General features: G+C 42.9%; 3 protein-coding genes and 1 non-coding gene across 4 annotated transcripts; 2 read left to right on the forward strand and 2 right to left on the reverse strand.

The window, feature by feature from the left end:
• Nucleotides 1-8,361: 8,361 nt before the first annotated feature.
• Nucleotides 8,362-23,094, reverse strand: LOC103048480 (C-type lectin domain family 2 member D-like). The gene is made up of 8 exons (XM_025171931.1): nt 22,777-23,094; nt 22,045-22,067; nt 20,187-20,275; nt 15,860-15,955; nt 13,075-13,179; nt 10,535-10,713; nt 9,477-9,580; nt 8,362-8,497 (listed from the first exon to the last, which is right to left on the reverse strand). The coding sequence occupies exons 1-8, from the start codon at nt 22,963-22,965 to the stop codon at nt 8,362-8,364; spliced, it is 921 nt and encodes a 306-aa protein (XP_025027699.1). The 5' UTR covers nt 22,966-23,094.
• Nucleotides 23,095-35,762: 12,668 nt separating this feature from the next.
• Nucleotides 35,763-35,851, reverse strand: TRNAY-GUA (transfer RNA tyrosine (anticodon GUA)). The gene is given in 2 exon segments: nt 35,763-35,798; nt 35,815-35,851. It is a non-coding gene; the product is annotated as a tRNA-Tyr (tRNA).
• A 5,722-nt stretch (nt 35,852-41,573) lies between these two features.
• LOC103048254 (uncharacterized) lies at nt 41,574-48,034 on the forward strand. Its single transcript, XM_025171932.2, has 4 exons — nt 41,574-42,005; nt 42,092-42,239; nt 44,074-44,592; nt 47,029-48,034. The coding sequence occupies exons 3-4, from the start codon at nt 44,100-44,102 to the stop codon at nt 47,679-47,681; spliced, it is 1,146 nt and encodes a 381-aa protein (XP_025027700.1). The 5' UTR covers nt 41,574-42,005; nt 42,092-42,239; nt 44,074-44,099; the 3' UTR covers nt 47,682-48,034.
• Nucleotides 48,035-56,200: 8,166 nt separating this feature from the next.
• Nucleotides 56,201-64,000, forward strand: LOC112541624 (uncharacterized). The gene is made up of 2 exons (XM_025171930.2): nt 56,201-56,349; nt 61,478-64,000. The coding sequence occupies exon 2, from the start codon at nt 61,484-61,486 to the stop codon at nt 63,557-63,559; it is 2,076 nt and encodes a 691-aa protein (XP_025027698.1). The 5' UTR covers nt 56,201-56,349; nt 61,478-61,483; the 3' UTR covers nt 63,560-64,000.
• Nucleotides 64,001-71,303: the final 7,303 nt, after the last annotated feature.

Here is a 71,303-nt window from a genome sequence, read left to right on the forward strand (position 1 = left end):
AGCATATTGTGCAAAGCCAGCCAATTGTTGCTTCTTCAGGCAACCAGGTTCGAACAAGTCATGGTTTAGAAGTTTCACAACTGATGGGAATTTGAAACTCACCTTTTCAAGCTTATGTGGATGCCAACGTTTAGATTATATTGTGTGGCAAACCAAAATGAAGGATTTTCTCTGTCTTTTAACTATGTGTAAAAGAGATACTTCATTGCTTTGGTCAGCCTTCTCTAATTTGGTACCTCCAGAGGCATTGGGCTACAACTCCCATTATCCCCAGTTTTCCAGCAATGCTATAATTCATTCCTAATTCCATTCATTTAACATCATAATTTAACTTCATATTTGTGAATCAGTGTCCCCTAGTGGAGCGAGACTGCACAGGGCTTGTAGATGGCGCATACTATATTATCTTGGTTGGGGAGAATCTAACAAGAGGTCCAATCTGAAACTGATCTCACTGCTAATTTCTGTGCCAAGGAAAGACATCCACCCTGAAAATCTAGGCAGAAAGATCGAAAGGAGAATCTCTCATTCTTAGAGATTCAACAGTAGAATAATTTTTGGGTTTTTTTGGTGACTGTCACCGATATGACAATGCTAATGTTCTTCTGTCATCATGACATGGTAGAAGACTCTTATTATTTACTAACAACTGGAGGTGAGCGGGGGTGGAATTGTGTGCAATAAATCCTCATTTCTCCTTGGGGTAATGTAGGTGGGAAGCACAATCCTATGGCATGTGGATGACTAAGAGACTTTTTAAAACTCGTGCCTGGTTATTTGGGCAGAAAAAAGAAGGAATCTTAAACCATTTCACTCTATTCTATTCCCATTTTCCAGGTTTCTTTCTAAAAGAGGAGATCAATTGAGAGTTGGCATGAATTTCTGGCTAGCCTGGAGATGAGCAGGGGGCTTGGACCCCCATCTTCTGCTGAGCACTTCCATTTTTGTTTAAGCTTCAGAGTTGGCAGAGGCTCTTGTCATGGCTAGGAAACAATCCCCTGTTTTTCAATTAAGGAAGATCTAAAACATCTATGAGCCTTAGGAGCTCATCCCAGAGACCATAGGACTGCACGATTGTAATTTGAAACTGGGTCTTTATACAAATGTATTTTTTCCAAAGCAGTCAGAAACCATATCTAAAAATCAGAGGAGGAGGAAGAGATGAAGTAGAAAAAGAAGACTGATTATTTTCTATATGTACTAGGATGTGTTATCCTAGTATTATCTTTTAATATAATGCATTCATGTATCCTCCAGCTATTCACATTAGAAAACTGGAATCCAAGTTGATTGGTTACGTGCCATCAAGTTGTTTTTGACTCCTAGTGACTACATAGATACATTTCTCCAAGACGATCTATCTCTAACCTGTTCTTTCATGTTTCTCACCTCTGTCACTGAGTCTATCCCCCTTGCTGCTGGTTGTCCTTTTCTTCCCTTCCCTTCTAATTTTCCCAGCATTAGAGCCTTTTCCAGAGAGCTGGGTCTCTGGATATTTCTTCCACCAATTTTAAAACCATTCATCTTCTTTCAATCCAGCTTCCCTTAATATATATTCTGCATACAGGTTGAAAAAAATAAGGGCGGAGTAGGCAGCCTTGTTGCACTCTTGTGCCAACCTGGAGCCAGTCTGTTTCTCCATGTTCTGTCTGGACTGTGGCTTTCTGACCTGTTCCTCTGGTTCTCTATCAATGGCATTCAGGACTTCAAAGCGATTCCTGATGTTCTCCTTGAAAACGATGGGTATATGTTCAAGATCATATTGTGGAAACTGACTGGCTTTCTTCTTGTTCTTTAGTTTAACCTGAAGCTTGCACATGAGCTGTCTGTGATCTGTTCCACAGTCAGCCCCTTTGATGCTATAATGGAGCTCTTCCACCTCCTTTTAACAGTAATGCAGTCAACTTGGTTTCTGTATACTCCATCTGGTGATGTCAATGTATAGAGGCATCGTTTTGGTTGTTTGAAGACAGTGTTAGCTATGAAGAAATCATTGGAGGGGCAGGAATAGATAAGTCAGTCTCCTGCTTCATTTTGGTTTCCTAAGTCATACAATCCAACTACATTTTCCTCTTTCACGTTCCCAACTTCGACATTCCGGTCACCGATCCCAAGCAGCACATCTTGTTTGCGTGTTCTGTCGATTTCGAATTGAACTTGCTCATAGAGGCCATCAACCTCCTCTTCTTCTGCATTGATGGCTGGAGCATAAACTTGAATGATTGTCTTATCCACAAAGTCTAATCAATATTATTTGGCCATTGATTGCATTGTAGCCAAGTACTGTTCTTGCTATACTCTTCCTAACTACAAAAGTAACACCGTTTCTTCGTTTTTCATGTCCTGAGTAATAAACGGTGTGATCTTCTGACTGGAAGTGTCCAGTCCTAGTCCATCTCAATTCGCTGATGCTAAGATGTCGAATTGTAGTTGTTTCATTTCATATTTCACTGTGTTCATCTTTCCTGTGTTCATGCTTCTTATGTTCCATGTTCCCACTGTAATCCTATCTTTGCAGTTTTGGATTTTCTTTTCCTGTTGGCAACATCAGCAACTAGACCTCTTGAAGGCTTTAATCTAGCCACATCATAAACACCATTAGTACTCCGAAAGATCCTCATCTCTTCCTTAGTAGCATGTTGAGTGCCCTCTGACCCAAGGGCCCCAGCACTACATCATTAATCGTTTTATATTTTCTACCCACATGGTTTTCTTGGTAAACATACAGGAGTGGTTTGCCATGGCCTTCTCCCGTGCAGAATGAATCAATGCCTTTGCCTCTGTTGCTCAAGTGACCATCTGCCTTCGGCATCTTCCTATCTTTCTGCTGGCCAATATAGGTGCCCGTTTGCTTTAGCTGGGCAGCTGGGATGACCTTCCCGCCTTGGGTGACCCTGCTGGGAATATAGACTCTGGGCATCCGCTCTCGGGGTCCTTCGCTCATCCCTCCCAGGAAGACACCTCCTCCCCCGCCATGATGAGGTAGCATGGCAGGACTTGGAGGGGGGGAATCCAAGTACTGGAATAATATTTGTACGTCAAGGATCTTCGTCTAAACTCCCTTCCTGCTGCCAATATACAGTGATAAAAGGTTGTTCAGTTACATTTGTTTACCTTAAATAGTTTATCCTCCACTGACTTAAAATCCAAGAACTTGTAGTTCTTCAAGAGAGGTGAGTTTCAGCTTTCATAACCTTAGCCAACATTCCCAAAGGATTATAGGAGTCAGTCCAAGATATCTGGAGGGCACTTCGTTGAGGAAAGTTGGTTGGAGATTGATTACTGTATGTGTCACCAAGTTGTTTTCAACTCCTAGCAATCACAAAGATAGATTTTCTCCATGATGATCTATCCCTAACCTGGACTTTCAGATCTGGTCTGGAGATACATAGCAAAAATTTAATGTTATGGTGATCTGTTATGTTTGCAGTTCAGACTATTTGATTTATATGCCTGCCCCTCTTATAGCAATGACATCTAGGTGGCGCACAAATATTCTCTTCTTCTTCCATAGCAGCATGACAGACAGAAATTCAACTGGTAGACCATTCCCCACCTTTGCATGTTTGAGTTGGGGAGACGAAAGGCTACCTTTATCACTGGAACATTATATTGTATATGATTTGATTTGATAGGCGATATGTGCTTCAGGAACAAATACCAGGAAAAAAAAACAATTCCAATTGCTATCAATTTAGCTTCCATTGAAATTCCCTAGTATGCTAAGATTTTGCTCCTCCTACTACTTCAGGTTCCAACCTCGATTTTCTTAAAAGGAATGGAAAAAACAATCCAGGTCACAACCAGCTGTGTTTCATGATGAGCACATGCTGCCACATGCTGGACAACCATAATTATGACAGCCCCATTCTGCTCTTTGGCATTGCAGTAATCCTCAATTTGATGGATAGATTTGGTATTTTGGCTCCTGAGAACTTCTTAGCTCCCTTGCTGAGTTACAAATGAGTTTGTGCATATCCTTGGAGAGAGACAGGTATGCAGGGACTGCAAATTAGAACAAAGGTTTTGGAAATCCATGCACCACCAGCAGTGACAATAACTTCCCAGGTTCCCTTGTTTCCAAACACAGAAGGGATGATGAAGTACCAGGAGACTTGTCATGTCCTCAAAACTAGGACGGTGCTAGCAGGACCTTCTCTCAGAAGATTCAACTCACCCACACATTTTTGATCTGGGCAGAGGAGAAAGATGACTTGCTTCAGGACCTGCCTCCTACCTAAAATTTCACCACCCTTCCAAATGTCAGGTTCCTCTGTTGCGACTCATGTTATCCACAAGGTGAACAAATATGTCCCAGGACACCCCCAAATGTGGCAAGTGCTAACCATGCTCAGGACCTTGGTTGAGGCATAGCAAGTCTCTGTGATTTGGAAAGGCTCCACAGAGATACAGAAGTGCCTCAAGAATATGCTAGCTTCATTACAATGAACTGGTTTAGAGCAGGCCTTCAGATGCATGTGGTTTGTAGCTTAGAATAAGCCACATTCACCCAAACATGCCCTGATTGTTCCACCAGTATCCCTCAAGGCAGTGCTTCATTTCCCACAAACCCTTGGAATGTTAGTGAAAGGCGCTGTTTGCTTGTTCTGTAGCTGAACATGCATTATGAATCTAGCCATGGTTTGTGGCTTAGTATATGTGAAGCCCATGCTTGTGGCTCATTCAATAAATCACAGTTCCACAAACCATAGCTTAGCATAAATGTATGAAACCAACCTCGCAAGGCAACGGCTGGGTTCCTACAGCAATCCTGGCTTAACCTTTTGGGAGCCCAGCCACTTATGGCTTATTAAACAGAATATGACTAAATTGATTAAAACACACTTCGCTGGATTCCCTGTTAAGCCACGAATCATGGTTTCAGAGATCATACTAAGCCAAAATCAAGCAAACCACATTCTGGCTTAGTATGATGAGTAGGGCTGTCATATCTCAGCTGCAAAAAGTGTCTTTGCTGCCCCCCTGTGGTCTTCTGAGGTTTTCCAGCTCAGATACGGTAGCTGTAAAGATCCAAATCTAATGAACCAAACAATTCATCTAGGCTTCCATACCTGTGGAATGGGCAGAATTATTCCTCTAAAGTTTATCTAAAAATTTCAGCACGTTTCGATCACAGCCATTTCAAGATGCCCCCTCTAAAAAGTGAAAAGCTTTTTAACCAGGGGAGGTTTTTCAGTGGCCAAAGGATGTACCAACTGCTATACAGATAGCCCCCAGGTTAAGAATGCCTGGTTTACGGACAACCCATAGTTAAGAACGGAGCCTGTTGTAGCAAAATTTGAGTTAAATACACAATGATTCGTGTTAAATGCACAACGGTTTGAGTTCATTACACAATACTACTTATACAGTATTATACAATAATACTGTTCCGGCTTACATACACATTCGATTTAAGGACAGACCCTGGGAACAGAACTCGTTCTTAAACTGGGGAGTATTCCAAAAATTAGCCCTAGCATAACCAATAAGAGGCAAAGCAAGGTTGGCGATAACGGACTTTCAAATTGGAAAGCATCTTATCAGAATTACTCAATATATGATTACTGCAGCAAGACTTTTGTATGCACAATTTTGGAAAACCCAGACACTACCAACAATACAAGAATGGTTGCTAAAATTGATGGGAATGGCAGAAAATGATAAACTGACTTGTTTATTAAAAGAAAATTCAAATAATTATTACCTTAAAGAATGGAAACCATTGATGGACTATTTGCAAAATGCAGGCGGGGTGAAGCTGACATGGGGATTTGAAGATTAGATTATAAATGTAATGGGATATGTTTTGACAAAGAATTATTCCTACTAAATGCATTAAAAACTAGGACCTATGACATTCTTATTACTCTTAAGACCAGAGATAGATTGAAAGCTATCTACTGTATTTTCTATGTTTTTATTTCTTTCCTTTCCTTTACCTCACGTTTTCTTTTTCCTTTTCTTATAATTTGTATTTTTCATTTTCTTTTTCATTTCTAACTTTTAACTTTGTAATTTTAAAACTTTAATAAAATATTATTTAAAAAAGAGAGGCAAAACAAGGTGTATCTTTAACAGTTATACAGAAGTTCCATACAATATACTTTATTTGTTCCTGAATAAATATTTGCGAATATTTCCTTATCTTTTCAAAACCTAAAAAAAAAAAACCCTTTATGCATTTAGTTAGCTTCTTTCCAAATCCTTTATAATAAGGCTGGGTCATTGTTTTTTTTTTTACCAGGAATCATGTTCCCTCCAAGGCAACATCTTGCAGGGTGGGGAGGAGAGATGTGTGGTGGGTGAAATTGAATCAAGAGAGAGGGGACGGCCAGAGGCAAACATGAGTACAATAAACCTGTTCTTCTTCTTCTTTTTCCTTCTTCCTCATTGCTTTCTCCAAAACCCTCTTCTTCAAACACAAGACTCCCAGAAAGGGACAACTATATCTCACCAAAGCTCTAAACCAGTGTTTCTCAACCTTGACAGCTTGAAGATGTGTGGACTTCAACTCCCAGAATTCCCCAGCCAGCCTGGCTGGCTGGGGAATTCTGGGAGTTGAAGTCCACACATCTTCAAGCTGTCAAGGTTGAGAAACACTGCTCTAAACAGATTGCTTGTCAAGCCCATGGAGAATGAGGGCCAGGATTATTAGAAGTCAACTTTTAACTCACCAACTTTCTGCAGCCATAAACCTACTAACGCTCAAAGCAATGGATGCAACAGCTAGGGAGTTGATCCTTTCCTCTCCCTGCCTTGTCTAGCAGACTCTCTGGGCATGTCTATAACCACCCTCCTTTGCCTCCTTTGTGTTAGGCCAGTGTTTCTCAACCTTGGCAGCTGGAAGATGTGTGGCACCGCCAACTCCCAGAATTCTGGGACTTGAAGTCACACACCTTAAAGTTGCCAAGGTCGAGAAACACTGGGTTAGACCAATATTTGAAGGGATTTCCTGCATTGCTTCAGCTGTCTTTCTTTCCTGACGGTGACCTATAAAGATCAGGTTCTCACCTGACACACACACTCTCTCTACTGTGATGGCCTGTGGGCCTTGCTGGATAGCAGGACATCTACCTGCTATCCAACTGCTATCCAAGAGGCCTACAGGCCATCATAAATCTGGAGTTGCTCATTCTTGCTTGATGGGCAACCCCCAGGTGCCCTCCTACATATGGAAGAAAGACTGAGGCCGACATTATAAAGGACATTTATAAGCTCCTTTCTCCTTGGCAGCGTTTGCATGTTGTGCAATCACATTGCACTTCCTTGTTTGCCAGAGAAACTGATCCCCTCCCTATTGCAACTATGCTCCCAATGCCGGAATGTGAGGCAGGAACCCTGTCTGCCAGCATGGCTTAAGCAGGCATTGCTTCTAGGAAACATACCCTCTACTAGATTCAAGGGTACAGAGGGAGAAGGCAGTCTGGTGCTCTGTTACACTTGTCCCACTTGTTGTTTGCTTCTCCTACCTCATTCTTGCCATACATCACATTGATTTCCATGCCTGCAGGGTATCAGTGTCTGAGTAATGGGTGGGCAGAGGGATAAAGAGTTTCAGTGCTTCTTTACGGAAAAGGGCAGAAGTTTTCTCTCTGCATGGAAAAGCTTGACTCGACTATATGATGAGTTAGGATTCTCTGTTGATGGAACATGCTGTTACTTCTGACGTAGGGTTCCAAGTCTGAAACATCAGGAACATGGGCTTTTAGGGTGCATGAGGGATTGCTTTGGTAAATGTAAGATTTTGAACCTCTGGATGGGGTCACCCAATGTATTAAATTCCATACCTACATGCAATACTAGGGCTTGATAATCTGGTTCATACAACATGCAAAGCCAACAGCTGGGTGTCGAACAAGACAGTGAATTACAATCTACCCCGCCCCATTTTAGCCTAGTCTAGCCACTCAATTACTCAAAATTGGCTAGTGTTCGAAGGTATTTCTTCTCCAAACATGAAGGCTAGGAACTTGTGTGAGTTCCTAGTGAGATGGCAGAACACTCTCAGTTCGGTTAGAAAGTATCTGTACCAAAACACACAGTATGAATACAATCTTAAGTATACTGCTAATTTACTTGGGAGTAAATCCCATTAAGTTCAAGGAGCATTCTCCCATGAAAACCTATTTAGGATTTCATCCTATAATGAAAGAAAGACCTTAAAATGTGTTAGGATCATTTCTTACATCACCTTGATTTTTCAATCTAGTCGTTTTTGTAGTTATACCATGTAAAAACATTTTATCTCCTGCATGGATGAAAAGGACAGCCACCCACAGAAATGTGTCGTGGTGCACACACACACAGAGTGGCAAAGAAGGAACAACTCCCTTTTGCACAGGTGAAATTCTTCAAAGGTCAGGTTGCCCTGCAATGTTTGTGGCTCATCAACCCTTTCAGGCCACAGAGTCCCTTTTTCCAGATGTCACAATCCGCACTGCTCACAGCTCCGTTCTTTAAATAAGCACATGGTCCGTCTCCCTCCACTTCGAAGCTGCAAAGCAATAAAAAGTTGTTTGCATGGGAATGAATATAACTTTCTACAAAGTGTTCAAGTGGCATTTCTAACCCAAAGCGCTCAAGGGAGACACAGAGAAAGACGGATAGGAGAATGCAATAACTTGAGCTGGTATGCTGGAAAGATAAAGTAATGGAAAAAAACTAAAACAGCACAGGATTTCTTCATGAAATACTTCTTAATGGAGTCCAGCTAATGCCCAAGAGAACAAGCCACATTCAAACCATCTCCTTCAGGCAGAAAGCTACCCACGGGGTCCACGCATCCAGAGTTGGGATGTTGAGGGTTCTCCCCAGGTGAGATTCATGGATGCAGGGCAAAAGATGATGTTTTCCTATAAGGGCGTCATCATTTTGGAATTCATGCCCCTTGAAAATTTGCATGGCAAACTTGTCTTTTAGCACATTTGTCTTTTAGGAAGGCAGTAAAGATGCAGCTGTTCTGCAGGGCACGGACTGTTGCTACAATTGGAGGGTCGGAGAGGGTTGATTTGAATGTATTGTTATTTTATAGATCAGTTTTATTGTTTTCATAGAAAACTGTAAACCACTAGGAGTCTGTATGGAACACAGGTCTATCAGAATAGTAAAGCGAATGAATGAATGAATGAATGAATGAATGAATGAATGAATGAATGAATGAAGTGAATGGCAGAGACAGTTGGAACCAATCTAAATTTCCTTTTGTCCCTTGGAAGCTATCCTATTTTATTTCCTCCCTCCCTCCAGTTTATATGCTGTTCCAGTCCAGAGCCTCTGAGCTGTTTATGACAGACCAGGTACAGAATCCAGACTGAGGCAATTACAGACCTCTTATAACATCTAGCCCCATGTGCCTATACTTGCTGGTGTCTGTGATCTTCCCTCTCACCCCTAAACCTCTGCCATATTGTAATGATTTTTTGGAGACCTAATAGAGGAGATGATTTGAGTACCCAAGGGTAGGAAGAACTTACAGGTTGTTGAATACAGTCCCATCTGGCCATTTCCAGCTCTCTTCAGAACTTCTATGGAGGCCAACCCAGTGGTTAAAGGAGTCTCTGACGTTCACTGCGCCAATCTGGTTTTTTAAAATTAAAATACAAACAGAGAAAAACTGTGGGTTTCAGAACATTTTGGAAACTGAATTCTGCACACTGCAAGTCACCAACCAAACTGTGCCTTCATAAATCCATCAAAAGTCATCCAAGCCAAAGATCTCTCTCCAACATGTTCTCTGCACTGAACATGTGCTAAAACCCAAGAGGTAACAAGTAATTAGTTTAGCTAGGTTGATTCTCATTCTCTTATTTGGAATTTTATATGTGAGACTATATTGCCTTCCCTTGTTTTCCCTATATTTTTCTTTTCCCAATAAACTCCTTTGTGTATCTAGAATTTTGGCATTTAGAAGAGAATTTCTCATTAAGTCCTGCAATTCTGGGCTTTGAGCAGGAAGATCCAAAGCATCTTCCTTCTTATTTTCCTAGAGCTGGCTTGAAGGGAAAAGTCCTGGATAGATGGGATAACCATCATAGCTGGACAGATTCCTTTTAATCCATAGAAATTGGGGATTGAATAGCCTGCAAACTATCTTCTCTGCAGGATTCAGTTATGATCCTCCTCCTGCATGCTTAGAATAGGGTAGACCTTCCCAAAAAACTAAGGAACATAGTTCCTGCCAAACTCAGATCTGGTGTGTCGTTTGTTATGTTGCTGCATAAATGCCTAAAGAGGACACAAGTGCTTCTTCTGTCATCACCCTTCATTTGTGTGCATGAACGCACTCATACATATTTTATCAAGGACTACATTTCACATTCTCCAGAGAATCCACCCTCTGGATTGCATGGATCACACAATCTGCCTCTGGGGTATAAAGAATAAAGCAACACATAAACATTGGAAAGAGATTGAACTCGCTGGAACATCCTAGAGAGATTATGGCAGGTTCTTATTTCATGAAAGAGTGAAGCAGTGGGCAGGCCTGCTTGGGCACGGCTCAGATAACAATTTTGGCAGATCCTTCTCTTACCAGTTTCTTTAGATCTCCAAAAACAGCCAAGGAGGCCCCAAGGGAGAAACAATGATTCTGACTGGCATTCCAGGTCCCTTCTGTTTCCAAAACATGATAGCAGTTCCCTTGGCTCATGTGCCAGCCAGGTGGGCAACAGGAAGTGGCAGCAGCAGGAGGAGGCAAATGAGGTTTAGCCTCTGAAAATAGGAATTAATATTATTTAATAGATTATTGTTCCTCACCCCTTTATTTGGAACAGTGTTTTCCAACTTTGGGAATTTCCAGGTGTATGGACTTCAGCTCCCAGAATTCCAAAGCCAGCATGGCCATTGATGAGAATTCTGGGAGTTGGTCCACACACCTGGAAGATGCTAAGGTTGGGAAACATTGATTTAGAAGTTCAGGGCATAAAAGGGAAGGTGGAAAAGGCTGCTGTTGTTTTGATGCTCTCCTCCACCTCTCCCTTTGGATGTTGAGTTCAATTTTCTCTGGCTTGGGATTCTCCAAATGTTTTGGATCAAAACCTCCATAATTCCTAATCATGATTGGTGGTACAAGTCATTGGATTTTCCTGTGTTTCTTCCTAAAAAGTCCATATATTTGGAGAAAGCTAATGAAGTTGAAAATAATGTATGTTGTGATGGCTGCTTCCAAAAACCGAGGAGATCTTGATGTCTCTCCTGACAGCCAATAATGTGCAACAGGGTGGAAAGATGTCCTATATTATGACATCACAGGGTACATTGTGCTTGGCTGAAGAGAGAGTGTGAGGCTCCATTTGCTGGGATCAACTGTCAATCAGCTTTCCTCCCCACCCACTCCAAACTATTTCCACCAGTGACCACTCCATCCAATCATTATATCAAGCATGTAACAGCTGGAAAGAGTTTAATACTTTAATCAGTAATTAAATTTGGATGTATTCAATATTAATTTAATACTTTAACTCTGCATCAAAACACAACAAACATCCAGGTGGAATATTTATTTATTTATTTAATCAGATTTCGAGGCGGTCTGACTTTTGAACAACTCCTGGTGGCTTGCAAATTTTGTTTTAATTAAGACAAATAAAGACAATCCCTATGAATAGTCAGAAAGGGACAATTCTGGAAAACCTGAAGCTTAAGAGGCAGATATTTTCATTTCGTTTTATTGCCTTACTATTTCCTTAAAAAATGTTTGATAGTTTGCAAAAAGAGAGGCTACAAATTTTCCTTGCCTGACCTTATTTGCACAATACAGTTCCATTGGTCATCAGGCTGACCACCCGTTACACTAAACCAAGTTTTATCTTAACCACAGTTGGTTGAACAGACCAACCATAGGGTTTGGTTTACCTATGGCCATAAGCAGCAACAACATGTGAGCAATGAGAACGAAGATAGGCAAGTAGAGATGATCCATTTCCAGGTTTTTATAGTTTTTTATCTGTAATGCCACCTAGAGTCACTTGTATAGTGAGATGGGTGGCTTATATACATTTGAAAAATAAATAAATAAAAATTGGAAATATCTTTATTTGAAAACGAACTCCTTCTCTGTACAACTAGATAAGTTGAAATTGTGCAGCTAACCTACCCTAAAATGATCTTATTACAGGAAAAGAAGTAAACACTGTTGGAACAAAAAACAAATCACTTTTTGGGTCAAGTTATTTTCCTGGGAAGCTAAACATTAAATACAATTATTTGGGGCTTGATTTTGGAAAAAAAGCAGCGGCTGCAAATTTCCACACTAGTAGAGGATTTTAAGACCTACTCCTTAGTAATGCCATTCTGGGCAGTAATTTTAAACGGTGCATCAGCTTTCCTTTTATGGCCTGAGTTTGACACAGATGTCAGATAAGGAGGCACAGCAGATAAACGGCTGCTGCGGCTGAGCGATCTGCTTGCACAGGAAGCAATAAAGGAGCTTCACATTCTTTCCTTTTCAGTTACAAAAGTATTTCTTTCAAAGATGGATTTGCTACAACAAAACCTTGTAAGGCCATTCTGATACTCTTCACGCTCCGTGCAGAGTTGAGTGACTCGCTGTTATTTCCCAAAATAAAGTGATTGCTTGGACCAGTCTTTCTCAACCTTGGCAACTTTAAGATGTGTGGACTTCAACTCCCAGAATTCCCCAGCCAGCATGGCTGGCTGGGGAATTCTGGGAGTTGAAGTCCACACATCTTAAAGTTGCCAAGGTTGAGAAACACTGGCTTGGATTCTCTCCAATCTGTTGGCTTTTTTTTGGGAGATTCCCATTGCATGAGAATGCCAGAAAGCAGTGAACAAGTCATCTGTTCTAAGCAACTGACTGCTTGCATTACAAGTGATGTTCTTCTGATAGGAGGGCAGGGAAGAGAGATGGAGGAAGAACCAACATTTTAGTAGAATAACTGCACCAGTGTGTACACATTGCAAAGGAAACCAGCAGGCCTGTTATGTGGGAAGTTATTCTAACTATTTGGGGAAACCAAACAACTGTATGCAATGAATGCTTGAATAGATATTGAAATATTCGAAAGGATGGAATCTGGATTGATGGATATGGAACAAGCATTTGCCACTCACTTGTAAAAACGAAGATGGTGGTTACCAAGCCCACAATCTGAACAATAAACAGTATGAGTACGATCCACGTAATTGAGTTTTTCACCCTTGAGTTGGGTTGAGTGCCTACAAAGGGGAAGATAATATATCATTATAATCATTTATTTTTATTGCATTTTTAGAAAGACCTGTTCTTTCTTCCCGGAAGGTTTAGGGAAGGCTTAGTGGATTCTGTACTATCTTGGCAACTGACAGCATCCGGTTGCATGCCACCACAAAGCACCTATTATTGTAACTAAACATAGATGTGATCAGAAAAGGTGTCAGGTTTTTTTTCCTCCTCCCTTTCTCTCTGCTGTATTTAACATCTAGTTGAATAAACAGTTCTTAACAGCTCAAACATTTGCATTCTGCTTTCTTAATCCAACTTGAGTTGGTTTAATAAATATATTCTTCAAGATGGGCTTTGGAATTATATTTATTTTCATTGTTTCAGTAGGTTGCCCTTGAGATCAAGACCACAAGCCATAACTTCAGAGGGGCAGATAAATAAACAGAATCTTCTGAATCAAACTCGGGAGCTTGCTGTGCTCCAGATGTTGCTAAAGTAAGACTCTCAGCATGTCTCATCATGGCCTGGCTGCCGGTGGCTGCTGAAAGTTAATGGCCAGCATCATCTGGAAGGCAAACTAGAACCTGATGCAAAAAGAGATGCCCTAGTCACCTCGAAGATGTGGCAGATCCTGTGCTCACAAAGCATTATGTGTTGAGTCAGTGCCAAAGGCTGCAGTCAGAGAGGCCAGACCAGGAAACAGACATTGCAAAGATCATTGGAATGCTACTGTATCACTGTAGGATATAACAGCAAAATCTTGAAAGCAGCAGAATCTTTCTCTCGGCTCCATCTCATGCCAAACACAATCAAGGTCAGGTTATATTGAGTCTCCTTTTCACATCTTCCCCTTTCCCAGGACTGAGTTACCTTTTATTTTTTCTTATTGGCCCCTTCATATTTTTGCCAAGGTCATCCTTATGTTCTTCTACAGCTGCCTTTCAAACTATGCAAGTACATAGGAAGGTCATTTTACCAATTACATGATGGATCTCTGCAGTAACATTAGGCTGTTTCTCTTGATCTCGCCCAAATCCATAAACCCTAAGAAGGGTTTCCGTAGGTACAGTGGTTCCAGCACTATATATCATATCCAGCACAGAGGGAGTCAAGACTCACACATGAAGCTGAAATCATCTTTGAAATGATTTCATTTCTTTTATTTGGAAGCCGAATTAGGGTTGAAGAGGATATGCAAGAGAGGTGTTTGCAACAGAAATACACGTTAGCCAATATTTATATATGCCTAACAATCTAATTTATTAGGAAAGTGAGCATTTTAATCTTCTGAATCAGCTGATTTCAACTTATCTCCTCCTTTCAAGCCATACAGGTTCCTTGGAAGGCAAGCAAATATGGAAGAAGATGTTACTTATAAAGGACTTCTTGAAGAGTTCTGGTTTATCAGCACCCAGTTGTGGCCATGTGGAACTAGAACACATAATGGCAAATAGAGTAGAGCTACAGGACCTTGGACAGCTCCAACTTGAGAACTTGTTCCCTGGAATTTGGTGCTCAATGGAGTCATTATTTCAGTCTTCCTACAGCAGCCACCCCCAGTTTAGGCATCCTCCAGCTGTGTGCAAAAATTTTCCAGGTTCCCCAGCTGGAGCAGCCATGGCTCAGGATTCTGGGAGTTAAAGTTTCACATATTTGGAATCTGTCCAGGTTAAGGAGAGTTACAGCCTGAATACACCCTCCTGGCTCTTCTGCCTTTCCTAAAGCAAGAAGAGATTGAAAGAGACCATCCCTTGGCTTGGAAGTTAGCATGCCATTCTCTCTCAGGCAGTTCCTGAGGTTTTGCTGTGCCTGTATTAATACATGCTGAAACCAGAGGCTGCTAGTGTAAAGGCAGGCAGTTCAACAGGAGATGTTCTCTCCTGCTTGAGTCTGGATCTGGCATCTCCATGACTTGCATTACCAGTCTTCTTAATCTCATTGATTCTTTTGCCTCTGCTCAGGGTCAGGGCTATAACCAGAGGGCTCCTACTGTGCCCAAATCCAATCGCACTGTAACCATAGAGTTGCATACAGTGTTTCTGTAGTAGGTGGTTCTCCACTCTTCTTCCAGAGATCAGAAACATAAAACTCAAGAAGGCAGGGTAAGTTATGAGTAGCAGACTTTGGCCTTCCACATGGAGAAGGATGAGGAAGCAGAAAGACATCAGGCTTCAGATGGAGAGAGCAGAGGATAAAATAGAGAGGATGGACTAACTTTGGGCTGACTATGTATCCCATCAAGATAAGGCTGGGCAACTTTTTTCAGTTTTTAAAGATTACTTTGGCCTCTAAGGGATGGAAGGCCAAGGCTTCTTTGCTTTTGGGTGGATTCAGGAAGAGTGGTCAAAGAGCTGAATAAATAAATCAAACTTTCTGGAGGCCTAGCCCATCTATTATATTCTGCTTTGGAGGCAAAAAGAGTATCTGAAAATCTGTGGCTTTGCTGCCAAATGTTGGCAGTGCGATCCCAGGGGACTATGGGGGCTGCAAAATGGGTGGAAGGGGGTGGTCACTGGCGGGGGAGGCACAGATTGCCTAAGCATGAATTCAGAAGAAAAACTATTAGTACTTAGCTCAGTATCAGGTTTCCTCTTGGCTGACTTTTGGAGCAACCCAGAAGCTTTCCAGATCCAAATACAGAAATTATCTCCCTGCAATTCAGAGGAATATCCCACAATGCCAATTGTCTTTTACCTGCTTCCTTCTTTTCTTCCAAGCTGAAGTCTGCCCACTGCTCAATCACTGCATGCTTATCGCTGTGGTCATCTTCATCCCCATCAATTGCTCCTCCTTTGAAAAATAAACAGAAATTGGATGCAGGTAGTCCTCACGTAATAACCATTCATTTAGTGACCATTCAAAGTTACAACAGTGCTGAACAAAGGGACTTACAACTGGTCCTTGCACTTACAACTGTCACAGTACCCTCACAGTCATGTAATTGTGATCCAGGCACTTGGCAATCAGCTCACACTTACGACAGTTGCAGGATCACGGGGTCACGAGATCGCCATTTCCAACCTTCCCAGCCAGCTTCCAGCAAGCAAAATCAATGGGGAACCACATGATTCACTTAACAACCATGTGATTTGCTTAATGACCACTTTAAAAAAGGTTGTAAAATCGAGCACGACTCACTTAACAACCACTCCACTTAACAATGAATTTTCCAATCCCTATTGTGGTCATTAAACGAGGAATACCTGTGTCTGCTTAATTGTTGAGGAAGTGGGCAAAGTAGGCCTGGCAAAGCAGCTTTCGGGAGGATGCAGAGACAGGGGTATAGCATCTGTCCACGACTCCTTCAGCTGAATGCATCTTTTCCTACTGCACAATCCCAGGAAAACAGATGCAAAAGTGGCAGATGTGAAATTTGCACCCATTACCTTCTGAACTACCTATTTGCACCTAAGCTAATCCTGACGGAAACAAGTTCAGAGAAGGGCCAAGAGAATGCCTGGGAGACGATACGCTAAGTCCTTGAAGAGAGGGGGAAGGAGCTGGATATATTTCACTTTGAGGAAAGATGATAGATAAGCTAAGATAGCCCTTTTTAAATACACCTGAAAGCATACAGTTTGAGAGAGCCAGTTTGGAGTAGTGGTTAAGGCCTTGAGCTAGAAACCAGGAGATCATGAGTTCCAGTCCCGCCTTAGGCCGGAAGCCAGCCGGGTGACCTTGGGCCAGTCCCTCTCCCGCAGCCCCAGGAAAAAGAAGCAGGCAAGGGCAAACGACTTCCAAAATCTTGCCAAGAAAACTGCAGGGACTTGTCCAGGCAGTTGCCAGGAGTCAAAAACTGACTTGAAGGCACCAAAAAAAAAGGATACAACACAGAAGTCAAGACCCTTGTCTGTTCCAGAGCACAGGACACAGAACAATGGAATTAAGTGGTAAGAAGGCAGACTGCAGTAAAATGTGAGCACAAACTTCTTACTGTTAAGAAGTTTGGAACCAAGTGCCCAGAGAGGAGACGGGCTCCCCTTCAGTTGATCTGCTCAGGCAGAGGCCAGAGAACGATCTCTGGGGGTTGCTTTAATTCGATCCCTTCTCTGCACTGAGTCTGAGGGCCTCAGGGGCTCCTTCCAGCCTTATGATTCTGTGCTTCTGGACAAGTATTATATTTAAAAAAAAAAATCTTTAAATTCAGCTAGGGACCAAATCTGCAAACTTTGAAATGCTTATGTAAAAAATCAATTCCTGAGACTAATTCCACTCTTCCTGCTAAGTGGCTTGTCTTCTGGCTGTTTCTTAAGCCAATTTCAGAAATTCTTGTCTGGATTGCAGAGGGTGGGCAGGAGGATGGGTCTGGGGCTCAGTCTGGGCTACAGCCACAGAGGGAATTGATCTTGCAGGGGAGGGAGACCTCACTAGCTGGCTCCAGGGTGGACTGGACCATCAGCACCCATCTCTTCCTTTCAAGGATTGTTCCCTCCTCACTAGTCCCGTTGCCCTTCCTTTGCTTTCCCAGGTGTTTGCACACATGGGTGCCTTCAACCCCTCTCCCCCTTCCCACATTATCTCCTGTGACACTAAAGCCGACTCTTTCTTTTTTCTCCTTCTCTCTTATGGTACCGTTGTTGCTCTGGTGCCCCAATAATCAAAGCAAGAGGAAGCAGGTTGTTCCTTTAGTTCCTCGGTAGGATCATTCCACTTGGTGGCAAGGAACAACAGATACTCCAGCTTCATTGAAACAGAGAGCAAGTCTCCTTGTTGCAACTTTTAAAAATAAAGCAAAGGGGAGGGAAGCTTTGAAGTCCTGTGGGCAGGGGGTGGCAAAGCAAGAGGAGCATCTAACCTGGGCAGAAACCAAAAGGGCGTTCACTGAGAGATGGAAAGGTTGAATAGAGCATGAGCTGAATAGCACTGAGGATCATTCATGGACTTTAGCAGGTCACCAGGGGGTCATCCATGAGATTATTGCTTAAAAAGCTCCTGCTGACCACCATAGAACAGGGCAGCCCAGGATGAAAAGTCTGTCTAGGGCAGCAATCAGCTGCTGGAGAGGAGGGGGCTGCCAGGCCCTGCAGCCAATTGAAACTGGGGATGCTACTAGAGCCGAATGAAGCACTGGAGACCGTTTGTTCTGAAGGTCTTGAGAAGCGCCAAACTAGAAAACCACAGTTTTGAATCAAAGCTGGAAAGCACAAGCATGGAGTGAATTGGGAATGGGCTGGACGTGGGAGGAGAATGCAGTGAATGGTCTGTATTGGTGGTGGGCCAAGCCAGAAGTGCAACTCTGCCCTAACCCATGGGTAGAAATCTCACCTTAAGGAAAAGAGCCAAATGCCTGGAGAGGAACAAAACTAATTCTTCCTTATTAGCTAACAGAATTACAGTGATCACCAGGTTTCCGGCCAGCAAATGCTAAGAGATTCCAGGATGCTCAAGAGTTATAAAGGTTACAGAGTCGTTGAGTAATGGCTTTACAACGATAGATAAGAAATGCAGATAGTACCAAAGGAAGGCGGGGGCATCTTCTTCTCTAACATAGAAAAGAGTTCTCAGCATATCAGCATCAGTATACGAAAGGCATAAATGCTACAGTTGTTGACACATTGCTAATACTTGGTTGTGAAAGTAGTTTGGCCTTCTTCACCTCCACATAGGAAGGTGGCAAGTTGGTGCATTGTGCTATCAGTTTCCTTGAAATAATCACAGTTGCCAGAACAATGGCTTATAAATCAAAGTGTCTACAGAGTCGGGGAGAATGTTATACACAAGGAGTGTATGTTAGAGAAAGATTTATCCTAGTAGTTATCATTTCAGATGATCTTATGCTTTCATAGGGTTGATGACTCAGTGCAGGCCTGCTTCAAGGAGACAATTGTTATGTCTGACCTACTTCTACTTTTTATTTCCACATATTTTAACCCAGGATTGCAGGGAAGTTGGAGAAATGAGTGAAGCTGGGGCAAACTGGTGGAGATTTGTCAAGAGAAGCAAAGAACTAGCTAGGAATTGAGGTGGCCAGGGTTTGTAATCAACAGGAGGTCAGAAAGGGGACTTGGATGTAAAGGGAGACAGAAGAAAAGAAATCATGGGATGAGATCAAGGGGTTTCAACATCCAGAAGGGAGCCTGCAAGGAAATCAGAAGGGGGGACAGTCTCCTGAAGAGATGAGAAGAAACTTTGGGAGTTTGGGAAAAGTTATCAAAGGTGCAGGAACAGACCTCAGGGTGAGAAGGATTCCAGTGGATGGTAGTTACCTTAGAGCAGTGTTTCTCAACCTTGGCCACTTGAAGATGTGTGGACTTTAACTCCCAGAGTTTTCTAGCCAGCCATGCTGGCTGGGGAATTCTAGGAGTTGAAGTCCACACATCTTCAAGTGGCCAGTGTTGAGAAACACTGCCTTAGAGAGACGACTGGAAGAAAGGCAGGGTGGTGGAGTGGTGAAGTCCTGGACGAGGGGAGATCCAGGGTCTAGTCCTGTCGCAGCCACAGAGGCTTCCCTGGGGAGTCTGGGCCAGACCCTTCCTCTCATCCCAAGATCCAGAGTGCTGAAGTGGTTGAGGTGCTGGACTGGGACCACAGCTGTGGAAGCTCCCTTAGGGACTTTGGTGAAAAACACTCCCAAAGAACTTACTGAGAATTCAAAGTATTGTCTTAATGGATCCCCAGACCCTAAGCCTTGAGGCAAAGAGTCCAAAGGTAAGGTTAATAGGAGTATATATAGGTTACATATATATAGTATACACGGCACGTGCAAAATATCCAATAGGCAGTGCAGTCCCCACTTTGGAAATTTCTCCTAGGTGAAATCATTCAGCTCCCTGTCATATCCCAAAATTTGATTCTTCTTCCTTCTGTTTCTTTGGTGGGCCAGTCGTGCAAACAGCCACCATATGTCTGGCAAACTGGTTGTGTAAACGTTTGGGGGGATTTTCCACTTAATGGAGTGCGGGATTATGGTAAACACCCTTTCCTCTTGATCCAATCATTCTTGCATTGTAGCTTCAGAATACTCCCAGATGCATATTTTAGATACAATATCACTGGTAATGAATTTTATTTTATTTTTTACCTTTTTCTATGAAGCCTGCTGTGTTTGTGTTTGAAAATCCTACAACAGAAGAACTGGTTGGCTTTGATTTTGGAAAACCATTGTTCTCCCTACGGAGAGAGAAAATTCATGCTATAAATGGTACATAATTGAAGAAGATCAAAACATTTGCCTTTTCATATGATAGACTATAGAGTGGAATATAATGTGATTCTTCAACTACTGTAAATTGCATTCACAAAAGGCAGTAATAGAAATACTATCTAAAATAGCATATCAATAAGGTGGCAATCAGTGTGCTATCAGTGAGTAACCTCCTTATTAATATAGCAGCATCAAGACATTAAAAAAGCACCATAATGACATTCTTGAGTTGAGATGAACTCCTGGTAATTTCAGGGACAGGTTCATATAGCTTTCTTGGCAGCAACACAGAAATGGATTGCCACTGCTTCATTCCAAGAAAGTTTTTTCATCAGCTTCCCAAACTAACCTACCACCAGGGAATTCTCAGGTGGCTTCTCATCCAGGTACTAAGCAGGTCTGACCCTATCTGGCTTCCCAGTCCAGAAGAGGTTGGCCAAGAAGTATTACAAGCTAAGATGTCTAGACCAAACAGCCTATTAATACATAACAGGATATTTTCTTAAAAAATTAGTGGTATTTGAAAATCAATCACTTGGCTTTTGATTACAGGTAGTCCTCACTTAACGACCATTCATTTAGCGACTGTTCAAAGTTACAATGGTACTGAACAAAAGGACTTACAACCGGTCCTCGCGCTTACAATGGTTACAGCATCACAGGGTCATGGAATCGCCATTTGCGATCTTCCCACCCAGCTTCCAGCACGTAAAATCAATGGGGAACTGCATGATTTGCCTAACAACCACGTGATTTGCTTAACAGTCATTGTAATTCGCTTAATGATGGCTGCAAAAAAGGTCATAAAATTGGGCGTGACTCACTTAACAACCACCCCACTTAACAACAAATTTTCCAGTCCCTATTGTGGTCATTAAGTGAGGACTACCTGTAGCTATGACTTAACTTAAGCTTCCAGGAAGAATATCATTGCCTTAGAAGATTGGCCAGACACATCCAGGAAAGAAACAGCAACAAGTTGTTGGCCTCCCAACCGTCTCCCTGCCAAACTGCCCTTCAGACTTGGCCATCAGCCATAGCAACAAAGGCTCCCGAGAACCCCTTTTTATCCCCCAAAGAATGCCATTCCAAAGACAAGCCCACTTTGGCCAATGCAGGTAGTTCTCACTTAGTGACCACAACTGGGACTGGCAACTCTGCCGCTAAGCACTGCGGTCATAAGCAAAACATCATGTGACCACAACAGACTTATGACCTCACTTCTGCTGTGAATCAACATGGTTGTTAAGCGAGACATCACATGACCCCGACTTCTGATTTTACTGCCACCTTCTTCATTGACTCTGCTTGTTGCAATCCAGTTGCGAAGCGCCCAAATGTCAATCATGTGACCTTGAGGATGCTGCAACAGTCATAAATGTGAGGACTGGTCATAAAGTTACTTTTTCAGCACCGTCGTTTATGGAATTCTTTGCTGCCTTCTAGTGGCTTCCAGATTGTTGCAGCTCAGATATGGCAGCTTCCTTGCAGCCATTAACCAGAGAACAAGGAACCAAGAGATGTTCCTCTCAGTCCTGGAGGTGGAAAGAGACACCATACAAGGAGCAGATTAGTTCTGTTGGATCTGGTGTGAGCTGAGCTCATATATGAGCTGCAACAGGATGGCACCAATGAGATAAACTCATCTGCTCCAGGTCTAGATTTGAAAGTCTGAAAGTTTGGAGCAAACTGCTTTATCTCCCAGCATATTGGAGCATCAGCAGAAAGCACTTACCCACGCCAGACACTTCCAGTAGCCTAGACAAGAAAGAATGAGATAAAATATTACTGAATGCCTTGAGTTTTTCCCTAGCAAAAAGTCAAATAAGAAACAACTGTCACCACATTAATAGAAATGGCTCTGTTTTGAATCCTGGGCTTTGGATATGGCATGATATCATATGGCACTGTACCATATTGTATTGTATTGTGTGATTATATTGACAACAGCCATATGTGGGTGAGAAGAATTTTGGTGCAAAGACAAAAAGATTTAAATTCCCACATCCCCCATCTGCTAATTTTAAGTCAGAGACTTTCTGCAGTTGCTATTGCTGGTTCTTGTTTGATCTTTTGAGAACTGATATCCACAAGAGGATTTTGTTTTTTATAATTCCAGATGAGGGTGATAGATAACAGTGGGGGATAGATAACAATTATCATGATGAGTGCATATTGTATTTTTGCTGCAGCAAATGTTTTTAATCTGAGTGTGTGTCTTCTGACTTTTGAATTGTTGAAATTGTTGAAAAGTTGAAGTGAACTGACTCATGGCTAGACTACCTTAATGAAGCTCATGTGGAGCTACCCTTGAAGACTGTTTGGAGGCTTAGCCTGGTGCAGATGATGGCATTCTGCTAATTGGTAGAAGATTTTAAGTGGGAGGATTTTAGCCCAGGGCCCATGTGTTTACTGGGCTGGCTCCCTATTGTCTTCTGGATCATTTTGGAGGATCATGCTGGTTTACCTGATTTTCTGGTTGATTCCTGGGAATTACAGTGTGTGTAACATGATCCCAGGATTTTCTGCAGACTGAACAAAGGGGGATTTGATCCTCCATACAGAAAAGACTTAAATTTTCTTTATGTACCTTGCACACATCTTCAGCTGACCATTTTGTTTCATCTACAGTTGCCTGTCTGGTGGCTTCTTCCATTTTCCCCTGAGGTTCTGTAAATCCACGTTTGTTTTTCAATGAATCTCCTCTACAACCTGAACAGGGCACTTTCTCTTTTAGTTCTTCCTCCCAGGACTGGCTGGCACATGTTTGAGAAAAGTTGATCCCACAGGGTGGACTGGCTGGATGTTGAGAGTTTGTCAAACCAATCAAACAGACTGTTTCACCTTTAGAATGGCTTGAAGATGTGCTATTCTCCTGGCTTCCTGATGAGGAAAAGAAAAGAAATGTAGACTCATCCAAGAGAAGTTATAATGGATTCATATATTGTAAAATCAGAATGCTTGTGGTTTTGGCTCATTTTTGTACCTTCTAATGTCAGGTTATAGAGCTAACCAACAGATCTTTCCTCAGGAGTCATCTGGAATGATTTCTGATGCTCAGGGTATAAGTCACACAGCAAACAATTACTTGTCAGACCTTTCACAATAATATAAGTTGGTCTTATTTTCTACTTGATTCAATATATGGAATAGTTAATATCCATATTTAGGAAAAGTCCTAAGACAAGATTTGTTTGGAGAACAGGAACATGTAGTTCTTCTTTACTAAAAACTTGACAACTAGAACCATGAGTACTCCATGAAAGTAAAATGTAGAGATAATACTTAAAAGAATGATAAGCAAGTTTGAATACCGCATACCAGTTTCTAAGTTCTAAGCCTTATATCTATATTTAAGTCTTAACCTTTAAATACAATACCATCCACACCAAAGACGATATGCATTGTCTTACCCACATAGTCAATGGGCTGAGATGGATGGTATAGCTTCAATGTCAGTCCTGCGTATGTGTGTGTATGTGTACATTTTCTACTTTACTTGTGCTTTGTACTAGATGTTGACAAGGTCTGCAGACAAAGATAAACCATAAAAATTCTTCAGGGGATTTAACTACTTCAGATGACCTGCCCAAAAACTTTTCAGAGGGTTTTGCGTATAGAGCTCCTGGTTCAGCTGTTAACAAGGAACACTCCTTTTATCTTTCAAAAACCCTGTGTTGAAATTTCAACGATACCCTTAGCTATTAGTTATCAGAAAGCTCCATAGGTATTGCTGATAATATACAAGTACATGTTTGTTTCAGCTAATTGCCTTACCATCCTTTTTCTTAGAATGCTAGCATTTAACAATTGCTGATATCATTGTCTTCTGCCAGAATATGCAGACAGCCCTCCTCACTTCTCAGAGGCCAGAGAAGCAGCTGTGTTTGCGTCTGGATTTGCTGCTCCTCCGTGGCCTCTGAGCCTTGCAAACAAGAGAAGAAAGCTCTGCCTATTAAATCTCTCTTCCTGGATTCGGCAAATGCCAGAGGATGTTAAGAGGCGGCTGCAAGAAATGTTCTTTTCTGAACGGTCTTCAGAACTCAAAAAAGCTAGAAGATGTTTGGAGGCATGGAAGCCCCTGTCGCTATAAACTATCATTTGGGTCACTCCCATTTTTCATTTGTGCAAGACTGTGCGACAATTAAAATAATAGGAAACTTAACCTATATCTGCATTTTTCCACTTAGGGAAAATTATAGTATAAGAAGGATTTAGACCAGTGTTTCTCAACCTTGGCCACTTTAAGATGTGTGGACTTCAACTCCCAGAACTGAAGTCCACACATCCTAAAGTGGCCAAGGTTGAGAAACCCTGGTCTAGTGTCATGTAAAAATCCCCAGACAGTGATAACTAGTATCATACTACAAAGTCATTTTCTCCTAGTGCCCTTGATGCCCAGTGCCCTCAGCAAAGGAAAATTATTCTTTCCATACCACCCTTCCTAGCTAAGTTTTTTATGAAGATGGTTTATGTTCCCCCTCCCAAATTACCTTTAACAAATGAAAACAGAAATGGCACAAGCATCACACCACTTTGAGCTTCTCCAGCTCTTTTCTTGTTGCTCCCTAAGAGAAAGTTGGGTTTCCTCAAGCCAGCCTTTCAGCGCCCACAAATCTCTAACAGATTCGAGGAGGAGTTTCCTTGAATGAACCAAATAAGGCCATGAGAATTCCTCTTTGTGACATCAGTGTTGCCTGAGGGAAGCAGAGAACCCAGTTCACCAGCAACATCCCAGATTCAGGTTTCAAATTTGCTTGTATCCTCAGCACAGCCAGTTATCAAGCCAGTATTCTTTGTTTGGCCATCTCCTTTTTCACACACAGCTTTTTGATTGATTGATTGATTGATTGATTGACTGATTGATTGATTATGTGCCAGCAAGTCAGTGTTGCATGACAATAGTTTGCAGAGAGAAGAAGAAAAGTGGTACTTATGGGCACAATTGTGATTTTGTTAGGTTTTCTTCTAAGTGGCTGGAAGTACTTCAAAGTGAAACACTGGCCCTCAGCATGCTACCAACTTTAATCTCCAGGGATCCTATGGCCCTTCTTAGCAAGTAATGTTGGGCACACGGAGACACTATGATTTGGGATGAAAAGCCCTAGCTGGGTTCAGATGGAGGTTCCTTGAGATCAATACCTATGGAATATTACTATGAAACTCTGTGTTGAATCAGAAAATTCAATTGATTCTTGGTTTCAGATGCAGAAGTTCTTCTTAATGTTTTCTTGTTCAGCAAGAATATGATCTTCCTTGTACCAAATTTCTGCAGTGTTCTTGATTTTGAATTTACCTTGAGAAATGTTGAGGACAGAACTGGCTGGAATAGGTACCAATTTTCATTATCGAGTCATCCTCTAGCTTCAGTTCTTTCAAATGCCTGCCTCCTATTTCTTGAACCTTTCTCGGGGTTTGCTAACTCTGATTCCAAACAAACATGGCCTCTTGTTTCTCCACTACTGCTGACACATTCCCACCGTCTAAGCCTACTCATTCACCATCATGGGGATCTTCTAAGCCATCTCTGTCTGGGTCCTCTAGGTTGACTTCTGGGACAGAATTGACTCTCTGTTACTGTTCATCAGAAATAACAGGTACTAGTTATAGCTCCATCAAAAGAATGGGTACAAGGATAAATGGGTATAAGTTGTAGCTACCTAAATTTCATTTCAATATGAAGAAAAACCTCATGACAGAAAGATCTGTACAACAACGGAACAGTCTAAGTATGGAGATTATGGGTTCTCTATCTTTGTAGTCTGGGCATCCACCTCACAAGGCTGATTTCCTGCACATTGCAGAGAGATGATCCTGGTGGTCACTTCCAACTCCACAATTCTCAATTCTATGATTCCATCAGTCAAAAGTCACAGATCTGAATTTTCCTTCAACGATGCTCTAAGGCAGTGTTTTTCAACCTTGGTAACTTCCGGGTATGAGGACTTCAACTCGCGGAATTCTCATCAATGGCCATGCTAACTGTGGAATTCTGGGGGTTGAACTGCACACATCTGGAATTTACCAAGGTTGGGAAATACTGCCCTAAGGTTCCACTTAATCAACTGATCTTGGACCCTCTCTTTTTTGCTTCAACCTTCTGATTTCCATGTCACAACTTGAGTTGCGTTACGCTCAGTCATAAGAACTGTGGAATGTCTGTCTTACACAGGATTAGGCAATGTTTTTTTTTTCCCTATCAAGAGCTGTACTTCCTCAGGAATAAGAGTGGGGGTGGGGTGGGGGGCATATAGAAGATAGAACCCAAGTCAAAACCTATTCTTTCGCTGACATACTTCCCTCACACCACCTCTTTCTTACTCTCTTTCTCTTGTGGATACTCTTTTTTCTCTCTCTTGCCAAAGCACAATGTTTGTTCAAGGGGAAAAGACATTTAAACTGTCCTCTTGCAGAAAGCTCTTGAAATTTCACTAAAGGTTCCATGAAAGAAAACCAGTAGCAGAGAGGGTGTGCTATTACAAGCAGTACTAAGGCCTAATTTCACTTATTCCCTTCTTTACTCCCCTCTGCACTGCAACTGGTCAGACCTGCAAGCCAACGAGAGAACAACCCAAGCTGGAGACCAACACCAACATTTAGCTCAATTTTATTAAAGAGGCTAGCAATATTTTCTATTGAAATGCACGTCTAAGCAATTATACACCAGATGAGGACTTTACTCAGAATATTTCTCAGATCATTTTGGAGTGTTTCCATCACCACCAGCCCAGTCCCCCTGCCCCATCCTCAAATCTTTCCTGTTGTTGGTCAATTTAGCTTTTCCTTGGTGACCACTCCAGCTGAAGCTTATATCGCAAGTTCTTGGTAGATTTTCAGCTATAGTTTACAGACAACCACATATTTTTCTAGTCATCATGTTCTTGTTTATCTCCTGGCAGCTTACAGTCATTCCTTGTTTATTAGTAATTGTCTTCTGCTCTCCATCTACTAACCCCATTTTTCCACAGTTCCTCTGTGGGGCTGGCTCAAAAATCATTTAGTCTGAGGGTGGACTGGGACTTGAACTCGAACGCCATTCTTAATCCAACACTTTATCCCTGCACCACCCTGGCACACGTCTGGAGCTTTTCCTTATGGTGCAGAGAGGGGCCAGCTGTGTTGAAAGAGGAGAACTGGAGCTGATTTTGGCAGATGAACTATAGTACTGTCGTCAAGTTCTTACTTTGCACGTTGAAGGATGCAAGTTCAGTCTAGATCTATCGCTATTTGGGCAGCAAATAGTGGAATAAGCTCTGCCTATTGCGGTTGAAGAAAACATAACTGGTCAAGGTGCATGAACAGTGGATCTGGAATAAGGAATCCATCACCAAATAAGCCAAAACATCACATCAGATTCATACAATCCATACATTCATACTGTAACCCACAGAAAATAATTACATGCATCTAGAGACCTTCAGATCAATCTGCTCCAGGGGATTCAGGTATAGAAATGTCACTAAGCTATCATTTCCCAATCTCTAATATGATAGTTGAGAGAGTCAGTTTGGTGTTGTGGTGAAGGCACCAGACTAGAAATGAGGAGGCTGTGAGTTCTAGTCCCATCTTAGGCATGAAGCCAGCTGGGTGACCTTGGGCCAGTCCTTCTGTCTCAGTCCTAGGAAGAAGAAGCAGGCAAGGGCAAGCCACTTCCAAAAACCTTGTCAAGAAAAGTGCAGGGACTAGTCCAGGCAGTCTTCAGGACCTAACCTGAAGGCACGCACAATATGGTAGTTGGATCCTCCACCAGAAATGTAACCTATCATTTGATTTTCCTGAAAGGAATCACACTCAGTGCATAACCTAGTTCACACATTGCACTACTGGATGATTTGTTTAACCATGATTTGTTAAACAAACATCAATTCATATTAAGCCATAAGCCATGGCTTACAGACCACAATGGCTGGGCTGCTAGCACATGCTAAACGTTAAGAAAGCAAATCAACATTTGATTTTGAGCTCTCTATGATCCCACCTCCTTCTCTCAAGTGCTATGAACTTAGCTGGATCAAAATACAATTATGTCTGATCCTAAATAATCCGACAGCTGAGATACCAGAGCAAAAAACAACCAAGCAGGTACAACCCACTCTACATTGGAAACAGGGAGACTAAAACAGAAAAATTATATAATATCATGAAAGAAAAATGGTGGAGTGCAACATCATTATTTTGCTTAAACAGATGGCCTATTAGAAAACCTATAGCTGTATAATAAAATAATAATGAGGCATTTGTAAAACCAATTTCAATTTATGTCCATTATTTGGGGCTATACAACTCATTAGTGGAATCTAATACATTTTACAATGTACCAATTGAGTATATTTTATAGAACTGCCGCTCCACCCAAAAATGACTCAAATGCAATTAAAAAATAATCATTTCTTGGCTCTGCATCCTTCCGTAGGGGACTATTCCCAATTATTCCTTTTGCAATGAAACATGTTTATAGGGAGCTCTCAAATGTTCCAAACCCTTCAGGGATCTGTTATTGTTGCAGCCCTAAACATCACTCCAGCATTGGACTGGCAGGCAGCAAAATGGTGTCTTTTTCACGAAAGAGATGTACCTATAGGAACTGGATCACCTAAAACCTCTGTCAACTCGTGACAGAGAAGATATTTGCACCAAGAGCCTTCTGGTTTGCTATTTTATCTCTGGGACACCCTCTAATCACCCCTAAAATGCTTCTCTACGTATACATTTTTGCCAAAAAGCAAAAGCCACACCTCAAGAACACATATAGCTCTTCCCCCCTACCCCCAGCCGATGCAAATTCTTCTTGACGTACCTGCAATCTCCCCCTAGACCTCCCATTTGCCTATTTTTTTGCTCCCTTCACCTCAGGACTTCCAGCTCTTCCAACCAAGGCGATGTGGCCCGTTCTGATGCTTCCAAAGAAAATCAGTGGCTCAATGAAATCGGAGCTGCTCAACTATTCTGGGGAGGTAGCTGGGAGCAAGACGGTTCACGCCAGTTAGAAAAGACTAAATGGGTCCAGCTCGGTTTTGCCAAGACAGGCAGACATTAAATAACAGAGGGATGTCAACACCAAGAGGGCAAGGGCTATTTGGAGTGACAGGGACAAGTGGAATCCAAACTACTCAGGGATGCAAAAGGAGGGATATGTTAAAGGGAACAGGTTCAAGTCCCAGGTTCTGAAGGCCACATAAATTAACTTCTGTGCTTCTAAAATTATAAGCTTGGTTATCAGCGTTAGCAACGCTGCGTCCCTCAGAGTAACAACAATCCCTCCAAATAAAGAAATAAAATAATAATAATAATAATAATAATAATAATAATAATAATAATAATAAATAAGGATACATCACAGGGTTCCGCTAATCGATATTGTCCTCCCGGGGCTTTCAGTTCAACTAGGGTCCAGTGCTTATGGCTTCATTCCGGCATCAGATGAGCCCAACCCCTGGCAGGTGAAGGTTTATCCAAATTGTCTGAAATCTGCAAGGTTATTGCATTCCGCTCCTTACACAGAATTCTCTACAGGCATATGTTGGAAAGTCAAACCCAGTTTGAATTCTTGGTTCTTTTGGTTTTCGTTATACCTGTGGTATAAACTCGATTGAATGAGCACCTAGTTCACCATATTAAAGTGCTTTGTAACTTGATATAGTCTTCCACATCCTAACCTTTTATGCTCCCCTACACCCATCTAATGTTCCTACCCCTCCTTTTAGACTCTTGCTTTTTATATATTCTTTTAGTTTTTGATTCCTATACCTTTTTCATATTTTTTTAGGTTTTTATTTTTATTCTTGATGCATCCTTTATGCTTTTTTAATGGCGGTAGCCCGTCTTCCTTATGCTGGTCTATGACCGTACTAAAGATTTGATTTGGTTTGGTTTGGTTATTTTCAGATTCATTTTTGCCATGCGTATGATTTGTGGTTATGCTAACTGAGGATGTTTGGTCAGAAGGCAGGGTCAAGGGTTACAAATATTCATGCATCAAAAGCAAGGAGAAACTCGAGCACTGCTGAAAAACAGAAAAATCAGATTAGTTGATTGAATTCTACACTTGAGGCAATTATTTATTTATTTGTTTGTTTATTTATTTATTTATTAAATTTCTCACCCACCCATCTCCCCCCAATGGGGGAACTCTGGGCGACTCACAACAAGCATTAAAAACATAAATATATATAAATCCATAAAACATCAGTTAAATTTACACTTTTTCTGGCTCTTTTGGATGCAAGTAGTCCCCAGGTTAAGAACACCCAAGTTACAGATGACCCATAGTTAAGAACAGAGCCTATTGTAGCAAAATTTGAGTTAAATACATAATGATTTGAGTTTATTACACAATACTACTTATACAGTATTATACAATAATACGGTTCCAGCTTACATACAAATTCGATTTAAGGACAGACCTTGGGAACGGAACTTGTTCTTAAACTGGGAACTACCTGTATTTTGAAACATTCCAAACCAAATTAACCAGAGAATGTCCATTTTGCAACAAGTCGGCGAATGTCAGCCTTGCAAGGTAGACCAGACTTGCAAGTTTGAAAGCACATCTCTCCCTCTCACCTTTACAGCCCAAGAACCTAGGGATGGTCCCATCTGAGTGGCTTGCCCTGCCTACATTCCTGCTGTGGGCTCAACTGCCTTTTATCTGACTGTTCCCCTGGCTGGCCACTTCTCCCTAACTCCCAAGGTCATTCTCACATTCCATTGCACGGAATGATATTGAGGGTAAAGGATCAAAGGGATGAGAGGATTGTGTAATAGCTGATGTTGGCAACAATATCCTGAGCTGTTCATTTTTGGACCAGCCGTGATGTTTTTGAAACTACAGCTAAGCTGGTAATTCCTTTTGCATCACTTTGAAATCCTGGGTTTGCATGTTTATTTCAAAGACTAGGAATTCTTGCCTCTGTCCTGGCTCCAGAACTCAAGCAAAACTTTGTTCTCTCCCCCCACCCAGATTCTTAATTGCTCCAACACCTCCCAGCCCCTTACCACACCTCCACCAGTGGTTTTGATGCCAGTTGGTCCCCATCCAAGAGAAGGGGGGAACAGACAGACATCTCAACCATTTCATTCCTGCTGCTTTTGCCAGGGCTACTCTGTGCCTAGCAAGAGTTTTGAGGTCTAGAGAGAGACAAAACAGGCAGGATTAACCCTGGCTGAATTTGAATGTTGAAGTCCTGAAGCCTCTCTGAGTTACTTAGGACTTTTTGCTCCCCTTTCTCCACTTTAGTTGCTATAAGTGTGCAACCAAGGGTTATAGAGAGAGCCAGTTTGATGTAGTGGTGAAGGCACCAGGCTAGAAAACAGGAGACCATGAGTTCTAGTCCTGCCTTAGGCACGAAGCCAGCTGGGTGACGCTGGGCCAGCCCCTCTTTCTCAGCCCTAGGAAGAAGGAGGGAAGGACAAACTACTTCTGAAAATCTTGCCAAGAAACTGCAGGGACTAGTCCAGGCAGTCACCAGGACCGAATGCTAACTCAAAGCGTGCCCATGGGTGCAAAACTAGCAGTATGGTGTCATTTCATTCTCTAATGTTTCTATATGTAATTATGGTAGCAATGTTCTGTCCTTCCCTCCCTCAGAGGGGTAGGTCTTGTTTGAATGACCTTTTTTGCATTTTCTTAGGTATCATCTGGAGATAACCCTGATGGGCTCATGGTGATGGTCTCTGGTTCTCCGCAGTGTCAGTGTTTCAAGGCCAATAGCAGCGAAGCAGTGAAGATGGGTTGCTCTCACTTTCCAAGGGTTTTGCAGGGAGTGGAATAGTAAGGCAGCTCGCTCCATAGTTTATCCTTCATCTGGAATGATTTCTGGTATTTGGAGAAATCCCAGAAGTCCTCTAACCACATTGCAATTCTATTTTACGTTTGCTGCAGAAGCAAAGGGGTGGTGATAATTAGAAACATTGCATACCACGATAAGAGCCACGTTTAGCCTCTCTCTCTCTGCCACCCCCCCAACCCCTAGTTCCTCTACTGTATTGCTCATTCCACGTTTCTTTTTAATGCTAGAAAGCAAGCTTGCATTGCTTGTCCACTAAATGCCTGATATTTCTTCCTCTTGTTCCTGTTTGTGCTGAGGGAAAATGTAACTGGAACCACAGAGCCAAACGAATCAGCTTTTTCCCCCCTCTTATAAGTATATAGCTAAATCTGGCCATCATTGCAAGAGGGTGAGAACAACTAGCCTATCAATCATAGTCTCAGGTCATAATCGACAGGGGGGAGGAGTCAGTCTAGCTGGGGGGAAAAAGAAAAAAGAAGAAAAAAAGTCCTGTTCCACCATCTGGAGGAACAGACCACTCAGCCCTGGAGGAAAGTATATTTGCTATGGTCCGTGTTGACTTGTGTGCAAAAGTAGGAAGGGGCAAGCAGATGGAAGGTGAGCTAGCCGTATTTTGGGTGCACCTGGAAGGCCCACCACTGCCCTGGAAGATCAGACAATATCTGGTTGTATTTGTAGCCTTTTTGAGAGAGGACCTGCAGCCACCGTTGGCATGGCAGTGTTGGGGGAAAGTGGACAGAGGTAGGGATTGAGCACCGGTCTTCAAGTAAGAGCGCAGTGAGTAGCAGATCTTGATGGGGGGTGGGATTATACTGTGACTAGAAGGCTAAAATGAAGATGGTCATTGATAAGAACTTATATTGGTCACTAATAATAACCTTTTATCTGTTCATAGTGGCTGTTTTTATTCACTTGTTATTTTATTTTAATTCTTGTACGCCGCCCAGAGTCGCCTTGTGTGAGATGGGCGGCTATGTCAATGTGATGTATAAATAAATAATTTAATGGTCATCAGAGCGGCTGAGTGAGGCAGCTTTGAGTATGTTGGAGGGAATCAATTACTCTGTCTCCCCTTTCATTTCATTGATGGATAACTTGTGGCTTGTGGAATGGGCATCAAAATGTTACTGTCCCTCCATGCTGGTGGGGGTGCTAGTCAAGATGAAGGTAATCTATAGTGGTTGTTTTTTAAAAAAAGAACAAAAGAAAGAAATCAGTGGATTTAATGTCTTAAGTCTCCTTGGCATACTCCCCACATTACAGGCAGTCCTCATTTAGTGACTGAAATTGGTTCCAGCAAAACGGTCGCTAAGTGACACGGTTGCTAAGCGAACCATGTGACAGAGAGAGAGAAATGCTGCAAAGATCACTGGCTGCTGCTGTCTCATTCAGATAAAGTTTTCTCCTACAGTGTCCTGTACCTGACCCTTTTTTTTTTTTTTTTATATCCTCTGGCAGGGTGGAGAGAATGTTTAAACAAGCTCTTTCTTCCTGCCTGTTTTTGTCTCTTTTTTTTCCTTTTTTTATCCTGTAGCAGAATGGAGAGATTGCTTAAACAAGCTCTTTCTTCCTGAGCTGCTTTTCTCCACAGGGCAGCAGGTCCCTAAAAAGTGCTAAGGGCAAGATAACAAGCTCAGCTCTGTGACCTTAATTAGTTGATTAGAACCTTCAGCTGCCTGCCTGAAACTGACCAGACCTTAATCAGTTTCACACTGAAGACTTTTGTTGTCCTAAATGCACAATAGGTTAGAGAATGAATTTTTTTTTTTATTACTGTTTATTGCCCTGGTATTTGCAAATGGTCATTATCCAAGGCAGTTGCTAAAGGAGGACCACCCTGTACACAGAGTTGGTTGCCAGCTGTGGACATCTATAGGTGACATCATGCAACAGAGAGGAATAAAAGGGTCATATGTATTCGAGGATGTGTCAAGTGGAAAGGGAGAGAGAATTTTGCTTCTGAGCAATGGCAGATGAGTCCAGCCTCACCAGATCAAAGACCCTAAGAGATCTTTTTTTCTCTTATTATTTAGGATACTGCTCAGCAACGACGAAGCACTCAGAGGAATATTTCAGTAACGGCACTAGGACGGAAAAGGATAATAGTTTTAGCCATATTTGAGAGTAAGCCCCACTGAACTCTGCAAAAGCAACTTTCTGAGTAAACTTGCATGGGATAAGTCTGTGTAAATGTATCCGTCAGGAAAACCGCAAAAACAGTACAGATGCTAGTGAATAGCAGAACGGAGACTCTGAAAGGAAGATATTTCCAGGTATCTTCAAAAAGAGCCATTTCTTTCGATTATGAAATTGTCATCTTGTCTGTTCTCTGGTTCCTTGTTACATTCAGGCAGTATAATTCTCTCAGATACTAAAAGTTAAGCCCAGTCTTAATGTCTAGCATGTGATTTACGTATTTTAATGGCAGAAGGCTGGATTTTTCTTGTGAGTGTGGGGGAACACTCATATTGTTGCACTGTAACATCAGTATGGCCTCAGAAATAAGACCTGCAGTATGAGTTTCACATTTTGATTAGAAGAACCAACTGAAAAGTATTTAAAAAAAAGAACACAGGAAGTCTCCAAACGAAGAAATGGTAATAGTGTGGATGAAAAGTACTATGCAAATTTAAGAACAAAGAATACCATGAACAGAGCCAAAGTTAGTACAAGCAAGCTTAAGAATGTTACTTTCATCCTTATAAGTGGGAAGAAGAAAGAATCTCAGAGAGGCCCTCATTTTATCTTATATGTCCAAATAAATGTTTTAATTAAAATTTGTCAAGGATGTCTGGTGGGGGTGGTTGAAAAAGTCAAGATGGGTGGCCACAATCATGTGGTGCAAGCCTCTCCCCTTTTTTACACGCATCACACACACACACCATGTGATTGAAGCCCCTCCCCCTTTAATGTGTGCAAAACACATAAATGGGACAGAGTTTTGGCCACATGGTTATGGCCACCACGTTCACTTTCTTGACCCCCTTCCCTGCAGACATCCTTGTCGTGGGCTGAACAAGTTATAATTTCATATTCCCAACAGAATTTCTAATGTCGCAGAGAAATTGGGAAGGATCAATACCCAAAGTACTCATTCCTACTGAATGTGGGAGAATAATTGTGCTCGCCATGACCTCTCTCTTCCCACTGGACCAAGAAAAGCAACGGGCAAGGCAGATCTACATCAAAGAAACGCCTTGATTTCATTTCATTTCATTTCATTTTTTCTTTTAATCTGCACTCAATCGTTACCGATTCTGCGGCGACTGCCTGGACTAGCCCCTGCAGTTTTCAAGGCAAGGTGTTTCGGAAGTGGTTTGCCATGGCCTCCTTCCTAGAGCGGAGCCCAGCTGGCAAGTGCAGGAGGCGGGGTTTCCGTTGCTTCGCGCCTTTTTCGGGTGAGCGCGGCTTCCGCGTTACCGGCAACTGGTCCCGTCTCCCGTGCAAGGCGCCGCCAGTGTTTTTCCTCCCACCGGGGTGAGAGTCCCCATTTATCTACTCACAGGAGTTTTCGAGCTGCTGGGCTGGCAGAAGCTGGGGAGGAGACAAGAGCTTACTCTGGTGCGCCAAGCTGGGCTCGAACTGCTGAAGTGTCGACCATTTCTGGCCGGCAACTTGCAGCGTCATTAAGCCACTGCGCCACTGCGTCCCCCAAAAAGTAATTTCCTTCGAGCCGGAATTGAACCAGCGACCTAAGGATGACTCAAGCAGATCTTCTACAGTCCTCCGCTCTACCAGCTGAGCTATCGAAGGAACATTAGCCTAGGGTATTAGGAAGTACAGAAGAATCGTCCCATGAAAATTAATGATATGTTACATTGGTCAAAAAAAGTTATGGGTACATCGACTCTAGTCTACTGTCACCTAAAACGTAGAGAGGGACTCATACACGGGTGCTGTGCAGTCACCTCTCTGGGAAATCGGTTGTGGCTGTCCAAATCTAAAGGTTCTAGATTGAAGGCTGACCTTCGTCCTTTAACAAAGGAAGTCAATAAAATAACAGATTAAGGGGAGCCAAGGAGAATGCATGGCAGTGAGACAGGAGTTAGATGGCCAGTTTGCCTAGGATTTTACCAAGGTTCATTAAAAAATTCCAAGGGATCTCCATGAAGAGGAATTTCAATATATGTATATGTATGTATATGAAGTTCCTCTTTATGGAGACCCCTTGGAATTATATAGAACATATATAGAACATATATAGAATATATATAGAAAATAATGGGTGATTGCCAAACTTTGGGTGATTACGTTTTCTGGCATTTATAATCCATAGGTGGAACTAGCTTTAAAACATGCTAGGAAATTCTAGGAGTGTCAGTTGCTTTGTTTCTCTGGTCTGTTGCCAGAGTTACATATATATGAGGGGGAAAAAGGTTCTTCCCCCACCAATTTCCTTTTTGGCCAAGAATGGCTTCTACCAACTGTACTCTCAGTGTTTTCTCTGCCGGCAAGGCCAGCTTACACACCTCCAGCCGCACCACGTAAAGGTGGTGTTTCCCCCCGATATGCTTACCACTGTGAATTTAAGCTGGGTTTATCGACTTAACCCCATTCTCCTGACTTCTCACAGTACCTGCAACTGGGGTGAACCCTCCAGAAATAAATTATGCTAGGAGGGTTTCTATGAGACTGCTAAGATAAGGGCGTTTAGGATGTCATGGGAACTCAATCATGCTTATGTCTACAATCATGCTAGTGCCCTTTAAAAGCCCATCTATTGTCTCAGAATGCTGCTCTGTGAAGGATTAGACGAATTTAACAGGCTCTGAAAGCTTATCCCAACCTCCAGATCAGTGTTTCTCAACCTTGGCAGCTTGAAGGTACGTGGACTTCAACTCCCAGTATTCCCCAGCCAGCACTGGCTGGGGAATTTTGGGAGCTGAAGTCCACACATCTTCAAGTTGTTAAGGTTGAGAAACACTGCTCTAGATCAAGGATCCCCATACTCTTCAGCTCATCAACCCTTCATGAAGTTTCAGATTGTTCATCAACCCCCAAGCATTTATTATAGTAAAATAATACTACTTTAATTAATAGTATTATGAATAATAACAACACAGACCCCTTCAATAGTCCCATCCACACTTGGAGGTTAATACTGACCACTTTGGGGAATCCTGCTCTAGATTCATAGTGTTCTTGGGTCAAACCAATTTAACTCTGGCTTCCTAGCCCATAAGGCTGAAATATGATCTCCAGATGAGAACAAACCCTGTTGAAATCAACAGGGCTGACTTCTGAGTAGGCATACGATTGCTTTACTATCTCTGTCAAGACTAGGGTTCGCTCTGTCCATCTTTTTTATCTAAGATCTCAGCTGCCTCCCCACCCCCTTGTCCTAGGGGGATTCCTTAGGTCTGCGGTTGGCAACATCTCCAGCAGTAGCAAAACATCTGGAGAGGGCCAGGTAAAAGAAAGCTGATCTGGGAGTATCTTAACAAGCCAGGGGAAGAAGGGTGGGTGTTTCTGTATTGTTCCAAAACATAACTCTGATAGACAAAAATAAAGAACAGGAGGTTTTGTGCGGCAGATCCAGTTTGAATAAAAGAAAATAATTCAAAAATGTAGCCATCTGACTTGCCTCTGCTGCACCAGATCATACTAGTAGGTAAGCAGCTGCTGCTTAAATCAGGGAGAGATACCAATCCTAGCTGACATCATCATCGTATGGATATCTACTGCCTATTTCTAATTATTCAGCTTATAAGGGCAACAGGGGTCTGTTCTAAGAAAGAGAGAGAGTTTAAGAGAGGCAGCAGCCGTTGCAGGGAACTGGGTCTAGATGAAAATAGTTTGGATGTTGAACCACAAGTAAACTAAGAGCTTTAGGTGTTGAAACTAAAGTAGAGGAAAACAGGAAGTTGATGGACCTGTTGGAACATATCAACCAAGAGCACAGTAACCTTTAGGACCTTCCAGTTTTCTGAGTGGAATATTCTTTTCATCCAATCCTTTTGCTAACATGAGACGTCCATATGTGCTGTGCACGTGCTCCTGTGTTTATTTCATTGCCTTAATCCTACTTAGTGGGATCCCCAGATTCATTATACCCTTAGCAGGGGGTGATCTCTGCTTTGTCCCATTGTCTGTTTCAACAGACGCTGCACACACGAACTCAGCCAATCTTACAACAGCCCTGCCAGATACGCCAGGTGACCCTCATCTCCGTATTAAAAGTGGAAAGATGGACAGCAGAAAAGCTTGTTGAAAGCTACCAAAAATGTGACCTTTATGTTGGGGGCATTCCTCCTTTTAGTCAGAAGGAAAATCTTGTTTTACTCAACTGCTGGTGACTTCATGGATATATTTACCTGGTTTTCTTGGCAACCATAGAGAAGTGGGTTTGTCACTACTTCCTTTGGGGATGTTTTCCCAACTTCCTAGCCTAGCCATCCTTCCTAGGATCTCCTAGTGGTCTCCTATCTCAGTAACAACCAGCCAACACTGCTGAGCTTCCCAGACCAGACTAGGAGACCTAGATTCATATCACTGAAGAGAATTGCCATATAGTTCCTTCTATCAAAACACAACCTGCAATTTGCTTCAAAAGACTCTTGGTAATGACTCTCCTATCGGTCAATAGAGTAAGGCCAGTTTAAAGTGGAGCCAATGATCCAGACAAGGCTCCACCTCCCATCACGGGATGTGCTCAAGTGGAACTAGACCACCATCTATCAGGGAAGATGAACTGGTATTCCTGCACCAACCATGAATAGTCAAGTCAGGTGGCATGATATCTTACACACATTAGTCTTTTAGAAGATTCACACTACCTGCAGTCTACGTAGCCTTTCTTTCTTATATCTGCCAGGAAGGGCTGTTTATCACCAGCTTCAGACTAAGGTAGTTGTGCCAGCTGATGAGATTACTGAAGTTTACGTCAGGAGATTCCGTCAAGGCTATCTAATTCCTCCTACTGTCTGCGTATCCTGATGTATTTTGCCAACAATTCCATTGGTGCAGTCAGGGGATCCCCAGTGAGTGGGATCAGCCAAGCCCTCATAGATATGGTCTTCAGCCCATTCTGCTCTGGGAAGTGGGAGAGTCTGTTTTTTTCAAGCTGGCCTCTCCCTGCATACCCCCCAGTCCATGAGGCTGATCACCTGGATCTGCTTGAACACTGAGGGTGGCTGTTTGCTGTGATGGCTGTCCTTGTTCCCATCAGCTGTTGTTTGGTGTTAGAGATTTGAATCCAACAACAGTCCTGGATCATCGAATAGCAGGATGATCCACTAAAAAAATGCCTACAACCTAAAAGAATATAGTTGTCTTGGATGCAGAATATGGGCTTCACGCAGCTCTAGACAATGTATGTTATTTGATGTACAGGAAAAGCTACATTTATTAAAAAAAAAATACATGAAGACAGAAAAGACCACACATCTCAGAGAAAGGAAGACTGGGACGAAGTCTACAGTGAGCAGGCAAGAGGGGGAATGATGCACAGGAAGCTCCCTTATGTGTGAAACACAGGGACTCATTTAAATAGCATAGATGAGAAACAGATACTGTACAAGGACGGTGTGTGAAGACTCCTCCCCTCCTCTCTCTCTCACCGTTTGCCCTAGTGGTCAAATAGGCTCATGGGTGCAAAGAGATGATGCAATCCCCAACATTCAGGCTGCTTGGAACACAGGTTGAATCCTGTTCTGGAATAACACTGGACCCAAAAGGAGCCTGACTGCCAGCTGATATTATGTAATGGTATGTGGGAATGACCTCCTGAGGCAGGGCAAAGAGATGCTGCCTCGGGAACAGTCTGATAAGAGGGAGCATAGCCCACAGCTGCATAGTGGGTGGGGCAAGAGGCTCCGAAGAGACCCTCCCTAATTTCTCGGGGGTAAAGAAGCCAGCAAGAGAACTGTACTTTCAAACTTGCAAGTTTCTGTTAATGTAGCCTTACAAGAAAGTAGAATTAGCTCATCTGGTTGTGTTTCCTGTCTGGTCTACCTGGAAAGGCTGGCATATTAGTTGACAGTCAGGTTCCCTCTGAGTGCATCTGCACAAAACACTTGCATAAAATCAGAGCAAGTGACAGATGGCCAATCTAGCCAACTTTCTAAACTCACCGCTTCTGACAGCCCATATAAAGGAGCGGGATTAGAGGATGTTTTCCTACCTGTTGCTGATGTTCCCTAGAAGAGGAGGAAACAAAGCCAGGGAAACTGACAGTCTGTGTCCTCCGTGTGTCCTACTGTATGCTGGAAACTGGAACAGCACTGTTTGCTGACATGATACCTATTGGTGGCGGGGGGGGGGGGGACTGCCAGTGGGGCAGCAAGTTTGATTTGTTCATTCGTTTGTTTCTTTATTTAAATTTACTGGCTGCCCAATTCCAGTGGACTTTTTATCCCGGCACAGACAGTCCTCTACTTACGAACAGGTTGCATTCTGAGACGCTGTTCGTAAGTCTGTTTTGTTCGTAAGTCCAACGAGCAAAAAAAAGTGCAGCTCCCACCTTACATAAGCAGCAGTGTTGACATAGGCACTTGCGGCAATGGCGTAGGCTCGTCCTCTGTACTTTTTTCCACCTTCCTGAAGAAGTGGTCCGGTGAACTTTGGGCGGCGGTCTTCCTCTTCTCCTCATAAATGACGCTGTAGCACTGGATTGCATCATGGACAGCTGCAGACCCCTTGATGAAGCGCTCCATGTTAGGGTCCTGCATCCCAAGCCATGACAGTGCTTTCTCAATTCAGCTGAACCCCTCTGCCATCAGTTTGGTCTGGAACTCTGTTTTCTTCAATAGCTCCATCTTCATGAGCATCGTAACGGATGGCCACTTCTTCACGCGACCCCCCTCCCCTTCAGGACTCTTGCGCTTAATTGCAGACATTTGCAGCCCGCAATTTGCAGCCAACCAACCATGCGAGAAGTCAGGACCGGAAGTTTGAACCAGAAGTCAGGAGATGGTGGGGAAGGGTTAGTTTGCAGAGCCCTTTCTCCCGACTTCCGGCCCAACTTCTGGTTCCAGCTTAAGGCTCCATCTTGTTTGTATCGGCCAAAGTTCGCAGCTTGAAAGTTCGTATGTAGGGGACCTTCTGTATAGTTTTCCACTGCTTCAAAGGCTGGTGAATAGCATGTTAGTTCACGACGGAGGGCTCCTGATTTTATTGTCCCAACTCTCAAAGCTGGGAGAGGCATGCCATAAAAGGCAGAGAGGTTTTCTCCAGCAGTTGCCCAAGCTTTGGGCAGGTGATGCTGGAGAAGCTGCGAGGGCTGCGAAGGAGGGGGAAGTGAAGCCCCCTGGTTGCTTTGCTTTAAGAAATGAGGCGGCCGGGTGGCTTTGCAAAGCGTCTTTGAGAGAGGCCTTTGCTCAGTGCAGCGGCTCTTGCTGTTCTACTAAGAAGCTCCGTCTCTTATTAACTTTAAAGGCAGAAGAGGGCGCTGAGAGCTGGGTTTTTATATTCCTACTACACAATACAGAAACAGAAACCAAATGATTGCTTTTTTCATTTGCTCGCACTCCAGCAAAGTAAGTTGCCGTTTTGATGTCCTTCTCTGATTTTTTTTCAGGCTTGTAAGATAAGCAGAAAATCTTCGGGCGTCGGATTGGATTTCATTTGTTTTTATTTTCTTTATAGCTTTAGCCAAACTGATTTTGTTTTCTAAAAAGCAAGGGGTTATCATTAAAACAGTCCTCTGTGTCGGTTTAGGAGACCACTGGTTTTGTATAACGGTGAAGGCACCAGGCTAGAAACTGGGAGACCGTGGGTTCTAGTCCTGTCCTAGCTCGAAGCCAGCTGGGTGACCTTGGGCCAGTCGCTCTCTCTCTGCCCTAGGAAGAAGGAGGCCAGGGCAAACCACTTCTGAAATTCTTGCCAAGAAAACTGCAGGGACTCATCAAGGCAGTTGCCAGGAGTCAAGACTGACTAGAAGGCAACTGAGTCCATTTACTTCAACTTGGTAAGTACAGTTCCTATTTCATCCATCACTGAGAAATCCCTGTGACCAACGATGGAGAGACTTAACTATTTCTCTTTGCATCTCAGGAGGAGAAATTGCGGGTCTGAAACTCTGTCTGCACACAGCTGTTTAAGATACCGAAAGAAATCTTATCCTCTATATCTCTGGGTTAAGACTGCATCTTCTTTGAGGAACACAGAATCTCAAACTGACACAAGAAGAAGTTAAGTACAGGTAGGAAAAACAATGCTTCCATTTGGTATTCTTCTCTTGCCTTCAGCCAGAGATCCACAACATTTTGGGGTTAGGAGCGAACTTGGAATTTTAACTGTGTCTAATTAGCACCCAGATCCACCTTCTAGAAATGTTTGTTTTACGAAATCAATAGGCCTATGGATAGAGGTAACCCTGATGACTCTGTGAAATGGGATTTTCAACAAGCTCTTGAGAACATTCCTTATCAAAGTCTCTTAGCAGTCACAGGATAACGAGACCTTTTATGTGGTTAAAACAGAAAGCAAGGAATAGGACTGAAAGGGGGGTGTTGTGTTTCTGGGGGAAGGAAATTAGAAGTGGAGATCCCTAAGGGGCTGCTGCTTTTAAATTTGCTCATAAATTATTCTGACTTGCAGGAAGCACTGCACATGTCAAGTTTCTGGATAATGCCAATCTCTTCAGGGAATTAGAAACCAAAAGTGATTCTGAACAACCCCAGAAAGATCTCTTTAAACCCAGTGAACAGTCAACAGAATAGCAAAAGCTGTTAGGTTTAAATAAGTGGAAAGGGGTGCTCATTGGTGCAGAACATCCTAACTGCACATATTAGAGCAGTGTTTCTCAACCTTGGCAAGCTGAAGATGTGAGGGCTTCAACTTCCAGAATTCCTCAGCCAGCATGCATCGGCAAAGGGCTTGCCCACACAGATAATGATTAATTCTCACTGTTTTGACTCCTGGCGACTACCCGGAGACGTCCCTGCAGTTTTCTTGGCATCGTTTTTTCAGAAGTGGTTTGCCATTGCCTTCTCCTTCCTAGGGCTGAGAGAGAGGGACTGGCCCAAAATCACCCAGCTGGTTTCATGCCTAAGGCAGGACTAGAACTCACAGTCTCCTGGTTTCCAGCCTGGTGCCTTTAACCACTACACCAAACTAGAGCTCGTATAGCACAAGAGGGCTACAAGAAAGTTAAATGTTTGTGTCTTCTGTTTCTTGCAGCCTAAGGCAAACCACTAGTTGTATTGTTGGGTCCAGCCAATCGACCCTAATTACCAGGTTCGGGACTTGGTGCGAGGTGAACAGAACACCAAGACGAAAATCAGACTTTTTATCCACTTTATTTCAGAGCTCTAAATAAGTTGGAGACTCCCAGCAAAAGGAGGGAGTCCTGATTACAGATTTTACACAGCTTATATACGTTTTCTTCACAGGATCTCCGTGACAGTTTAAACAAAGAAACCGGTTAACTTCTTACAATCATCAGGTCACGGTGACTTCAACCAAAGATGGACATCCTTCCAGCTATACATTAATTATTACTCATTATCCATCTTAAACTTATCTTAACCCCATCTCTCTTCCCCTTCCCCTATCAGGATAATAATATTACAGGCATATAGATCTTGCATGTCCTGTCAGTTGGCCCAGCCCTGGCCCTTTATCAGACTGACCACAACTGGTCTCTCCCATCTCTGCTATAGGGTCAAGGATATCACAAATCATACAACCATTCTTATCTTCAAGGATACAATGAAAGTATTAAAATAGTATAGCTATATTTAAAGCTAAAAGACTACAAACACAAGCAAGGGGATACAAGGAAGTAACTATCTTTAGAAATTGCATGGGCATGTCATTGGGAAGAAATACATCACTCTTGACAAGAACACTGAACGCAGTTTCTGTCACAGATGCACCCATTCTCATATGCTAGCCCCCGCCCCCACCCCCCATGTCTTCATATGCAGGTACAACTTCCACATACTCAGGTCCACTATCAAATTCAGTCCCCATCAGTATCTTGAATCAGATTCTACCTTCTCTTTGAAATCTCCCTTGTTCTTTCTCTGCAGACCAGGCCCCATTGTGATTCAGTGAAATGATGGCCTGGGTACGAAAGCTTGTACAAAGCGAGACAGTTGAAGAAATGGCCAAAATGCATTTCTACAGAGGAATATGTGAGTTAATGTCTGTGGTCAGCTGTCTGCAGCAAGCCAAAGAAGATGACTGCTTTTATGTGGAGCTAAAGGAACATATTGAGAAGGCTACAAAGGAGTTGGGCATTACTGAAAATTTGGTTCTACAGGGTCTGGACAAGGTAGATTCAACGACTTCAGAGATTTTGGCCTCAAAGAATAAACTTGTGGAAGAACAAAAAACAAAAGAGAATGAGCTTGCCAATTTACAAAGCCTTCATATGGCTTTCAAAAGACTCGGTGAGATACAAAGAGAAGAGTATTTGCGCCAAGGAGCTATGAAGGAAGAGGCAGAAAAGGCTAAAGCGGCTGCAGCAGATGATATTTTGGAACAGGAAAAGCTGAAAGTTTATGGCTTGGTGTTGATGCTGATACCACTTGTGGGACCTGTCATTGGTAAGTATTAATGATACTCTGCACATTTCCAAAAAGGAGTTGGAAGAAGTCCTTTGGAATGCCCAGAAGCACAAGCAACTGAGCTCTCTGCTACTCATTAAAGCAGCCACATCTTTTCTAGGCTTCCATGGGGTTGACTCCATGAGTCACACTGACAATATGGCTGCTTTAATAAGCTGGTTTCCTGGTAGTCTCCCATCCAAATACAGTGGTACCTCTACTTACGAACTTAATCCGTTCTGTGACTCTGATCGCAAGTCAAGTTGGTCACAAGTCGAAGTAAATGTTCCCATAAGGTTCAATGTAATTACCCTTAATCCGTTCCGGCGTCCGCGGACCACGCGTCAGGGGCGGAAAAACGGCCGCTGACCACGTGGAACGGGCGGAAAATGGCCGCAGACCACGTGGAACGGGCGGAAAATAGCTGTGGACCACGTGGCACGGGCGGAAAATGGCTCGTAAGTCGAGCCGAATTCGTAAGTAGAGGTAAATTTTTGGGGCCGGAGCTGATCGTATCTCGAAAATTTCGTAAGTAGGGGTGTTCGTAAGTAGAGGTACCACTGTACTAACTAGACTCAACTCTGCTTAGGTTTTTTCCAGATCAGCGAAGGTCCTCTCTCTTAGATAACTGCAAAATCTAACACACGTGTCGACATAGGTCATTGCATTTGAAGTAATCTGGCATGGCTGGCAGAGAGTTTGGCTTTTGCTGGTGGGACTACTGATCCCTAGGCTCTTCAGCTCAGAATGCAGGTTGTTGCTAGTGAATTAAATTATAATATTCGGGAAGAAGAAATCACTGTTAAAGCCACTAATCCGTGGGGCAGGTTTTGTAGTACAATGGTTATTTTAGCAGATGGGATAAAAAATCATGCCCTTGAATATACTCCCTGTGCCTACTGTCAGCCCCAAAAGGTTAACCATGTTGCCCTTTTTTGTCCAGTTTTGTTGGCAAAATAGTTGGTCACAGAATAAGGAACAGAATTTTGGAGACCCAAACTGGAGAATATGCAGCAATGGCAAAACTGGCAGTCTATATTCATAACAGACATTTAACTAAATTCAAGCAGGGATGGTATCCGCAAATACGATATATTACACAGCAAGGCAAATGTAGACATTTGGACGATGGTTTTTAGGAAAAGAGTTAAGAGACTAATTAAAAACGACCGATGAAATGATTTAGACGGATACAAGCAACAATCTCCAATGTTTAACGTCCAAAGCACAGCACAAATATTTAAGCAGTGATTGTAGAAAAATGGAAGAGAAGGGGAGAATGTGTTGCTGAAAGTTCCTTTTCAAATTTTTGTTCTGTTTCATTTTCCATTTGCTTTTTCTATCTTTTGTGTGTGTGTGTGTGTGGGGGGGTACTTTTATTCTTGTGTGACTTCTGGTTCAGCTTATGTATTGAAATATATAAAAAAGAATGGTCCCATTATCTGCTATCCCCTTAGATTTTGTTCAGCTGTGGTCACAGTTTTAGATGTCCTCAGGAGAAGGAGCAGTCGGCAAATCTCTTTTGTCCAGGGTAGCTTCCAATAAACGATACCGCATTGTGGATGGAAAGTGATTACTCCATCTTCAATGTTAAACTCAAGGATTTAGGAAAAAGAAGATACTAGAAGAAAAATAGAACCCGCTATACCAGTTCCATCGTTTTAGAAGTAATTTAAGTAGCCTCCTGAAGTATATAATATATATACTTCATAAAATAATAATTTAGAGGACTTGGGTGAACCTTCCCACTTAGACTTGCCTTCTGAGGTTCGCCTATAATTGCCCAGGATTGCTGCGAACTCCTACCGGGGGGGGGGGGGTTGAATTTCTCTATGGCCACTGCAGTTTTGGGAAAGTCCTCCCTTCAGGCCTTACTGTTTAACACAGAAATGTAACCTTTGTGTAACTTTGTACGCAAGTCTAGCTCAGGGTTTCTCAACCTTGCTGGCTGGGGAATTCTGGGAGTTGAAGTCCACACGTCTTCACGTTGCCAAGGTTGAGAAACCCTGGTCTAGCTAATACTAGCCATCATCTGCTCCAAGTGAGTACCTGACCATTTGCTCAATGTCCTTCCGCTGGGTCTCTCAAACGTCTTTGGGGGCAGCCTAATGTCATCCCTCCGGCATTGCTGGAGCGTAAAAGTGAGTCTCCTTCAGGTCGAGCTGAACTCCCTATGGCGTCACGGAGAGCACTGGACATGGTTTGCCACTGTCTCCTTCTGGTTTCTCCACTCCCCCAGGCTAGCCTAGAGACGTAGGGTTCCCTGGAGCTCTCCACCTTCAAACACAGACAAACACCAACCCTGCTTAGCTTCCAGGCCACAGTTACATCATAAGGAATTGTCTAAAAGTATGTGAAATAACCTTGTTTGGACAAAGGTTTTGGCTACGTGTTACATCTTGCAAGCCCCACCTCTTGTTTCTGTCTCATTATCAGGGGGGATTCAGATTCTCAGCGCTCACATGGCTCAGAAGACAGCTGAAGAACAGGTAGCTGTTGCACAGGTAAGGATAGAGGATTATAGTGCAAAAGAGCAGATGGCTCTTTGCGAAGTTTCCAGGTGCGAGAAGCTGTTGAAAGAGCAAGAGAATAAAATTAAGGTGACACAGAAGAGTCTTCGAGCAATGGAAGATAAAAAAAAGAAGCTAGCCAACTTTCTTAACGAGATTCTGAAGCTGCAAGCAGCGCTCAGATTCTGTGCTAGAGAGGTTGGAGACCTACATATGAAGGTAAAGGTGGTTAGGGTAACAAACCAGTATGTGTTCAATTATGATTCCTGGAAGCATCAGATTGATGGTATCATACAGCATTTGCTTCGGTTCCTCCATGCAGAAGATGCTGAGTACCACTTGCTGGACTCCCCCAAGATAAAACGAGGGATTAGGAGACTGAAATTCCTCTCTGAGTCCCCAAGCACTTTGGCCAGAAATATTTATGCTCTTAAGGATCTGCTACATGACGAGATTGTCTCTTGGTACTTTATCATTGGGTTTGTCATACTGGCCTTTCTCTGGACAAGTGACTTCTTCTACAAAGCTCTTCTAGCTATTTTCATTGGCTTTATCTTCGTCGCTTACCTATCCCTGTAGCCCTCTATTTCAGGAGCACCTCCCCCTTTGTGCATCTGCTCCATTCCTTAGATCAGCAGGAAAGGCCCTTTGAAAAGGCTTCTGCTGTCACAGACTGGCCCCGGCAGGATGGGGCCCTGCTCTGGGGGTCTCCAGGCTGTGCAGTGTTCTTCCGGGGAGGGGTGCTTGGCCCCTCCTCTCCCAGTCAGTAGAAAAAGGGGGGAAAGACACAACGTGCTCCTGTTGGCAAACTTGCATCAGTTAATGTAATTGTGTGACTTAAATATCTTGTTTTACACTTGTATTTTTATTTTCAATGTTGTTAGTAGCTTTGTGCTTATAAAAGTACTATGGTGGGCTATGAATCCAATAAAGGAAGAAAATATTATTGTTGTTGTTGTTATTATTATTAAAATTTACTATGGCTGCAGATTCCTATATAGCTCTCTGGGGTGGATTCCATGGAGTGCAGGTTCAGCATCTGTCTGCATCTCATTAATGTAGCCATAACTTTTTCTAGGAAGCTCCATATGGTCCTGGGAAAAGACACAGTTGCTTTAATGAGCCACAGACTGATGCTAAGTTTGCGCTCCTATATTTTGCAAAGTACCTCGTCTGAATTCATTCCAAAGCATTGCATGGTCCTCCTATATCTAGAACTGCTGGTGATAGCCATCAAGGGGCCTTCTGTCAGCAAGCTACTGACTCTAAGCTCTATTTCTCTATAACATCAGAAACAAGAGAGGCTGTGCGTAGTCTCAACCACTCCTGGATACAGTGTTAGATTAAAGGTAAAGCCTCCTTCAAGTTGAGCTTGATTCTTGATGGCTTCATAGACAAGTCCGTGCAGTTTTCACGGCATTAAATGGAAGTGGTTTACCACTGTCTGCAACTTTGGGATTTCCTGGTGGAATCCCACCCATATACTAACCATGTCGTGGGCATCCACGTGGGACAAGTGGGAAGACATGGGGAAATGTGGGAGTACATTGCCACACCAACGTCATCATCTATGCATTTCTGTCAGGTGTTGAGACACTACATAATGCATCACTGACAGCTGGGGTCTCAAACACACAGCCCAGTGAGTTCTTTTATGTGGCCCACAATGGCTCAAAAATTTAGAGCACTGCCAGAGCACGAGTCCCACCAGGGTGGCTCTGAAGGTCCTTCTCTCTGCTGCAAGGCAGGACAGTAGTGGAGAGAGCGAGCTGCCCCAGGTCTTCAGAGCTGCCCTGGCAGGATTTGGGTTCCGGCAGTGTTGTAACTTTTGAGCCGTCGCACAAATGGTAACCTGGTTACCGCAACATTGAATGGGAATGTCCTGGGTGCAAACTAAACTTGAAATGAGCCACCATCGTTTTCCAACACACACATCCTCATTTTGGCGTCATCGTGGTTTGCAGCTGCAGGCACAACTGCACACAGCTAATTAGCTGATCCTAGTTAGCTTTTCAGGATCAAACAAGATTGGTGAGAGGTTAAGTAAGGGCAGACACACCATGTCTAAATCTGAGAACATGGAAGTGCAATATTGAAAGATTCCTAGTGTACGAATGAGGGAATTTGCTCATACCAGATGGGGCTCCTCAGAAATCAAAGTAGATCAGTTCATTGATGAATGTGGGTTCCATTTATGTGCACTGGTACACCACTGGACATGTTCCTTCTGGGCCCACAAGTGAACCAGTGCAGTATTCAGCACACAAACAAGCAATGTTCAGCTGTCCGGGTCCTGGGGAGCCTCTGGAGGAAACTGCTAAGGAAGAACAAACAGTGCATATTATGTACACACCCACACACTGAGCATCTGCAGTTTCAGATTTTAGGGTCATCCCAAGTATATCATCCTTACAATTAGAAGAGGATAACGGAATGTTAGAAGAATAAAATGGAGTTGGCTTCTGCTATTCTAACAGTCAAAAAAACAGTGTCTCTTTGTAAACATGCCTAGGATGATTAGCAGTCCTATCTGTGTGAGCAGCCAATTCCAAAAATGAAGAAAGCTTTCACTTTTTCTTTCCTGCAGTGGCAGAGCTGAAGTCACACTGTTTCCAAGAAATGCAGGCGTTCAGAGTTGCCAGAACTAAAAACTGAGCTGCTAGAGCTGAACATCTCCAAGGGTGAAGTGGGTTGGACACCAAATACAGCTTTAATTAGCAGACTCTGGAGATTTGTGTGGTTTATGGGTGCGCACGTGCCTGTGTAAGAAGGGAGGGATTTTATGAGTTTGAGTAGTGCTTAATTTCTGAGCTTTTTCCAAGCTTGTCCCGTATCAGTTGGCAGCTGTATTAAAGAGATCCCACGTATTGGGGGCAGTAGACTTCACCTCTGCCTGGCACCACTACATGGCTTATCAGGTTACCATTTTTGTCGGAATAGTGAAAGAAGAGCAGCATGGAATCATCTGCAGCACCTAATGTGTTTCTCAGTAGTAGAGACTGAGTACCAGAGAAGAGAAGAAGAAACATCAGAGCAGACCTACATAATCCTTCCCGTCAATGTCCTTCAGAAACTTTGTATAAGGATACAGGTAATCCTTGCTTAATGACCACAATAGGGACTGGAAAATTGCTTGTTAAGCAGGGTAGTCATTAAGCGAGTCACCACATGACCGGACCTGATTTTATGACCATTTTTACAATGGTTGTTAAGCGAATCACCATGGACATTAAGTGAATCATGTGGTTGTTAAGTGAATCCAGCTTCCCCAACAAACTTTTTTGCCAGAATTCTCTTAATGACCATGTGATTTGCTTAACAACCACAGTGATTTGTGTAACAACCATCATAAAAATGGCTGCAAATCCTGATCACGTGACCACAGGGGGTGGTGTGACTGTTTGTGACGGTCGTAAGTGCGAGTACAGGTTGTAAAGCACTTTTTGCAAGGCCATCATAACTTCGAACCATCATTAAACAAATAGTCGTTAAGCAAGGACTACCTGTACAGAAAAGACATACGTGTTCCTTTCCATGTAGAGTGGCAGACTGGTTCAGTGCTAAATGTGGGTTCTTTTTGGAGGCACTGGTGGACTGCTATACACATGTTCCTAGTGGTCACCAGTTCACCAGTGGACTACTGCAATACTCTACACAATGCCCAGCTACCTTGGAGGAGCCTACTGGGTGCCTCAGATGGGGCAGACATGTTCAAAAGTGTCAAGTAGAGTACTAGGGTGAGTCATTTGTGGACCCAGAAGGAACATGCCCAGTGGTGTACCAGTGCATGTAAAGGGAACCCATGTTCAGCAATGAATTGGTCCATCCTGGCACACAGAAAGGGATGTGTGTCTTTTCTGTTTTGTTTGAGGGAAAACTCATGAGTACCACACCTCCCCTCCCTTCTCAGTTTGGGAGAATCAGTTCAGATCTTTGTATACTGAACCAGTCCAGAAGATCACCCCAAATGAGCCAGCTCTTGACGTTCTAATGCAGTGTTTTTTCAAACTTGGCCACTTGAAGATGTGTGGACTTCAACTCCCAGAATTCCCCAATCAGCATTCTGGGAGTTGAAGTCCACACATCTTCAAATGGCCAAGTTTGAAAAACACTGCTCTAAAGCAATGGCTTCAGCAAAGGCCCCAGACACTGACTGTGTTCTACCTGAATCGCTTAGAAAGAACTGTGTACTGTGGGTACCCCTCCTTGTGTCTCTCTCCGCCCATATTGACCAAACAGGACATATTGCCAAGGACTAAATGCTAGCAATAATCATCCCAATATACAAGAAAGGAAACAAAGAAGTTCCAGCCAACTGCAGACCTATTGTCAGCCTTCCAAGGTAGACAAGGCTAGGAAGCCAATGCCATGTAGGTCAGGACTATTTTTGTTGAAAAACTATATTGTAGTCCTCACTTACTGACAGTAACTGAGACCGGGAACTCCGTTGCTAAGCGATGCAGTCATGAGGTACAATGTCACATGACCATGCTGACTTATGACAGCAGTTCCGGCAGTCCCAGTTGCCATCATTAGGCAAATCCTGTGCAGTTGCAACGTGTCTGTGTTCACGCGATTGCCATTTGCAACCTCCTGCCGGCTTCCCCATTGACTTTGCTTGTCAGAAGCTGGCAGAGAAGGCCACAAATGGCGATCATGTGACCACAGACACGCTGCGACAGCCACAACTCCAAGGACCTGTTTTAAGTACTCCTTGTCCAGCACTGTCATAACTTTGAATGGTCGCTGAACAAGTGTATGTTAAGCGAGGACTACCTGTAGTGACAGAATCTTGCAAGTCTGAATGTGCTTCCCCCCTCCCTTTATCTTTGTGAGAACTAGGGAGGGGCTGGTCTGAAACTGGTTTATTCAAGTCATGTACCTGCCCCTGTGACTTTGGAGAAATCAAAACTATCCAACAGGTTATTTTGCTGCAATTTTTACAGGGATCTGCACAGGGATTACTGTACATATCTCCTCTGTCGCAACACCTCCCAGGAAGGATATAAGGATACTATGTCAGTCTTCTCCTCTCCGATTCCAACTATATTATTATTATTAGTAGTAGTAGTAGTAGTAGTAGTAATAGTAGTAGTAGTAGCAGCAGCAGCAGCAGCAGCAGCAGCAGCAGCAGCAGCAGCAATAGTATACCAACACAGTGGCCAAATTTTGTGTGGCTGCAGTGAATATGTGAGAACACAGTGTAAATATGATTAAAGCTTCCAGTCTGGACCTATTTGATTCATTTTACTATCTTATTAATATTAATTTTACTAATTTTATTTATTATTATTATATTTTTATCCTGTCTTCTCTCTCTCTCTCTCTCTCTCTTTCTCTCTTGGTGGCAAACGTACCTAATACTCCTTCCTCCTCCTAGTTTCCCCACAACAACAACCCTGTGAGGTGGGTTGGGCCAAGAAACAGCAACTGGCCCAAAGTCACCCAGCCAGCTTTCATTTATTACTCCTTTTATTAATTTTACCCGTCTTGTTTAAATTCCTTTAATATTACTCATCTATGATTATAACAATGAATTAGATTGATTTATTGATCTTTTTTATTGCTGCCAACTGAAGAGGAAGATTGCAATCTGCTGTGGAAATGCCCAAACTCATAAACTCCCTCCTCTCGTACACTCACCTGTACACACAGACAAAGCACAGAGATCTCCACAGCCGGCCACTTAAGTTTGCATGCAACATCTAAGTCACCAAACCTTTCACCCTCTCAGGTTTCCTGTTCTAGCAGTACTGAATGACACCATTTCCGAGAAACAGTGTGACTTCAGTTCTGCTGCTGCACAGAACAAAAAGCTTTCTCCTAGATTGAATATTTGCAGCCTTTCTTTCTCCAGGCAGAAGCTATGAATGTGAAGACAAACAGACGCTTTAAACCAAGCATGAAAAATCACCATCTCTTCCACTGAACAAGCACAGAGCTGGGTTTGAATAAAGGCCTTCCTTCCGATCAATAGCTAGGATTGGCATAATCCATGCTACAGTGCCAGCAATCTCCTTTTCTCAGAGGGTCAACCCCCCCATTACCTCCCCCCCAAAGCAGAAGCAGGGGAATATTTACCTAAACATGTTTAAGAAAATACTTATATAAGATAAATATTTTTACTCAGTATTTACTAACTCACATATTTAGCAATATATACGTTGGATTTACCACATATATGTTGGATGGAAGCCACTGCATTAACTTTGCTGGGTGCCTCTCTTTTCCCCTGAGTTGGCACTTCCTGATCCTACTTTTCCTTTGACATAAAAGCTTGCATCTCTTCTGGATGGGCTGCTCACACAGATTAGAATGCTGTTTCTATTCATACTGTTGGTGCCAAAATACATTTACCTAAAGAAATTGGTGGTGGTGTTTTTTTAAGTCTTAGAGTACCAAATCATCCTGGAGAAAAGTCTATCTATGTGGTTGCTAGGGGGTGACACTGACTTGAGGGTTCATCATCACCATGAGTAGCAGAAACAAATTTGTTGGGTGTTTATGTACATTTTCATCTTGGATTAGCTCTAAAAAGGTTCATGTTCCATGAAGGCATAGACAGCTGGCAATCGCCCACGTTTCTGCCCGTCAGAAACTTTCTCTGCACTGTTCCTGTTTCTCCGAATCATTCCTAAATGTAGTGCCCCAAACGGGCAAGGCATCTCAAGTGGGGATTGTCCAAAGTAGAATACATTAGAAATAGTATTGCCCACGATACTTTCCCAAGACCTGAAATAGACGCTTAACATTACAGCCATTGTTAAAAAGGCACAACAAAGGATGTTCTTCCTGCATCAACCTAGGAAGTTTAAATTATCCCAGGAGCTCTTGGTGCAGTTTTACAGGGGAATCATTGAGTCTGTTATCTGTTCCTCTATAACTGTCTGGTTTGATTCTGCAACCAAACAGGACAGACTCAGACTCCAACGGATAGTTAAGTCTGCAGAAAGGATCATTGCAACCCGCCTGCCTTCTATAGAAGAACTATATACAGTGAGGGTCAAAAGGAGGGCAGAGAGGATTTCTGCAGACTCTTCCCATCCTGGATATAAACCGTTCCAACTTCTTCCTTCAGGACGGCACTACACAGCATCATATGTTAAAACATCTAGATACCGGAACAGTTTTTTCCCTTGTGCCATTGCTCTGTTGAACACTACATGATACAATATATGCTGGACAGTGGTTTCTCCCTTTGAAAAAGTTATCTTATTGTGTAGTGTTATTATTATTTTTCTGTTGCTATCCAAACACACTGTTGATCTCGCTGTTCGTCACCGAAGACAAATTCCTCGTATATATTTTATACTTGGTCATTAAAGTATTTTGTATTGAATTTTATTTGGAAAATACATTTGTCGATGCAGTCTAAAATCGCATCCTCATCATTCCAGCCGTATCATACTGCTGATTCATGTTCAATTTGTAAAAAAAAGAGAAGATTCCCTTGGGTTTGAGGGTCACGTGGCAGAGTATTGTTTAGTGCTTATTTACTAGAGTGTACTCATAAGCTATGGTTTTTCCAGTAGTAATGTATGGCTGTGAGAGCTGGACCATAAAGAAGGCTGAGTGCCGAAGAACTGATGCCTTTGAACTGTGGTGCTGGAGAAGACTCTTAAGAGTCCCCTGGACTGCTAGGAGGTCAAACCAGTCAGTCTTAAAGGAAATCAACCCTGACTGCTCATTGGAAGGACTGATAATGAAGCTCAAGCTCAGATACTTTGGTCACCTCATGCGAAGAGAGATCTCTTTGGAGAAGACCCTGATGCTGGGAAAGATTGAAGGCAAAAGGAGAAGAGGACGGCAGAGGATGAGATGGTTAGATAGCATCACTGAAGCAATGAGCATGAAACTGAGCAAACTCAGGGAGACAGTGAAGGACAGGAAGGCCTGGCGCAATATGGTTCATGGGGTCACGAAGAGTCGGACACGACTTAACGACTAAACAACAACAACTCATAAAGAGCTTGCGGTTAAGTTTCAAGAGGATGTGGGAAGAGGGCTGGTTTTGAGGTATCCAGAAACCGTGGAGTGACCTTGTTATGAGACCACCTGCAGCCCTGGTGTAAACTAAAGCTAATGAACATAGTAAACTGCACACCCTTCAGGGAGAAATTTTAGAAAACAGAGAACATGCTAAGCTCACCATGGGATGTTAGTATGCAACATGGAATCAGGTGTGTCTGTGCAACAATGTAACCCATCATGTTTTTCCATACCTACTTCCCTGTTTTTAAAGATTGATGTAAAACTCTACGGAGGTTCTTCTCCTTAGAGAGACGGGACCCTTTTTTGCTGAAGCACTTCAATAAAAAAAAAAAAAATGAAAGGATTCCCTCACTCGCTGTGTTGATTGGACCTTGCGTGCCGGGCAGACGAACCTGCCCCTCTTTTGTGGCCCACAGGTGGAGCTTGCCTCTGGTGGCCACAGGACATGTCCTAGTCAACCCCAATTTTTTCACAAGTGCAACTCTCAATCCAGATGCTCCTCATGATGTATATACAGTATACACTCGAATTTCCTAAGTGAAGAACGTTGCATTTGTCTCCAAGAGATTTCTCCTCGCTATTCCGCCTTTTCTCCTACCCTCTCAAGCTTGTTTTGAAGCTGGAGTCTGCTTTAGAACTTGACCCATCCGATTGTGCATCATCTGCAAACTTAGAAGTATTCCCCCCTTTTTCCAAGTCATTAATTTTTTTTTTTAAGGTAGGGGACCCAGGGCTGAGTCTTGTGGCATCTCACCCAAACCCGTCTTTCGAATTGGATGAGAAACCAATGGCCAATTGCTTATACGTAGCCATTCTCACTCATTGCTAGGTGGAAAAGATGCAGAAACCCGACTTTGTCCCTGCCAGGAACGTATGCGAAAACTTTCAGGGATCTTACAAGAAAGCAAAACTGAAGATCACTGCTGACATCTCAGAAACGTCTCCCCTATTTGGAAGTCAAAACGCACATTTATAAAACAAGACGATTTGATCGTCCCCACTCGCTGCCCTCCGGACACCCCGACCTTCAAGGCTCCCAGAACACCTCTCGGCAGAAAAGCCGGCGCCTCTTACACTCAAGTGCCTGAAAACGACTGATTTGCCGGAATCGCTGCCCAGCAGAAAGTGAAACTGAAAAGGCTGCCCTTTAAAGGCGCGCCGCTGCTGGCGCTTCGCAAACCTCGAGACGCTCGCAGAGGAACCGGCGGCTTTGTCTCCCGTGCAGCCCGCGCTTCGGAACCCGGCCACTGCCGACGTGAGTACGCAATCGCTTTCGGGAGTGCGATTTTTACGTTGCTTCCAGCGGGTTGCATCCTCAGGGGAGCAGAGCCTTCCTCCCTCGGGAGCTGGAAAATGCAGAGGTTTTTTTGGTGGGGGGGGAGGAGAACGAGAGGGTTGGCATATCTCGCAGGGGGCAGCAGAATATTCTGATTTCTATTTGAAATTCTATTCTATTTGATTCTAAATTCTATTTGAAATTCTAAATTCTATTTGATTCTCGTTCCAGGAAATGGGATTCTCTTCCCCATCTCCTTTCTCTCTCTGTTTAAATTCATCTTTATTCAGAATTTGCCCATAGTGTAAAAGACAAATATAAATGGGATGCATAAAGAAAAGAAAATAAATAAATCGAAAGGAAAGAGAGAGAGAGAGAGAGAGAAACAAAAAAAGAAAGTGCAGAAAAAGAAAAGAGAAATTAAAGTTGAGAAATGTATAAGGGGTTTCTGACCGTCTTTTCAAGAGATCGTTGCCATCTTGTCCCCCCTCCCTCTGAAGTACTCTGCAGATCCCTCAAGTCCCTCAGTTAGTCCAAGTCTATTTTAATCTTTAAATCCAAAAACCTTAATGCCATTTCTTTCTTCTTTCAGCCAAAAGTCCATATAAGGTTTCCAATCCCCCTTTCCCTTCTGTTTTGCCCTTTGAATGCCAGTCACCTGAGGGAGGGGTGGGGAGAAAGAATCGTAAAAACCTTTTTTAAAAAAGGCAATTGCTGAGTTTCTCCTTTTCAAAAGCCTTTTGGGGGCTGCTGTTCATTAATATGCTTGGCTTCCTTAAAGCTCCCCGGCTCCCCTCCTATGAACAGCCCACCCCACATCTGCACCTATTCCCGCCTTACGTTTCTGAAGAGCCCTTAAAAACTTGGCTTGTCTGGAGGGCTTTGAGGAATGAGTGAAGATCATATTTATTTATTTTTATTTTTCAAAATTTATATATGCCGCCTGCCTCACTATACAAGTGACTCTAGGTGGCGTTGCAGATAAAAAACTAGAAAATCCTAGAAAAAAAATATAGGCTAAAAACTACAAAAGGTTAAAATGAAGCTAAAAAGTTAAAACTACGGTGCAAACTAAAAAGGCGGGAAGAGCAGCCTGAGGCTACCAGCCACCCCCAGTGCTGCAACCCCCCACTGGATCCCCATGCAAGTTGGCAGAGCTCCCTTTCGAAAGGCCAACAGGGTGGGGGCCAAACTCACCTGGAGGGGGCAAGAGTCATGGCAGAAAAGGTTCTCCTCCTGGACCCTGCCAGTTTAGACTCTCTAGGCCAGTGTTGTCCAAACTTGGCCACTTTAAGATGTGTGGACTTCAACTCCCAGAATTTCCCAGCCAGCCTGGCTGGCTGGGGAATTCTGGGAGTTGAAGTCCACTCATCTTAAAGTGACCAAGTTTGGACAACACTGCTCTAGGCGATGGGGTCTGTAACATGCCTTTCCTGCCAGATTGAGTGGGACTGGCCATTGTAATGGGGACCAGATGGTCCCTCAGGTAACCTGGCCCCATGCCATGAAGGGCTTTAAAGGTCATAACCAACACCTTGAATTGGACCCGGAAGCAGGCCGGCGCCCAGTGCAGCTCATGCAGCGGAGGTGTGACAGGCGCAGTCCTAGAGGTGCCCACAAGTGCCCACGCCACCACATTCTGCACCGGCTGCCGCTTTCGAATACTTTTCAAGGGTTGCCCCAGGTAGAGCACATGGCAATCGTCCATATTGCTGTGAGATCTGTGATGTTCTAATCCCAATGAAGAAAAATCTCGTGCAACCCGAGTTAGGTTCCAAAAAGATGTCATTTATTGGAATGTACATGCAACTCTAAGCAAAACACGGCTGGAACTAAAACCCACACTTTTCCCACTCTACTTTTACCCCTACTTCTCACCCCCCTCTCTCCAGGTGCCAATTCTGTTTCTCACAGAGGTGCGACCTTGCACATTCCTAACCTCCGATAACGATCCATCTTCCTGGCCTTTGAGAACACACCAATTCCTTCTACTTTCATTTCCCCCCCCCCCAAAGAACGGCAGAAACGAAGCAAGCAACTATTACATTAATATTTTGATTGCTGAAGGTTTTGACAATTGCCCCAGAAGTGTGTGTGGAACATCAAGTAGGAATCATAGGACTGCTTTTTTTGAGTGAGATGGGCGGTGACTAAATGTGAAATAGATAAATAAATATAAATAATATAAATAAATAAATATTTTTATTCCTGTATGGGTTTATTGTTAGCTGTTCAGCAATGCTTGAACTGAACTGACGCATTCAGTTCAATTCAATTCAGTTTACTGGATTAGCAAGTCTGCCCAATTCCAACCGACTTTGGCGGTGTCTGATATTCCCCACAGATAAAAACAGCCATTAACAAAAGATGATACGCAAGATAGAAGAATCAATGTGTAATCCAGAGCAAGCAGCCAAGTCCTCAAATAAGTAAATACGCCATTTTTCAGAGCGCAACCTAAGTTGAAAGGAAGGGAGGGTGAAGCGGGAAGGCCTCGAATTTGGGAATCTCTTTTTCTGTTCATAATGTAGCACAAAATCTTCCAGAGGGATTTTTAAAGGGTTAGATTCAGCTGTGTTGATCTGTTTCTTTAAAATAAGAGAGAGAGAAAGGAGATGGAAAACAGAAAATAAATCCTTCAGAAGGGCGGGTTTGAAAAAGATGCAGAACAGGAGCTTTGGAGACCCTTCATTTTAAGAGGGGCCTAGCCCAGGTCATCCGTGGCCTGACTCAGGACAGCGGTCACACTCCAGACGTGGTTTTCTTGGCGGAGCAGTGGCAGCGTGATCTGGTGGGGGATTTGATATCACCCCCTCTGTCCTGGTCAGAGCACTCCCTGGTGCCCGTGAGGATCTCCTCTGCTGCCCCCCTCCGCAGGGAGGCGGGACCTATTCGAGCGGTCCGCCCCTGGCGACTGATGGACCCGCAGGGGTCCCAAAGGCAGCTGGGGGCTGTTCCTGAGGCCTTGCTGCACGGTCCAGCGGAGGCCCTGGCTGCAGCCTGGCATAAGGAGGCAGCTGGGCCCTTGGACAGGATCTCGGCCCCTCGCCCCCAGCACTCCCTGTGGTTTACAGAGGAGTTAAGGGAGCTGAAAAGGGCCAAGTCTAGAGTGCCGCTGGCAAAAAACTAAAGACGAGTCCAACTGAACACGGGTTAGAGCTGCTATTAAGGCCTACCTCGTGGTGGTAAGGGCAGCAAAATGTCAGTATTTCTCCGCTCTTATTGCATCCTCAGAGTGTCACCTGGCAGCCCTGTTCAGGGTCACTCAGTCCCTCCTGGGTAGGGAGGGCTCAGAGGACTATCTACAGGGCCGTGCAGAGGAATTTGCTGAACACCTGACGGATAAAATTGCTCAGATCCATTCTCAGTTGGAGGCCAGGTGTGAGGCGGGTCAAGTGGAGTTGCCCAGAGAGCGGTCTTACCCAGTTATCTGGGAATTTAGATCCTAACTTAACTGCTAAAGCACAGAGATGTTTTGCAGTTGAAATACTAAAGAAAAAGAAAAGATGGAAATTGTAATCTAATGCTCAGCTAGGAACAGCCATCAGATTCTAATATAGCGGACCCTTGCAAATATGCCCGTAAGATTCAGGAAACCACAACATTCACAATATTCATCACTAAGATGCCAATTTGCTTCACTAGCAGTCCCAGCAGAAATGTTGTTTGTGCTGGGACAGGAATAAAGTCACAGCTTTGATGACTCTCCCTTCCTGCCCATTACAAAAGGCAAGTAGTGAGCAAAGCCAGAGATATTCCTGTTATGGACGGTAAACTCAAAGTGAAACTCCAATGAGGGGATGGAGAAAGATTCTGTAGTTTGGGAGGGGGGTCCTCACGTCAAATGGGGAGACCCAGCAAACTAGGATTCAGCTGGAGGCTGAAAATTACATGTCCCTGTGCTCAACATGGGGATGTCGAGATCCATATTTTGAGCTATAGCTCAAAACTAGCTGAAAAGGGTCATGAAGAGCTCAGAGCCAGGAGGCCGAGGAAACAGTTGGGTGTTAAGATTTGGAAGCAGATTATAGTGAGAATGCAATTTAAGTTTGCTTCTTTTCACTATTATGGATTCCACAGAAGAAGGAAGTTCTAAGGTGCCTCTTTCCTTAGATCATGCCTGTCGATGACATCTGGTTGTACCTTACACTCTTATCAAATTCTTGGGTGGCAAAGGAATCACTTGAATCTGACTTGAATCAACGTCAGAGGGAAGTGAAAGACTGGATCTGGATAAGCAAGACAGGTTCTTCACTTACCTAACTTTATGGATTCAGTCAATCCTTCTCAACTATTTCTTTATTAAATGCATAACCCAAGTTCCTCTTGGGAGGAACTTAAATTTAAAGATGGGAACGTGTTTTCAATTATATACCTGAAGGCTCGAATTGGTCTATTAAGACCTTGGGATGTACTGTGGTTTTACTGTGGCAGTAAAGGTGATCATGTATTCTGGGAAGGATAAATGTATTTGAGACTCCAGAATCTGGCTAAACAAATTGTCAACTTTCAGTCTTTGAATAGATTTTATATTACCAAAAAAAGCAAGATCAGGTAATAGGATCCCATATTGTGTGTTATACTGTATTTTTTCTTCTTTTTTAGTCTTTTCTTTTACTGTTTATTTTCTATTTTTCTTTTAACCATATAGCTTTTTTTTCAATCATTTAGACTGAAATGGAGATGTATAATATTCAATTGTTATCGCTGATACTGTTTAAATAAAACTTAATGAATGTTGTAATTTTAAAAAACCTTGTTTTGCTCCAGATGTGTTGGACTTTAATTCTGTAAATTTCCAGCAAACGCAGCCTTTGGGTTGGCTCTGGAAGTTATAGGAGCTATAATCTAACATTTCTGAGAGAAGTAAGCTAGGGGTGTGTAAAACAAAGGATCAGAAGTGAATTTCTAAATCTAATAGCTGAAGATTTTGCACACTTCTAAAAAGAAAGTTGGTGTCCTTAACAAAGTTATCACTGGGTTGTCATGGAAGTGGCAAAGTCTCTTCTAGAAGTTCTGAGTTTGTTGTGATTTTTTCCAACCCAGATAAATGTTCATGAGCTACAACTTTGACCCTTCAACCTCCCCCCCCTTTTTTTTGATCCAGGCTGAAATGGCTGCGCAGACAGAAGGCGCGCTTGTTATGAGAGCCATAATGAAAATTAGTAAAGCGGAGGATGTCCGAAAGGAGACAGAACTGATGATGAAGCACCATGCAAACTGGGAGGAGTATCTGATGCCTGGGCCAATCTCCATCGCCATATTAGGGGAGCTGGCTTGCATTGCTGCAGAACAAGGAGATTTTACCATCAATAAAGCCCCACCTGTTAGAGGCTATCAATATATGAGGCACCCAGACTCTTTCCATGCTTCCCTGATGCAGGTAAGCAACAGTGGTTGGCAAGCCTTTAACATCGCTCACAAGAATATGGAAGGCATCCGGCTCCTTTCTCTGAATGTCCCCGAGCAAATCAAAATGATCGTCCAGACCTTATTCCAGGAAGATGTTACATTGATAGACGCCTTGCTTCCTGGACAACTAAGCACCCTGAAATCAACTGCAAATGAATGTTCATCTTTAGCTGCGGCAGTCGAGGATAAGTTCAATTATGTCATCTGTCTGATTGGGGAACTCCTGGAAGTGTGTACGAGTTCCAAATCACACTACGAGAAAGGATTGGAAGAAACCAAGCGTGCATTGGAAGACCTGGAGCTAAGAAAGGCAGCAGCTGAAGAGGCAAAGACGAAAGCTGAGGAATACTACAATGAAGTAAGGAACAGAGTGACTGAAACGTTTAACGATTATAAAAACGCGGTAGATGACATTCCTACTGGGTGGAATGCTGTACTTCTGGAAATCACTTCAAGTATAAGAGAAGCCTTGACTATGCCGTTTATCGGTATTGCATCTTTGTTCAGCGCTGAAGAAAAACAGTCGCTTCCTCCATCTGACAGCAAAAGTGAGGAACAGTTGGAAAAGGAGGATGACTTTATAGCCCTGAACAACATCTGTGCCCAGTCAGCTCAAATTATGGCACTGGGGAACGCTCTTGAAAGTCTGTTGGATGATGAAGGTAATATTGACATGGATCAACTTTACAATAAGAAAAACCATGAGATCAAAACCGTATGGACCAAAAATAAATCTCAGCAACTGTTAGAAAAGATAACTAAAGAAGACAAGTGCAGGGTCAAGAACTTGGCAATGAAAATATGCCAGAAGATAATGGATATTTCTGATATCTTGACTCAAGCAGCAGAGTCAGGGAAACAAGAAAACAAGAAAGATCTTAAAAAGAAAATGAAAATTCTCTTGAAAACTATCCAAATTTTCGATAGCAGAAGCAAATCATGTACCCGCACGTCACCTTTTGGTCCCGTGGCACCAAATATGGCAAAATCCCAGGAAGATGTTCAAGGAGATTCAACCATGGCAGTGAAAAATAGCCTTTTGAAAATAGAGCAAACTAAACAAATGCTGAAGCTGAGTCAAGAAGAATACCAGAAGAGTTTTGACAACTTAAAGGAGCAGAATAAGGATTTGTTGGATGTGCTCAAGGAAATGAGGAATCGTGAAACAAGGGAGATTGATTTTGAAACAGCCAAAAAGATGCTGATCAAAGGGTTGGAAGCCTTGGGAAGAGTGAAGCAGCAGTGGGAGAAGATGGTGTGTTTCTTCCAGATGATCTCTAGCCTCATTGACTCCTGCCTCAATCAGCGCCTTAGAGGATTCATACAATCAGCTGAGAATCTTCCCCAAATTCCAAATTATTCCCACAAAGACTTTGTCACAGATATGATCTATAAGCAGGCATTCAATGTGTCCAACATAGCTCACTTAGTGCACATGATATCTGACACTTACACAGAAGTATCTTCAAAATACCTGATGGATAATGTAAGCAGCCTGGGTAGGCTCCTTGCCATGCAGTCTTCCGATCCCCAATTCTTGACGCTGCGTAATGACTTAAGAAAAAGTTGCGATGATGCCCAAAAAGCCATAGAAGACACGGTCATTAAGCAAAGGAGAGAATTTGAATGTAGTGTCTATGCCAGAGTGGAAAAAATTTCTTCTGAGCTGAATGGTGTCTTGCCAGAAGTGACCGAAGCAGAGAGAAAAGCGATCGAAGATAATGTACAGAAGGGGATGAGGGAAATCAACGAGGACGAAGCTGATCAGTTCGTATAGACGTGTCTTTCAACCCATGAGAGAAACTGAGGAAGCCTAGTGTCAGAACCTGCATCAATCAAATGTCATTTTTAAAAGTTATAGCAGTCAATGGATGTTTGCTTGATTTGATTCTGCCATTTGTATCTGGGGGTGGGGGGAATGGTAGTTTATAGTTGTGTTTGAGTTATTGCTATGAGATGGAGAGGCGCTCAAACTGATATGAGAATTTACAGCAAGACCTGAATGCAGACAAAACCGGTGGTAGTCTGAAGGCTGGGAAGGACTGTGTTATCAATGGGAGGAATGCACAAGGCCACCATTCTGTGAGAAAGGATTTTGGCGCCAATGTAGTAAGGGGGGGGGGAATAAGTAGAGGGAACTTTGCACAGGCTTTAGTTTTAGCAATGCTTTGCTTCAAGCTGCATGTACCAACCAATAAAGGAGCATTTATCTGAACCAGGCCTGGTTTCACGAGAATTCTTCTAGACTGGGGTTTGGACTTTGTGGACTTGACACCTAGATTCTACTGTATTGTTGTATTTCCCCCCAAGTAATAGAATGTGAATTGGGGCGGTGGGTCTCTAGTATTTGCTAAGACTAGAAAATGTTGTGGGAAACCAAGAAGCAGCTGTAGATGGTGCACTTCAGGATCCTTTTGAAAACTACCCTGGCCAGCTGTTTCTGAGGGTGAGGCCCATGTTGGATCCTCGTAAATATTTCTATTTTTGTTTCTCCTTTCTTGTTACCTCTTCTCCTCTCATCTTCAGTCAGTTTTCTTCTTTTATTTTCAGAGGACTGATACTTCTTCCTCTGAGCACATCTACATCCTGGCTTGTCTCCCCTACCTCTCCTTTCGCTTTTGGCTGTTTCTAATAGAAGAAAAGTGGAAGTGTGTGTTGTGCGCTTCTCTTTTTAGAATAGTTTCTGTGTGCGTGAGAGAGACAGACAGGTTGGGATATGTAGAATGAGATCAGTATTAAAAATATGGTGTCTAATTTTGACAGGCCATTAATTTTTTTTCATAGCTATTAATTCTATTGCTCTTATTGTCATTCCAGGCTTGCTCATTTTTGGAGTGCAGGTACAACCAAGACTGAGTGTATGGGTGTGTCTGTCTCTGTCTGTCAGGTATATATGTGTATCTATGTGCACATGTATGTACAAACATGTGATATGCACACATTAGTTGAGGAGAATGTCTGGATTGGTTTTGCCTGGGGTTGGCAACTTTAGGTTCCCAGAGTGTGGATTTTGAGCCTTGTGTAGAATCTGTTTACCATTTTTTCCCGTTTGAAAAGTAAGCATCTACTCTTCCTTTTGGCGGGATCCTCTGGAGTTCAGGTTTGTCATTTTTCTTTTGAGTAGATATGGAGTCGAAGGAAACAACAGTCACGTAGCAAAAGACCTCAACGCAGGTACACTTTACATATCAAGAGAAAAATATATACCTGCTCAAATTCTCTCCTTTTACATGATGATTCATCTTTTTGATTATTACATTTTCTTCTGTTCTCTTTCTTTCTCTGGTGGATATCTTAGGAAAGCAAACCTATTTGGACAGTTAGTGGACTACTTCAAAATCTTTGAGTGAAAGATATTTATTTATTAATCACGTTTACATGGCTGGCCATCTCACCCAAAGTGACTTTAGGCAGCGTACAACAACTGAATAAAACAACAAATAGATAAAAATCATTATAAAAAGATAAAAATTATTAAAATAAAAATACCGGTAGTCCTCAGTTAACGACTGTTCGTTTAACAATGGTTGAAGTTACAACGGCCTCAGAAAGGGTGCTTTATGGCCTGTAAAGCACTTCCAGCCGTAGTAAAGCATCACCCCCCCACCCCCGGGGGGTCATGTGGCTGCATTTTGGGCACTTGGTAACTGGCTTGTATTTACGACTGGGTGCCAAGCGCCCTGCGATCATGTGATCACCATTTGCAATCTTCCCTACTGGCTTCCCCAGAAAGTCAGTGAGTGGGGGCTGGCAGGGAAGGTTGCAAGCAGAGGGGAAACCTCTTGGCGGTGTGCAGGAATGAACTCAAATCCTGAAGATTTGAGCTCCGTTCCTTCACAAAGGATTTCCCCTCTGTGCATAGAGGGGAGGGGAAATCCTTTGAGCTGAAATCCTTCAGCAGGCAGCTCTTTCATTCTGCTTAACAACTTGGGAGATCTGCAAAGACTACCTGGGAATGGGAATGCCCGGATTGAGGTGGTTTAGCGAAGCAGTCGTGTGGGCATCTTGCTTAATGACTACTTTGCTCAACGGTCGAGATTCTGGTCCCAGTTGTAGTCATTAAGCGAGGACTGCCTATATGATAAAAAAAAATTAAACTCTACAAACCTCACGGAGAGAGCAGAGTATCAATTACAATGGAGACATCTAAGAATGTCTCCGGTTCCCAAAGACCCCCAGGCCTGATGACACAACCCGGTCTTGAGGGACTTCCTAAATGACAGCAGGGAAGGGGCGAGCCTCACTTCAAGTGGGGGGGAACGTTCCACAAGGAGGGAGCCATGGCAGAGAAGGCCCATCTCCTGGGATCCACCAAATGCTCCCATTGGAACGCATAGCACACCTTCCCTGCTGGATCTAACGGGATGGACTGATGTGATTGGGGAGAAGCGGTCCCTCAGATAACCTGCCCAGTCTCTTACTCTTCCCTTGGAGATCCCTTATCAGTTTTAGGTCCTACAGGCTGATAACGCATCTTCGAGGCAGATGGTCCTGGCACACTATCCTTAATGGAGAGATGGCTGCCTAGATGCCCATTGAAATATAGGTGGTAGATTCTCAGTTTTCTTGAGTTCTTTTCTGAATCCTTCTAACGTCTCTTCATATTACTGTTGTCAGTTCTGCTCATTAGTGGTTAGATCCTAAAACCACACCTAATAAGACCTAGCTAACAGCTTTGTCCACATAAATTAAACCTGATAAAGCAAATCTTAAGACGAAAAAGAGATGTCTTGTTTTATCTTGTAGAGGAGGCATCCCCGTTCATCAAAACCAGATGGTGGAAGTATATCTAAGGAGGAAAAGACTGCGAGCTCAGAGAGAGGCTCCTCAAGTACTTTTGGATGGCACTTTGAGGAAAAGGGTGGGTTTCCAGGAAATCAAGAGAAAGGGGTTGGCCAATCAGCCAGAATGAACAGAGTAATTAAACATTGAGTTGTGGGGTAGACAGGATCCCAAAGCTGACGGCCTCTACAGTGTTGGGTTTTCAGTTCTAAAATTCCCAAATGGGGTGACCAGTGGCCATGATGATTGAGATTTTAGGACTGGAGTCCCAACACATATGGAGAGCATCAAATCTATGAAAGCTAGTGGATCTAGGACTGCTGTCATGATGTCATACACTTTGATGGACTAGAGCAGTGTTTCTCAACCTTGGCAGCTTGAAGATGTGTGGACTTCAACCCCCAGAGTTGCTGGCTGTGGAAATCTGGGATTTGAAATCCACGCATTTTCAAGTTGCCAAGGTTGAGAAACACTGGATTAGAGACTATTTCATCCAATGCATGAAGGATTTCCCTCACATGGAAGGTGTACATACCAAGTTTCAATATATAGAAAATATGTTCTAAGTAGGCAAAAAGATATCTTGTTGGCTCCCTCCCTCACACAGTATACAGGGGTTTTTTTTCATACGTTCTTGAGTGTGAGTCTGTGTACAATAATTTCTTTGAAATGATCACATGTTTTTGTCCTTACCTTCACACAGTTTATTTATATATATATATTCTGAATATTTTTGTCACAACTAGTAGAATTTCTCTTATTTGGTTGTCATCAACTGCTGTACTAAACTCAAGCTTACAGTTGGAACAATGCTGTGAATATTAAGGGCAGCGCAAATTTCCACCCTCATAATTGCTATATCTTGAAAACTTGCTACATGGTGTTAGAAGCTTGTGTTCTGGAACCAGATCAGTGAAGACAGTGGGTAACTGTAGAATTCCCTTACAGAGGATTAAAAAAAATTAGGAAGTTCTGCGGTACTACAAAATCACGGAAGATCAGTTGCCAAGTTCAGTCTATGCCACGAGATTAAGAGATCTTGTTTTTATTTTTGAACCTTCAACAATTTTGTAGAATGCAGCAGGGGAGGCGCTCCTGTCTGCCTTCCATGTCGATCTGCCTGTCAGCAGGATAATGCTCTGAAAACCAAAGAGAAAGGGGTCACATTTGGAGTGGGGGGAGAAAAATAAAGATGGAATTTGAAAATGGGCGGGATCTGGAGCATTTCAGAAGGATCTCACCAACGCAGCTTGATGGAGATGGGGTTGCAGCTTGCAAAGCTGCCAACTGCTGCAAAGGCCCCCTCCCATCTCCTTGGTCACATGACCCAGAATAGACCATATCCAGCCACCCCTGGCTTTCCAGGGCTTACATTCACACAAACTAATACAGATGTAAAATGTTCCTTCATTACACAGGAAAATATAGATGCTCCTTTGGTCACTGCTGGTAAACAAATTGGAAAAGGATTCCAAAGGTCTAGTTTTACATGCTTGTCCTTCTTTGCTGATAAAATAGCATATAAATAGAGGTGCAATAAATAGTACCTAAATTAAAGGAGATGCCTGTAGTAAATATGTTCATAGAAATGGACCTGCTGAGGTTTCTTTCTGCTGCAATGACTCAAATTCCACAGTAAACTGCTTGATTTTTCTGTGCTGTTTGTCCAGGAAAGCACAGGTACATCTCACTTAGTGACTGCCTTGTATAGCAACCGTTTAGAGTTATGATGGTGATGAAAAAGTAACTTTATGGCCAATCACGTATAGGACCTTCACAGGTCTGTAAAGCAAAAGAAAGCTGAAGTAAGACTAAAAGCACAGTCGTGATTTCACTTAGCAGCCGCTTCGTTTAACGACCAAGTTGCTGGGTCCCAGTTGTGGTTGCTAAACAAGGACTACCTGTAAATTCTCTTTTCCCAGCTCTCTTTGTCTTCTTCCAGTTGAGAAGAACAGGTGTTGCCTCTCCTGTAATCCTGTGAAAACCCAGATAACCACTAGTACAGTAGAGAGATAACCAAGACTCTTAATTGCCTGGATGTTTGCACCCAAATTGGGTTGCCATAGCTTCACTTCAGTTTCCTGCCCCTTTGCATCAACTCCGCTTTTGAGACCAGCTTCAGCCTTACCTGATGAAGGTGGTTTTATACAAGGAAGAAGTGGGAGGCTCCCTGTAGTGGCATGAAACTCTCCTTTCCCCTTCTCACAGGGATGAGCTGCAGGGTATGGTCAAAAATGGGAAGATGGTGGCCACGATGGTGCAGTTGAAGCTCGACCTGTCTTTTATACGCGTCGCCAAAGACTGAAGAGACGAAAGACAGAGGCAATTTTAAAGGGAAAAGGATTAGCAGAGGCATGAAAAGTGCACCCTTTTTCTGCTTCCCTGCTAGCATCAGTGCCCTTGGACCTGCTGGCAACTGCATAGGGCATCAAACCTGGAAGATGGCCTCATGCATGAGCAGATACACAACTGAATAGGCCACTAGAGAGGGAAGAAGCTTGATCTCTGAGAAGCTTTCATGCATAGGGACATGGATTGCATATATCTAAAACACATCCTCAGTAACTCCTCCAAAGGTAACAGAGGGGCAAAAGAATCACATCTTGCCGCCAGATTAAGCAGACATCTATATCCCCCTTCCTCTATCGTTGAGCTGGCTGTATTTCAGGTTGTGAGGCCCAGCATGGTGGTAGCATCTAGTTGGCCTTGTCTGACACCAAAAACTAAGCAGAGTCAGACCTGATATTTCACCCCACAAGGGGTGGTCCAAAAGGTCAGGATGGCAGCTCCAATGGTACAGTTGAAGTCCCGCCCTCTTTTAATGACCATCACTGTGGATGGGGCAGGGGTGGGGCTTCAATTGCATAATTGCAGCTCTCATCTTAACTTTTTGACATGCCCCCCCCCTCCACATACACGGTGGACGTCTCAGAGTCAGCTGTAGAAAAGAAATACTGCATTTCAGATTATGTGGGAACAGGGGTAATTGCATCCTGCATATTACTTTTCAAAGAAATCTCTAACTTAGCCTTCTAAATTGCTTAGCATTTCTTACATGTTAATAGCTTACTGAAGCTTTTTCATGGCTTCAAGGTTTTACTTTTTACTTTAAATGCCCTGTTATAGCTCTTAGCATCCCTCCCCCTGTATGATATAAATAATAAAATGTCACACAAATGCTCTCCTTCTAAATTGATTTTCTCTACGAAGAATCGTATTAATTTTGATGGAGCTCAGTTTGAAGACAGCATGAAAAGATTGCCCTTTTTCCAAAAGAAGCTATTTATTCCTTAGGAAAATAACTAAATAAATAATCAGGATGTCATTACATCTTCCTCTCTTTCTTTATTCCACCCTGTTCTTGCTCTTTTTTACAGCAGTCAAAATCATTAGCCCCTTCCTTGCTTCTGTCTCTGTTAGAGTCTTGGGGTCCTGATTCCTAGGTTCACGTAGTGTAAGCCTGAGAGCACATTACAGATCCATGCCACCCCCCCTTGCCCAGAATTCACTCACCTTCTATTGAGCCAAAAGATAAGGGTAAAATATGCTCAGATCTCAGCACAAAAACCCATATATATGTCAGGGTATGTGCAGACACACACGCTTCCTAAACCTTTTGAAATAACCTGGCTGCACAAGGAACATGCATTTTAGTTCCTCCCAAGCTGACATTTAAGGCATTTGCAAGGGTGGGGGGAGGGAAAATGCCATACCCAGAGAATTAGCAGAAATACTCAGGTTGTTAAGATCAGATTGGTTGGTTGTCATCAATCACTGTTTTTTATCAGTATTCCTGGAAAAGGTGGCATTGGAAACATTAATGAGATTGCAAGCAAGGCACGGGAACACACTCAAGATTTTCAAGTGGGTAAGCTCTACTAGCCTAAGAGGTAGGTGGGCAATAACATCTGGAAAGCATGAATTAGGTTACAGAGAATGTGAAGCACATTGAAAAGTACTCTTGCCGTTCGACTTTAATGCAAGCTCATCATTAATTTCTTATTGTGTTAAATCACCTTGTCTACCATATATTCTGGAAGACCAAGTCAACTGTTCTGCCAGTCTGCATGTCATAAAATGCTTGCAAATCACAGGTAATATTCAGGGCTCTTTTCTGCAAAACCCAGTCTTAATTTCAGGATCTGAGATCTTGCACTTGATATGAGCTGCTTGTTCATATATCTTGATTAATCTTTTTCCAAACCATGAAAGCAGCCATGCCTGAGAACATCATACTATCAAAGCACGTATTGCATCACTTATCTAAATGCAAATACAGGACCGGTACAACAACTCCCTCTGAAAAAGGGAATACCACCCATTTTCCCATGGACAGAAGAAAAGTAAAAATATTACTACAATTTTCTAGCAGAATCACAGCTGACTATTTTATATTGGTGGAGTTATTGCACTTTTCTTATGTATGTACCACATTATGTTTTATTCATAGCAATGGGTATGATGTAGTTATGTGACTGAGCAAGGGGTGATTCATCTTTGCATGTTTAGAAAATGGTTTTCATTATTAAAAATCACCATATTTTGGGTCACTTTTAAGAAGTGCAAAAATGTTTGCAAGACTTACATTTTTCATTCTTGGGAACACGATGTCCTAGGTATATAATCCAAATTTAAATACATTGAATTTATTTTAATCTGCCCTGCCCCTCTTTAAGGGTGACTTAGAAGTTGACCTAGAAGTGTGGTTTTCACCCTCACCCTGAAATAAAACCTTTTTG

This window comes from Python bivittatus, unplaced genomic scaffold (assembly GCF_059951505.1).
Source record: "Python bivittatus isolate LINGU-HERP-01145 unplaced genomic scaffold, Pbiv_v1 ctg000080_np1212, whole genome shotgun sequence".
Classification (NCBI taxonomy): domain Eukaryota; kingdom Metazoa; phylum Chordata; class Lepidosauria; order Squamata; family Pythonidae; genus Python; species Python bivittatus.

What these genes read in the sequence shown, in the direction of transcription:
- LOC103048480 (XM_025171931.1), bottom strand. Translation starts at nt 22,965, where the DNA reads ATGGAAGAAGCCACCAGACAGGCAACTGTAGATGAAACAAAATGGTCA. An exon ending in ACTGGAAGTGTCTGGCGTGG is followed by an intron (nt 20,276 to 22,044) that starts GTAAGTGCTTTC and finishes CTCTCTCCGTAG; the next exon opens with GGAGAACAATGGTTTTCCAA. An exon ending in GGAAGAAAAGAAGGAAGCAG is followed by an intron (nt 13,180 to 15,859) that starts GTAAAAGACAAT and finishes TCCCCTTTGTAG; the next exon opens with GCACTCAACCCAACTCAAGG.
- LOC103048254 (XM_025171932.2), top strand. Translation starts at nt 44,100, where the DNA reads ATGATGGCCTGGGTACGAAAGCTTGTACAAAGCGAGACAGTTGAAGAA. An exon ending in ACTTGTGGGACCTGTCATTG is followed by an intron (nt 44,593 to 47,028) that starts GTAAGTATTAAT and finishes TCTCATTATCAG; the next exon opens with GGGGGATTCAGATTCTCAGC.
- LOC112541624 (XM_025171930.2), top strand. Translation starts at nt 61,484, where the DNA reads ATGGCTGCGCAGACAGAAGGCGCGCTTGTTATGAGAGCCATAATGAAA.